This window comes from Macaca mulatta, chromosome 5, assembly GCF_049350105.2.
Source record: "Macaca mulatta isolate MMU2019108-1 chromosome 5, T2T-MMU8v2.0, whole genome shotgun sequence".
Classification (NCBI taxonomy): Eukaryota; Metazoa; Chordata; class Mammalia; order Primates; family Cercopithecidae; genus Macaca; species Macaca mulatta.
In genome coordinates this window covers 91,061,664-91,133,528 of record NC_133410.1, presented here as the reverse complement: position 1 = coordinate 91,133,528, position 71,865 = coordinate 91,061,664, and positions in this window count along the sequence as shown.

Here is a 71,865-nt window from a genome sequence, read left to right as displayed (position 1 = left end):
TTTGTGTTCTGTGAAATCATCTCACAGAGTTACAGCTTTCCCCTCAAGAAGCCTTTCGCTAAGACAGTTCTTGTGGAATTGGCAAAGTGATATTTGGAAGCCCATAGAGGGCTATGGTGAAAAAGGAAATATCCTCAGATGAAATCTGGAAAGAAACTTTCTGAGAAACGGCTTAGTGTTCTGTTAATTCATCTCACAGAGTTACATCTGTATTTTGTGGATCCCTTTGCTAGCTTTATTGCTGTGGAATCTGAGAACAGATATTTCGGATCCCTTTGAAGACTATAGGGCCAAAGCAAAAATCCTCCGATAACAAAGAGAAAGAAGCTTTCTGAGAAACTTCTTTGTGTTCTGTGAAATCATCTCACAGAGTTAGAGCTTTCCCCTCAAGAAGCCTTTCCCTAAGACAGTTCTTGTGGAATTGGCAAAGTGATATTTGGAAGCCCATAGAGGGCTATGGTGACAAAGGAAATATCCTCAGATGAAATCTTTAAAGAAGCTTTCTGAGAAACTGCTTAGTGTTCTGTTAATTCATCTCACAGAGTTACATCTGTATTTCGTGGATCTCTTTGCTAGCCTTATTTCTGTGGAATCTGAGAACAGATATTTCGGATCCCTTTGAAGACTATAGGGCCAAAGCAAACATCCTCCAATAAGAAAGAGAAAGAAGCTTTCTGAGAAACTTCTTTGTGTTCTGTGAAATCATCTCACAGAGTTACAGCTTTCCCCTCAAGAAGCCTTTCGCTAAGACAGTTCTTGTGGAATTGGCAAAGTGATATTTGGAAGCCCATAGAGGGCTGTGGTGAAAAAGGAAATATCCTCAGATGAAATCTTTAAAGAAGCTTTCTGAGAAACTGCTTAGTGTTCTGTTAATTCATCTCAGAGAGTTACATCTGTATTTCGTGGATCTCTCTGCTAGCCTTATTTCTGTGGAATCTGAGAACAGATATTTCGGATCCCTTTGAAGACTATAGGGCCAAAGGAAATATCCTCCGATAACAAAGAGAAAGAAGCTTTCTGAGAAACTTCTTTGTGTTCTGTGAAATCATCTCACAGAGTTACAGCTTTCCCCTCAAGAAGCCTTTCGCTAAGACAGTTCTTGTGGAATTGGCAAAGTGATATTTGGAAGCCCATAGAGGGCTATGGTGAAAAAGGAAATATCCTCAGATGAAATCTGGAAAGAAGCTTTCTGAGATACTGCTTAGTGTACTGTTAATTCATCTCACAGAGTTACATCTGTATTTCGTGGATCTCTTTGCTAGCCTTATTTCTGTGGAATCTGAGAACAGATATTTCGGATCCCTTGGAAGACTATATGGCCAAAGGAAATATCCTACGATAACAAAGAGAAAGAAGCTTTCTGGAAACTTCTTTGTGTTCTAGGAAATCATCTCACAGAGTTACAGCTTTCCCCTCAAGAAGCCTTTCGCTAAGATAGTTCTGGTGGAATTGGCAAAGTGATATTTGGAAGCCCATAGAGGGCTATGGTGAAAAAGGAAATATCCTCAGATGAAATCTTTAAAGAAGCTTTCTGAGAAACTGCTAAGTGTTCTGTTAATTCATCTCACCGAGTTACATCTGTATTTCGTGGATCTCTTTGCTAGCCTTATTTCTGTGGAATCTGAGAACAGATATTTCGGATCCCTTTGAAGACTATAGGGCCAAAGGAAATATCCTCCGATAACAAAGAGAAAGAAGCTTTCTGAGAAACTTCTTTGTGTTCTGTGAAATCATCTCACAGAGTTACAGCTTTCCCCTGAAGAAGCCTTTCGCTAAGACAGTTCTTGTGGAATTGGCAAAGTGATATTTGGAAGCCCATAGAGGGCTATGGTGAAAAAGGAAATATCCTCAGATGAAATCTGGAAAGAAGCTTTCTGAGAAACCGCTTAGTGTTCTGTGACTTCCACTCACAGAGTTACATCTGTATTTCCTGGATCTCTTTCCTAGCCTTATTTCTGTGGAATCTCAGAACAGATATTTCGGATCCCTTTGAAGACTATAGGGCCAAAGGAAATATTCTCCGACAACAAAGAGAAAGAAGGTTTCTGAGAAACTTCTTTGTGTTCTGTGAAATCATCTCACAGAGTTACAGCTTTCCCCTCAAGAACCCTTTCGCTAAGACAGTTCTTGTGGAATTGGCAAAGTGATATTTGGAAGCCCATAGAGGGCTATGGTGAAAAAGGAAATATCCTCAGAAGAAATCTGGAAAGAAGCTTTCTGAGAAACTGCTTAGTGTTCTGTTAATTCATCTCACAGAGTTACATCTGTATTTCGTGGATCTCTTTGCTAGCCTTATTTCTGTGGAATCTGAGAACAGATATGTCGGATCCCTTTGAAGACTATAGGGCCAAAGGAAATATCCTCCGATAACAAAGAGAAAGAAGCATTCTGAGAAACTTCTTTGTGTTCTGTGAAATCATCTCACAGAGTTACAGCTTTCCCCTCAAGAAGCCTTTCGCTAAGACAGTTCTTGTGGAATTGGAAAAGTGATATTTGGAAGCCCATAGAGGGCTATGGTGAAAAAGGAAATATCCTCAGATGAAATCTGGAAAGAAGCTTTCTGAGAAACCGCTTAGCGTTCTGTGACTTCCACTCACAAAGTTACATTTGTATTTCGTGGATCTCTTTGCTAGCCTTATTTCTGTGGAATCTGAGAACAGATATTTCGGATCCCTTTGAAGACTATAGGGCCAAAGGAAATATCCTCCAATAACAAAGAGAAAGAAGCTTTCTAAGAAACTTCTTTGTTTCCTGCGAAATCATCTCACAGAGTTACAGCTTTCCCCTCAAGAAGCCTTTCGCTAAGACAGTTCTTGTGGAATTGGCAAAGTGATATTTTGAAGCCCATAGAGGGCTATGGTGAAAAAGGAAATATCCTCAGATGAAATCTGGAAGAAGCTTTCTGAGAAACTGCTTAGTGTTCTGTTAATTCATCTCACAGAGTTACATCTGTATTTCGTGGATCTCTTTGCTAGCCTTATTTCTGTGGAATCTGAGAACAGATATTTCGGATCCCTTTGAAGACTATAGGGCCAAAGGAAATATCCTCCGATAACAAAGAGAAAGAAGCTTTCTGAGAAACTTCTTTGTGTTCTGTGAAATCATCTCACAGAGTTACAGCTTTCCCCTCAAGAAGCCTTTCGCTAAGACAGTTCTTGTGGAATTGGCAAAGTGATATTTGGAAGCCCTTAGAGGTCTATGGTAAAAAGGAAATATCCTCAGATGAAATCTGGAAAGAAGCTTTCTGAGAAACCACTTTGTGTTCTGTGACTTCCACTCACAGAGTTACATCTGTCTTTCGTGGATCTCTTTACTAGCCTTATTTCTGTGGAATCTGAGAACAGATATTTCGGATCCCTTTGACGAATATAGGGCCAAAGGAAATATCCTCCAATAACAAAGAGAAAGAAGCTCTCTGAGAAACTTCTTTGTGTTCTGTGAAATCATCTCACAGAGTTACAGCTTTCCCGTCAAGAAGCCTTTCGCTAAGACAATTCTTGTGGAATTGGCAAAGTGACATTTGGAAGCCCATAGAGGGCTATGGTGAAAAAGGAAATATCCTCGGATGAAATCTGGAAAGAAGCTTTCTGAGAAACTGCTTAGTGTTCTGTTAATTCATCTCACAGAGATACATCTGTATTTCGTGGATCTCTCTGGTAGCCATATTTCTGTGGAATCTGACAACAGATATTTCGGATCCCTTTGAAGACTATAGGGCCAAAGGAAATATCCTCCGATAACAAAGAGAAAGAAGCTTTCTGAGAAATTTCTTTGTGTTCTGTGAAATCATCTCACAGAGTTACAGCTTTCCCCTAAAGAAGTCTTTCGCTAAGACATTTCTTGTGGAATTGGAAAAGTGATATTTGGAAGCCCATAGAGGGCTATGGTGAAAAAGGAAATATCCTCAGATGAAATCTTTAAAGAAACTTTCTGAGAAACCGCTTAGTGTTCTGGGACTTCCACTCACAGAGTTACATCTGTATTTCGTGGATCTCTTTGCTAGCCTTATTTCTGTGGAATCTGAAACAGATATTTCGGATCCCTTTGAAGACTATAGGGCCAAAGGAAATATCCTCCCACAACAAAGAGAAAGAAGGTTTCTGAGAAACTTCTTTGTGTTCTGTGAAATCATCTCAAAGAGTTACAGCTTTCCCCTCAAGAAGCCTTTCGCTAAGACAGTTCTTGTGGAATTGGCAAAGTGATATTTGGAAGCCCTTAGACGGCTATGGTGAAAAAGGAAATATCCTCAGAAGAAATCTGGAAAGAAGCTTTCTGAGAAACTGCTTAGTGTTCTTATAATTCATCTCACAGAGTTACTTCTGTATTTCGTGGATCTCTTTGCTAGCCTTATTTCTGTGGAATCTGAGAACAGATATTTCGGATCCCTTTGAAAACTATAGGGCCAAAGGAAATATCCTCCGATAACAAAGAGAAAGAAGCATTCTGAGAAACTTGTTTGTGTTCTGTGAAATCATCTCACAGAGTTACAGCTTTCCCCTCAAGAAGCCTTTCGCTAAGACAGTTCTTGTGGAATTGGCAAAGTGATATTTGGAAGCCCTTAGAGGGCTATGGTGAAAAAGGAAATATCCTCAGATGAAATCTGGAAAGAAGCTTTCTGAGAAACTGCTTAGTGTTCTGTTAATTCATCTCACAGAGTTACATCTGTATTTCGTGGATCTCTTTGCTAGCTTTATTGCTGTGGAATCTGAGAACAGATATTTCGGATCCCTTTGAAGACTATAGGGCCAAAGCAAAAATCCTCCGATAACAAAGAGAAAGAAGCTTTCTGAGAAACTTCTTTGTGTTCTGTGAAATCATCTCACAGAGTTAGAGCTTTCCCCTCAGGAAGCCTTTCCCTAAGACAGTTCTTGTGGAATTGGCAAAGTGATATTTGGAAGCCCATAGAGGGCTATGGTGAAAAACGAATATCCTCAGATGAAATCTTTAAAGAAGGTTTCTGAGAAACTGCTTAGTGTTCTGTTAATTCATCTCACAGAGTTACATCTGTATTTCGTGGATCTCTTTGCTAGCCTTATTTCTGTGGAATCTGAGAACAGATATTTCGGATCCCTTTGAAGACTATAGGGCCAAAGCAAAAATCCTCCGATAAGAAAGAGAAAGAAGCTTTCTGAGAAACTTCTTTGTGTTCTGTGAAATCATCTCACAGAGTTACAGCTTTCCCCTCAAGAAGCCGTTCGCTAAGACAGTTCTTGTGGAATTGGCAAAGTGATATTTGGAAACCCATAGAGGGCTATGGTGAAAAAGGAAATATCCTCCGATGAAATCTGGAAAGAAGCTTTCTGAGAAACCGCTTAGTGTTCTGTGACTTCCACTCACAGAGTTACATCTGTATTTCCTGGATCTCTTTGCTAGCCTTATTTCTGTGGAATCTCAGAACAGATATTTCGGATCCCTTTGAAGACTATAGGGCCAAAGGAAATATTCTCCGACAACAAAGAGAAAGAAGGTTTCTGAGAAACTTCTTTGTGTTCTGTGAAATCATCTCACAGCGTTACAGCTTTCCCCTCAAGAACCCTTTCGCTAAGACAGTTCTCGTGGAATTGGCAAAGTGATATTTGGAAGCCCATAGAGGGCTATGGTGAAAAAGGAAATATCCTCAGAAGAAATCTGGAAAGAAGCTTTCTGAGAAACTGCTTAGTGTTCTGTTAATTCATCTCACAGAGTTACATCTGTATTTCTTGGATCTCTTTTATAGCCTTATTTCTGTGGAATCTGAGAACAGATATGTCGGATCCCTTTGAAGACTATAGGGCCAAAGGAAATATCCTCCGATAACAAAGAGAAAGAAGCATTCTGAGAAACTTCTTTGTGTTCTGTGAAACCATCTCACAGAGTTACAGCTTTCCCCTCAAGAAGCCTTTCGCTAAGACAGTTCTTGTGGAATTGGCAAAGTGATATTTGGAAGGCCATAGAGGGCTATGGTGAAAAAGGAAATATCCTCAGATGAAATCTGGAAAGAAGCTTTCTGAGAAACCGCTTAGTGTTCTGTGACTTCCACTCACAAAGTTACATTTGTATTTCGTGGATCTCTTTGCTAGCCTTATTTCTGTGGAATCTGAGAACAGATATTTCGGATCCCTTTGAAGACTATAGGGCCAAAGGAAATATCCTCCGACAACAAAGAAAAAGAAGCTTTCTGAGAAACTTCTTTGTGTCCTGTGAAATCATCTCACAGAGTTACAGCTTTCCCCTCAAGAAGCCTTTCGCTAAGACAGTTCTTGTGAAATTGGCAAAGTGATATTTGGAAGCCCATAGAGGGCTATGGTGAAAAAGGAAATATCCTCAGATGAAATCTGGAAAGAAGCTTTCTGAGAAACTGCTTAGTGTTCTGTTAATTCATCTCACAGAGTTACATCTGTATTTCGTGGATCTCTTTGCTAGCTTTATTGCTGTGGAATCTGAGAACAGATATTTCGGATCCCTTTGAAGACTATAGGGCCAAAGCAAAAATCCTCCGATAACAAAGAGAAAGAAGCTTTCTGAGAAACTTCTTTGTGTTCTGTGAAATCATCTCACAGAGTTAGAGCTTTCCCCTCAAGAAGCCTTTCCCTAAGACAGTTCTTGTGGAATTGGCAAAGTGATATTTGGAAGCCCATAGAGGGCTATGGTGAAAAAGGAATATCCTCAGATGAAATCTTTAAAGAAGCTTTCTGAGAAACTGCTTAGTGTTCTGTTAATTCATCTCACAGAGTTACATCTGTATTTCGTGGATCTCTTTGATAGCCTTATTTCTGTGGAATCTGAGAACAGATATGTCGGATCCCTTTGAAGACTATAGGGCCAAAGGAAATATCCTCCGATAACAAAGAGAAAGAAGCATTCTGAGAAACTTCTTTGTGTTCTGTGAAATCATCTCACAGAGTTACAGCTTTCCCCTCAAGAAGCCTTTCGCTAAGACAGTTCTTGTGGAATTGGCAAAGTGATATTTGGAAGCCCATAGAGGGCTATGGTGAAAAAGGAAATATCCTCAGATGAAATCTGGAAAGAAGCTTTCTGAGAAACCGCTTAGTGTTCTGTGACTTCCACTCACAAAGTTACATTTGTATTTCGTGGATCTCTTTGCTAGCCTTATTTCTGTGGAATCTGAGAACAGATATTTCGGATCCCTTTGAAGACTATAGGGCCAAAGGAAATATCCTCCGACAACAAAGAAAAAGAAGCTTTCTGAGAAACTTCTTTGTGTCCTGTGAAATCATCTCACAGAGTTACAGCTTTCCCCTCAAGAAGCCTTTCGCTAAGACAGTTCTTGTGGAATTGGCAAAGTGATATTTGGAAGCCCATAGAGGGCTATGGTGAAAAAGGAAATATCCTCAGATGAAATCTGGAAAGAAGCTTTCTGAGAAACTGCTTAGTGTTCTGTTAATTCATCACACAGAGTTACATCAGTGTTTCATGGATCTCTTTGCTAGCCTTATTTCTGTGGAATCTGAGAACAGATATTTCGGATCCCTTTGAAGACTATAGGGCCAAAGCAAAAATCCTCCGATAACAAAGAGAAAGAAGCTTTCTGAGAAACTTCTTTGTGTTCTGTGAAATCATCTCACAGAGTTACAGCTTTCCCCTCAAGAAGCCTTTCGCTAAGACAGTTCTTGTGGAATTGGCAAAGTGATATTTGGAAGCCCATAGAGGGCTATGGTGAAAAAGGAAATATCCTCAGATGAAATCTGGAAAGAAGCTTTCTGAGAAACTGCTTAGTGTACTGTTAATTCATCTCACAGAGTTACATCTGTATTTCGTGGATCTCTTTGCTAGTCTTATTTCTGTGGAATCTGAGAACAGATATTTCGGATCCCTTTGAAGACAATAGGGCCAAAGGAAATATCCTCCGATAACAAAGAGAAAGAGGCTTTCTGAGAAACTTCTTTGTGTTCTGTGAAATCATCTCACAGAGTTACAGCTTTCCCCTCAAGAAGCCTTTCGCTAAGACAGTTCTTGTGGAATTGGCAAAGTGATATTTGGAAGCCCATAGAGGGCTATGGTGAAAAAGGAAATATCCTCAGATGAAATCTGGAAAGAAAGTTTCTGAGAAACCGCTTAGTGTTCTGTGACTTCCACTCACAGAGTTACATCTGTCTTTCGTGGATCTCTTTGCTAGCCTTATATCTGTGGAATCTGAGAACAGAAATTTCGGAACCCTTTGAAGACTATAGGGCCAAAGGAAATATCCTCCGACAACAAAGAGAAAGAAGCTTTCTGAGAAACTTCTTTGTGTTCTGTGAAATCATCTCACAGAGTTACAGCTTTCCCCTCAAGAAGCCTTTCGCTAAGACAGTTCTTGTGGAATTGGCAAAGTGATATTTGGAAGCCCATAGAGGGCTATGGTGAAAAAGGAAATATCCTCAGAGGAAATCTGGAAAGAAGCTTTCTGAGAAACCACTTAGTGTTCTGTGACTTCCACTCACAACGTTACATCTGTATTTCGTGGATCTCTTTGCTAGCCTTATTTCTGTGAAATCTGAGAACAGATATTTCGGATCCCTTTGAAGACTATAGGGCCAAAGGAAATATCCTCCGATAACAAAGAGAAAGAAGCTTTCTGAGAAACTTCGTTGTGTTCTGTGAAATCATCTCACATAGTTACACCTTTCCCCTCAAGAAGCCTTTCGCTAAGACAGTTATTGTGGAATTGGCAAAGTGATATTTGGAAGCCCATAGAGGGCTATGGTGAAAAAGGAAATATCATCAGATGAAATCTGGAAAGAAGCTTTCTCAGAAACTGCTTAGTGTTCTGTTAATTCATCTCACAGAGTTACATCAGTATTTCGTGGATCTCTTTGCTAGCCTTGTTTCTGTGGAATCTGAGAACAGATATTTCGGATCCCTTTGAAGACTATAGGGCCAAAGGAAATATCCTCCGATAACAAAGAGAAAGAAGCTTTCTGAGAAACTTCTTTGTGTTCTGTGAAATCATCTCACAGAGTTACAGCTTTCCCCTCAAGAAGCCTTTCGCTAAGACAGTTCTTGTGGAATTGGCAAAGTGATATTTGGAAGCCCATAGAGGGCTATGGTAAAAAGGAAATATCCTCAGATGAAATCTGGAAAGAAGCTTTCTGAGAAACCACTTTGTGTTCTGTGACTTCCACTCACAGAGTTACATCTGTCTTTCGTGGATCTCTTTGCTAGCCTTATTTCTGTGGAATCTGAGAACAGATATTTCGTATATCTTTGAAGAATATAGGGCCAAAGGAAATATCCTCCAATAACAAAGAGAAAGAAGCTCTCTGAGAAACTTCTTTGTGTTCTGTGAAATCATCTCACAGAGTTACAGCTTTCCCCTCAAGAAGCCTTTCGCTAAGACAGTTCTTGTGGAATTGGCAAAGTGATATTTGGAAGCCCATAGAGGGCTATGGTGAAAAAGGAAATATCCTCAGATGAAATCTGGAAAGAAGCTTTCTGAGAAACTGCTTAGTGTACTGTTAATTCATCTCACAGAGTTACATCTGTATTTCGTGGATCTCTTTGCCAGCCTTATTTCTGTGGAATCTGAGAACAGATATTTCGGATCCCTTTGAAGACTATAGGCTAAAGGAAATATCCTCCGATAACAAAGAGAAAGAAACTTTCTGAGAAACTTCTTTGTGGTCCGTGATATCATCTCACAGAGTTACAGCTTTCCCCTCAAGAAGCCTTTCGCTAAGACAATTCTTGTGGAATTGGCAAAGTGATATTTGGAAGCCCATAGAGGGCTATGGTGAAAAAGGAAATATCCTCAGATGAAATCTGGAAAGAAGCTTTCTGAGAAACTGCTTAGTGTTCTGTTAATTCATCTCACAGAGATACATCTGTATTTCGTGGATCTCTCTGGTAGCCTTATTTCTGTGGAATCTGAGAACAGATATTTCGGATCCCTTTGAGGCTATAGGGCCAAAGGAAATATCCTCCGATAACAAAGAGAAAGAAGCTTTCTGAGAAACTTCTTTGTGTTCTGTGAAATCATCTCACAGAGTTACAGCTTTCCCCTAAAGAAGTCTTTCGCTAAGACAGTTCTTGTGGAATTGGAAAAGTGATATTTGGAAGCCCATAGAGGGCTATGGTGAAAAAGGAAATATCCTCAGATGAAATCTTTAAAGAAGCTTTCTCAGAAACCGCTTAGTGTTCTGTGACTTCCACTCACAGAGTTACATCTGTATTTCGTGGATCTCTTTGCTAGCCTTATTTCTGTGTAATCTGAGAACAGATATTTCGGATCCCTTTGAAGACTATAGGGCCAAAGGAAATATCCTCCCACAACAAAGAGAAAGAAGGTTTCTGAGAAACTTCTTTGTGTTCTGTGAAATCATCTCACAGAGTTACAGCTTTCCCCTCAAGAAGCCTTTCGCTAAGACAGTTCTTGTGGAATTGGCAAAGTGATATTTGGAAGCCCTTAGACAGCTATGGTGAAAAAGGAAATATCCTCAGAAGAAATCTGGAAAGAAGCTTTCTGAGAAACTGCTTAGTGTTCTGTTAATTCATCTCACAGAGTTACTTCTGTATTTCGTGGATCTCTTTGCTCGCCTTATTTCTGTGGAATCTGAGAACAGATATTTCGGATCCCTTTGAAGACTATAGGGCCAACGGAAATATCCTCCGATAACAAAGAGAAAGAAGCATTCTGAGAAACTTCTTTGTGTTCTGTGAAATCATCTCACAGAGTTACAGCTTTCCCCTCAAGAAGCCTTTCGCTAAGACAGTTCTTGTGGAATTGGCAAAGTGATATTTGGAAGCCCATAGAGGGCTATGGTGAAAAAGGAAATATCCTCAGATGAAATCTGGAAAGAAGCTTTCTGAGAAACTGCTTAGTGTTCTGTTAATTCATCTCACAGAGTTACATCTGTATTTCGTGGATCTCTTTGCTAGCTTTATTGCTGTGGAATCTGAGAACAGATATTTCGGATCCCTTTGAAGACTATAGGGCCAAAGCAAAAATCCTCCGATAACAAAGAGAAAGAAGCTTTCTGAGAAACTTCTTTGTGTTCTGTGAAATCATCTCACAGAGTTAGAGCTTTCCCCTCAAGAAGCCTTTCCCTAAGACAGTTCTTGTGGAATTGTCAAAGTGATATTTGGAAGCCCATAGAGGGCTATGGTGAAAAAGGAAATATCCTCAGATGAAATCTGGAAAGAAGCTTTCTGAGAAACTGCTTAGTGTTCTGTTAATTCATCTCACAGAGTTACATCTGTATTTCGTGGATCTCTTTGCTAGCCTTATTTCTGTGGAATCTGAGAACAGATATTTCGGATCCCTTTGAAGACTATAGGGCCAAAGCAAAAATCCTCCAATAAGAAAGAGAAAGAAGCTTTCTGAGAAACTTCTTTGTGTTCTGTGAAATCATCTCACAGAATTACAGCTTTCCCCTCAAGAAGCCTTTCGCTAAGACAGTTCTTGTGGAATTGGCAAAGTGATATTTGGAAGCCCATAGAGGGCTATGGTGAAAAAGGAAATATCCTCAGATGAAATCTGGAAAGAAGCTTTCTGAGAAACCGCTTAGTGTTCTGTGACTTCCACTCACAAAGTTACATTTGTATTTCGTGGGTCTCTTTGCTAGCCTTATTTCTGTGGAATCTGAGAACAGATATTTCGGATCCCTTTGAAGACTATAGGGCCAAAGGAAATATCCTCCGACAACAAAGAAAAAGAAGCTTTCTGAGAAACTTCTTTGTGTCCTGTGAAATCATCTCACAGAGTTACAGCTTTCCCCTCAAGAAGCCTTTCGCTAAGACAGTTCTTGTGGAATTGGGAAAGTGATATTTGGAAGCCCATAGAGGGCTATGGTGAAAAAGGAAATATCCTCAGATGAAATCTGGAAAGAAGCTTTCTGAGAAACTGCTTAGTGTTCTGTTAATTCATCACACAGAGTTACATCAGTGTTTCATGGATCTCTTTGCTAGCCTTATTTCTGTGGAATCTGAGAACAGATATTTCGGATCCCTTTGAAGACTATAGGGCCAAAGCAAAAATCCTCCGATAACAAAGAGAAAGAAGCTTTCTGAGAAACTTCTTTGTGTTCTGTGAAATCATCTCACAGAGTTACAGCTTTCCCCTCAAGAAGCCTTTCGCTAAGACAGTTCTTGTGGAATTGGCAAAGTGATATTTGGAAGCCCATAGAGGGCTATGGTGAAAAAGGAAATATCCTCAGATGAAATCTGGAAAGAAGCTTTCTGAGAAACTGCTTGGTGTACTGTTAATTCATCTCACAGAGTTACATCTGTATTTCGTGGATCTCTTTGCTAGTCTTATTTCTGTGGAATCTGAGAACAGATATTTCGGATCCCTTTGAAGACAATAGGGCCAAAGGAAATATCCTCCGATAACAAAGAGAAAGAGGCTTTCTGAGAAACTTCTTTGTGTTCTGTGAAATCATCTCACAGAGTTACAGCTTTCCCCTCAAGAAGCCTTTCGCTAAGACAGTTCTTGTGGAATTGGCAAAGTGATATTTGGAAGCCCATAGAGGGCTATGGTGAAAAAGGAAATATCCTCAGATGAAATCTGGAAAGAAAGTTTCTGAGAAACCGCTTAGTGTTCTGTGACTTCCACTCACAGAGTTACATCTGTCTTTCGTGGATCTCTTTGCTAGCCTTATATCTGTGGAATCTGAGAACAGAAATTTCGGAACCCTTTGAAGACTATAGGGCCAAAGGAAATATCCTCCGAAAACTAAGAGAAAGAAGCTTTCTGAGAAACTTCTTTGTGTTCTGTGAAATCATCTCACAGAGTTACAGCTTTCCCCTCAAGAAGCCTTTCGCTAAGACAGTTCTTGTGGAATTGGCAAAGTGATATTTGGAAGCCCATAGACGGCTGTGGTGAAAAAGGAAATATCCTCAGATGAAATCTGGAAAGAAGCTTTCTGAGAAACCACTTAGTGTTCTGTGACTTCCACTCACAACGTTACATCTGTATTTCGTGGATCTGTTTGCTAGCCTTATTTCTGTGAAATCTGAGAACAGATATTTCGGATCCCTTTGAAGACTATAGGGCCAAAGGAAATATCCTCCGATAACAAAGAGAAAGAAGCTTTCTGAGAAACTTCGTTGTGTTCTGTGAAATCATCTCACATAGTTACACCTTTCCCCTCAAGAAGCCTTTCGCTAAGACAGTTATTGTGGAATTGGCAAAGTGATATTTGGAAGCCCATAGAGGGCTATGGTGAAAAAGGAAATATCATCAGATGAAATCTGGAAAGAAGCTTTCTCAGAAACTGCTTAGTGTTCTGTTAATTCATCTCACAGAGTTACATCAGTATTTCGTGGATCTCTTTGCTAGCCTTGTTTCTGTGGAATCTGAGAACAGATATTTCGGATCCCTTTGAAGACTATAGGGCCAAAGGAAATATCCTCCGATAACAAAGAGAAAGAAGCTTTCTGAGAAACTTCTTTGTGTTCTGTGAAATCATCTCACAGAGTTACAGCTTTCCCCTCAAGAAGCCTTTCGCTCAGACAGTTCTTGTGGAATTGGCAAAGTGATATTTGGAAGCCCATATAGGGCTATGGTAAAAAGGAAATATCCTCAGATGAAATCTGGAAAGAAGCTTTCTGAGAAACCACTTTGTGTTCTGTGACTTCCACTCACAGAGTTACATCTGTCTTTCGTGGATCTCTTTGCTAGCCTTATTTCTGTGGAATCTGAGAACAGATATTTCGGATATCTTTGAAGAATATAGGGCCAAAGGAAATATCCTCCAATAACAAAGAGAAAGAAGCTCTCTGAGAAACTTCTTTGTGTTCTGTGAAATCATCTCACAGAGTTACAGCTTTCCCCTCAAGAAGCCTTTCGCTAAGACAGTTCTTGTGGAATTGGCAAAGTGATATTTGGAAGCCCATAGAGGGCTATGGTGAAAAAGGAAATATCCTCAGATGAAATCTGGAAAGAAGGTTTCTGAGAAACTGCTTAGTGTACTGTTAATTCATCTCACAGAGTTACATCTGTATTTCGTGGATCTCTTTGCCAGCCTTATTTCTGTGGAATCTGAGAACAGATATTTCGGATCCCTTTGAAGACTATAGGCTAAAGGAAATATCCTCCGATAACAAAGAGAAAGAAACTTTCTGAGAAACTTCTTTGTGGTCCGTGATATCATCTCACAGAGTTACAGCTTTCCCCTCAAGAAGCCTTTCGCTAAGACAATTCTTGTGGAATTGGCAAAGTGATATTTGGAAGCCCATAGAGGGCTATGGTGAAAAAGGAAATATCCTCAGATGAAATCTGGAAAGAAGCTTTCTGAGAAACTGCTTAGTGTTCTGTTAATTCATCTCACAGAGATACATCTGTATTTCGTGGATCTCTCTGGTAGCCTTATTTCTGTGGAATCTGAGAACAGATATTTCGGATCCCTTTGAGGCTATAGGGCCAAAGGAAATATCCTCCGATAACAAAGAGAAAGAAGCTTTCTGAGAAACTTCTTTGTGTTCTGTGAAATCATCTCACAGAGTTACAGCTTTTCCCTAAAGAAGTCTTTCGCTAAGACAGTTCTTGTGGAATTGGAAAAGTGATATTTGGAAGCCCATAGAGGGCTATGGTGAAAAAGGAAATATCCTCAGATGAAATCTTTAAAGAAGCTTTCTCAGAAACCGCTTAGTGTTCTGTGACTTCCACTCACAGAGTTACATCTGTATTTCGTGGATCTCTTTGCTAGCCTTATTTCTGTGTAATCTGAGAACAGATATTTCGGATCCCTTTGAAGACTATAGGGCCAAAGGAAATATCCTCCCACAACAAAGAGAAAGAAGGTTTCTGAGAAACTTCTTTGTGTTCTGTGAAATCATCTCACAGAGTTACAGCTTTCCCCTCAAGAAGCCTTTCGCTAAGACAGTTCTTGTGGAATTGGCAAAGTGATATTTGGAAGCCCTTAGACAGCTATGGTGAAAAAGGAAATATCCTCAGAAGAAATCTGGAAAGAAGCTTTCTGAGAAACTGCTTAGTGTTCTGTTAATTCATCTCACAGAGTTACTTCTGTATTTCGTGGATCTCTTTGCTAGCCTTATTTCTGTGGAATCTGAGAACAGATATTTCGGATCCCTTTGAAGACTATAGGGCCAACGGAAATATCCTCCGATAACAAAGAGAAAGAAGCATTCTGAGAAACTTCTTTGTGTTCTGTGAAATCATCTCACAGAGTTACAGCTTTCCCCTCAAGAAGCCTTTCGCTAAGACAGTTCTTGTGGAATTGGCAAAGTGATATTTGGAAGCCCATAGAGGGCTATGGTGAAAAAGGAAATATCCTCAGATGAAATCTGGAAAGAAGCTTTCTGAGAAACTGCTTAGTGTTCTGTTAATTCATCTCACAGAGTTACATCTGTATTTCGTGGATCTCTTTGCTAGCTTTATTGCTGTGGAATCTGAGAACAGATATTTCGGATCCCTTTGAAGACTATAGGGCCAAAGCAAAAATCCTCCAATAAGAAAGAGAAAGAAGCTTTCTGAGAAACTTCTTTGTGTTCTGTGAAATCATCTCACAGAATTACAGCTTTCCCCTCAAGAAGCCTTTCGCTAAGACAGTTCTTGTGGAATTGGCAAATTGATACTTGGAAGCCCATAGAGGGCTATGGTGAAAAAGGAAATATCCTCAGATGAAATCTTTAAAGAAGCTTTCTGAGAAACTGATTAGTGTTCTGTTAATTCATCTCACAGAGTTACATCTGTATTTCGTGGATCTCTCTGCTAGCCTTATTTCTGTGGAATCTGAGAACAGATATTTCGGATCCCTTTGAAGACTATAGGGCCAAAGGAAATATCCTCCGATAACTAAGAGAAAGAAGCTTTCTGAGAAACTTCTTGGTGTTCTGTGAAATCATCTCACAGAGTTACAGCTTTCCCCTCAAGAAGCCTTTCGCTAAGACAGTTCTTGTGGAATTGGCAAAGTGATATTTGGAAGCCCATAGAGGGCTATGGTGAAAAAGGAAATATCCTCAGAAGAAATCTGGAAAGAAGCTTCCTGAGAAACCGCTTAGTGTTCTGTGACTTCCACTCACAGAGTTACATCTGTATTTCGTGGATCTCTTTGCTAGCCTTATTTCTGTGGAATCTGAGAACAGATATTTCAGATCCCTTTGAAGACTATAGGGCCAAAGGAAATATCCTCCGATAACAAAGAGAAAGAGCTTTCTGAGAAACTTCTTTGTGTTCTGTGAAATCATCTCACAGAGTTACAACTTTTCCCTCAAGAAGCCTTTCGCTAAGACAGTTCTTGTGGAATTGGCAAAGTGATATTTGGAAGCCCTTAGTGGGCTATGGTGAAAAAGGAAATATCCTCAGATGAAATCTGGGAAGAAGCTTTCTGAGATACTGCTTAGTGTACTGTTAATTCATCTCACAGAGTTACATCTGTACTTCGTGGATCTCTTTGCTAGCCTTATTTCTGTGGAATCTGAGAACAGATATTTCGGATCCCTTGGAAGACTATATGGCCAAAGGAAATATCCTACGATAACAAAGAGAAAGAAGCTTTCTGAGAAACTTCTTTGTGTTCTAGGAAATCATCTCACAGAGTTACAGCTTTCCCCTCAAGAAGCCTTTCGCTAAGACAGTTCTGGTGGAATTGGCAAAGTGATATTTGGAAGCCCATAGAGGGCTATGGTGAAAAAGGAAGTATCCTCAGATGAAATCTTTAAAGAAGCTTTCTGAGAAACTGCTAAGTGTTCTGTTAATTCATCTCACCGAGTTACATCTGTATTTCGTGGATCTCTTTGCTAGCCTTATTTCTGTGGAATCTGAGAACAGATATTTCGGATCCCTTTGAAGACTATAGGGCCAAAGGAAATATCCTCCGATAACAAAGAGAAAGAAGCTTTCTGAGAAACTTCTTTGTGTTCTGTGAAATCATCTCACAGAGTTACAGCTTTCCCCTCAAGAAGCCTTTCGCTAAGACAGTTCTTGTGGAATTGGCAAAGTGATATTTGGAAGCCCATAGAGGGCTATGGTGAAAAAGGAAATATCCTCAGATGAAATCTGGAAAGAAGCTTTCTGAGAAACCGCTTAGTGTTCTGTGACTTCCACTCACAGAGTTACATCTGTATTTCCTGGATCTCTTTGCTAGCCTTATTTCTGTGGAATCTCAGAACAGATATTTCGGATCCCTTTGAAGACTATAGGGCCAAAGGAAATATTCTCCGACAACAAAGAGAAAGAAGGTTTCTGAGAAACTTCTTTGTGTTCTGTGAAATCATCTCACAGAGTTACAGCTTTCCCCTCAAGAACCCTTTCGCTAAGACAGTTCTTGTGGAATTGGCAAAGTGATATTTGGAAGCCCATAGAGGGCTATGGTGAAAAAGGAAATATCCTCAGAAGAAATCTGGAAAGAAGCTTTCTGAGAAACTGCTTAGTGTTCTGTTAATTCATCTCACAGAGTTACATCTGTATTTCGTGGATCTCTTTGCTAGCCTTATTTCTGTGGAATCTGAGAACAGATATTTCGGATCCCTTTGAAGACTATAGGGCCAAAGCAAAAATCCTCGAATAAGAAAGAGAAAGAAGCTTTCTGAGAAACTTCTTTGTGTTCTGTGAAATCATCTCACAGAGTTACAGCTTTCCCCTCAAGAAGCCTTTCGCTAAGACAGTTCTTGTGGAATTGGCAAAGTGATATTTGGAAGCCCATAGAGGGCTATGGTGAAAAAGGAAATATCCTCAGATGAAATCTTTAAAGAAGCTTTCTGAGAAACTGCTTAGTGTTCTGTTAATTCATCTCACAGAGTTACATCTGTATTTCGTGGATCTCTCTGCTAGCCTTATTTCTGTGGAATCTGAGAACAGATATTTCGGATCCCTTTGAAGACTATAGGGCCAAAGGAAATATCCTCCGATAACAAAGAGAAAGAAGCTTTCTGAGAAACTTCTTGGTGTTCTGTGAAATCATCTCACAGAGTTACAGCTTTCCCCTCAAGAAGCCTTTCGCTAAGACAGTTCTTGTGGAATTGGCAAAGTGATATTTGGAAGCCCATAGAGGGCTATGGTGAAAAAGGAAATATCCTCAGAAGAAATCTGGAAAGAAGCTTCCTGAGAAACCGCTTAGTGTTCTGTGACTTCCACTCACAGAGTTACATCTGTATTTCATGGATCTCTTTGCTAGCCTTATTTCTGTGGAATCTGAGAACAGATATTTCAGATCCCTTTGAAGACTATAGGGCCAAAGGAAATATCCTCTGATAACAAAGAGAAAGAGCTTTCTGAGAAACTTCTTTGTGTTCTGTGAAATCATCTCACAGAGTTACAACTTTTCCCTCAAGAAGCCTTTCGCTAAGACAGTTCTTGTGGAATTGGCAAAGTGATATTTGGAAGCCCTTAGTGGGCTAAGGTGAAAAAGGAAATATCCTCAGATGAAATCTGGAAAGAAGCTTTCTGAGATACTGCTTAGTGTACTGTTAATTCATCTCACAGAGTTACATCTGTATTTCGTGGATCTCTTTGCTAGCCTTATTTCTGTGGAATCTGAGAACAGATATTTCGGATCCCTTGGAAGACTATATGGCCAAAGGAAATATCCTACGATAACAAAGAGAAAGAAGCTTTCTGAGAAACTTCTTTGTGTTCTAGGAAATCATCTCACAGAGTTACAGCTTTCCCCTCAAGAAGCCTTTCGCTAAGATAGTTCTGGTGGAATTGGCAAAGTGATATTTGGAAGCCCATAGAGGGCTATGGTGAAAAAGGAAATATCCTCAGATGAAATCTTTAAAGAAGCTTTCTGAGAAACTGCTAAGTGTTCTGTTAATTCATCTCACCGAGTTACATCTGTATTTCGTGGATCTCTTTGCTAGCCTTATTTCTGTGGAATCTGAGAACAGATATTTCGGATCCCTTTGAAGACAATAGGGCCAAAGGAAATATCCTCCGATAACAAAGAGAAAGAAGCTTTCTGAGAAACTTCTTTGTGTTCTGTGAAATCATCTCACAGAGTTACAGCTTTCCCCTCAAGAAGCCTTTCGCTAAGACAGTTCTTGTGGAATTGGCAAAGTGATATTTGGAAGCCCATAGAGGGCTATGGTGAAAAAGGAAATATCCTCAGATGAAATCTGGAAAGAAGCTTTCTGAGAAACCGTTTAGTGTTCTCTGACTTCCACTCACAGAGTTACATCTGTATTTCCTGGATCTCTTTGCTAGCCTTATTTCTGTGGAATCTCAGAACAGATATTTCGGATCCCTTTGAAGACTATAGGGCCAAAGGAAATATTCTCCGACAACAAAGAGAAAGAAGGTTTCTGAGAAACTTCTTTGTGTTCTGTGAAATCATCTCACAGAGTTACAGCTTTCTCCTCAAGAACCCTTTCGCTAAGACAGTTCTTGTGGAATTGGCAAGGTGATATTTGGAAGCCCATAGAGGGCTACGGTGAAAAAGGAAATATCCTCAGAAGAAATCTGGAAAGAAGCTTTCTGAGAAACTGCTTAGTGTTCTGTTAATTCATCTCACAGAGTTACATCTGTATTTCGTGGATCTCTTTGCTAGCCTTATTTCTGTGGAATCTGAGAACAGATATTTCGGATCCCTTTGAAGACTATAGGGCCAAAGCAAAAATCCTCGAATAAGAAAGAGAAAGAAGCTTTCTGAGGAACTTCTTCGTGTTCTGTGAAATCATCTCACAGAGTTACAGCTTTCCCCTCAAGAAGCCTTTCGCTAAGACAGTTCTTGTGGAATTGGCAAAGTGATATTTGGAAGCCCATAGAGGGCTATGGTGAAAAAGGAAATATCCTCAGATGAAATCTTTAAAGAAGCTTTCTGAGAAACTGCTTAGTGTTCTGTTAATTCATCTCACAGAGTTACATCTGTATTTCGTGGATCTCTCTGCTAGCCTTATTTCTGTGGAATCTGAGAACAGATATTTCGGATCCCTTTGAAGACTATAGGGCCAAAGGAAATATCCTCCGATAACTAAGAGAAAGAAGCTTTCTGAGAAACTTCTTGGTGTTCTGTGAAATCATCTCACAGAGTTACATCTTTCCCCTCAAGAAGCCTTTCGCTAAGACAGTTCTTGTGGAATTGGCAAAGTGATATTTGGAAGCCCATAGAGGGCTATGGTGAAAAAGGAAATATCCTCAGAAGAAATCTGGAAAGAAGCTTCCTGAGACACCGCTTAGTGTTCTGTGACTTCCACTCACAGAGTTACATCTGTATTTCATGGATCTCTTTGCTAGCCTTATTTCTGTGGAATCTGAGAACAGATATTTCAGATCCCTTTGAAGACTATAGGGCCAAAGGAAATATCCTCCGATAACAAAGAGAAAGAGCTTTCTGAGAAACTTCTTTGTGTTCTGTGAAATCATCTCACAGAGTTACAACTTTTCCCTCAAGAAGCCTTTCGCTAAGACAGTTCTTGTGGAATTGGCAAAGTGATATTTGGAAGCCCTAGTGGGCTATGGTGAAAAAGGAAATATCCTCAGATGAAATCTGGAAAGAAGCTTTCTGAGATACTGCTTAGTGTACTGTTAATTCATCTCACAGAGTTACATCTGTATTTCGTGGATCTCTTTGCTAGCCTTATATCTGTGGAATCTGAGAACAGATATTTCGGAACCCTTTGAAGACTATAGGGCCAAAGTAAATATCCTCCGACAACAAAGAGAAAGAAGTTTTCTGAGAAACTTCTTTGTGTTCTGTGAAATCATCTCACAGAGTTACAGCTTTCGCCTCAAGAAGCCTTTCGCTAAGACAGTTCTTGTGGAATTGACAAAGTGATATTTGGAAGCCCATAGAGGGCTATGGTGAAAAAGGAAATATCCTCAGATGAAATCTGGAAAGAAGCTTTCTGAGAAACTGCTTAGTGTTCTGTTAATTCATCTCACAGAGTTACATCTGTATTTCGTGGATCTTTTTGCTAGCCTTATTTCTGTGGAATCTGAGAACAGATATTTCGGATCCCTTGGAAGACTATATGGCCAAAGGAAATATCCAACGATAACAAAGAGAAAGAAGCTTTCTGAGAAACTTCTTTGTGTTCTAGGAAATCATCTCACAGAGTTACAGCTTTCCCCTCAAGAAGCCTTTCGCTAAGATAGTTCTGGTGGAATTGGCAAAGTGATATTTGGAAGCCCATAGAGGGCTATGGTGAAAAAGGAAATATCCTCAGATGAAATCTTTAAAGAAGCTTTCTGAGAAACTGCTAAGTGTTCTGTTAATTCATCTCACCGAGTTACATCTGTATTTCGTGGATCTCTTTGCTAGCCTTATTTCTGTGGAATCTGAGAACAGATATTTCGGATCCCTTTGAAGACTATAGGGCCAAAGGAAATATCCTCCGATAACAAAGAGAAAGAAGCTTTCTGAGAAACTTCTTTGTGTTCTGTGAAATCATCTCACAGAGTTACAGCTTTCCCCTCAAGAAGCCTTTCGCTAAGACAGTTCTTGTGGAATTGGCAAAGTGATATTTGGAAGCCCATAGAGGGCTATGGTGAAAAAGGAAATATCCTCAGATGAAATCTGGAAAGAAGCTTTCTGAGAAACCGCTTAGTGTTCTCTGACTTCCACTCACAGTGTTACATCTGTATTTCCTGGATCTCTTTGCTAGCCTTATTTCTGTGGAATCTCAGAACAGATATTTCGGATCCCTTTGAAGACTATAGGGCCAAAGGAAATATTCTCCGACAACAAAGAGAAAGAAGGTTTCTGAGAAACTTCTTTGTGTTCTGTGAAATCATCTCACAGAGTTACAGCTTTCCCCTCAAGAACCCTTTCGCTAAGACAGTTCTTGTGGAATTGGCAAAGTGATATTTGGAAGCCCATAGAGGGCTATGGTGAAAAAGGAAATATCCTCAGAAGAAATCTGGAAAGAAGCTTTCTGAGAAACTGCTTAGTGTTCTGTTAATTCATCTCACAGAGTTACATCTGTATTTCGTGGATCTCTTTGCTAGCCTTATTTCTGTGGAATCAGAGAACAGATATTTCGGATCCCTTTGAAGACTATAGGGCCAAAGCAAAAATCCTCCAATAAGAAAGAGAAAGAAGCTTTCTGAGAAACTTCTTTGTGTTCTGTGAAATCATCTCACAGAGTTACAGCTTTCCCCTCAAGAAGCCTTTCGCTAAGACAGTTCTTGTGGAATTGGCAAAGTGATATTTGGAAGCCCATAGAGGGCTATGGTGAAAAAGGAAATATCCTCAGATGAAATCTTTAAAGCAGCTTTCTGAGAAACTGCTTAGTGTTCTGTTAATTCATCTCACAGAGTTACATCTGTATTTCGTGGATCTCTCTGCTAGCCTTATTTCTGTGGAATCTGAGAACAGATATTTCGGATCCCTTGGAAGACTATATGGCCAAAGGAAATATCCTACGATAACAAAGAGAAATAAGCTTTCTGAGAAACTTCTTTGTGTTCTAGGAAATCATCTCACAGAGTTAAGGCTTTCCCCTCAAGAAGCCTTTCGCTAAGATAGTTCTGGTGGAATTGGCAAAGTGATATTTGGAAGCCCATAGAGGGCTATGGTGAAAAAGGAAATATCCTCAGATGAAATCTTTAAAGAAGCTTTCTGAGAAACTGCTAAGTGTTCTGTTAATTCATCTCACCGAGTTACATCTGTATTTCGTGGATCTCTTTGCTAGCCTTATTTCTGTGGAATCTGAGAACAGATATTTCGGATCCCTTTGAAGACTATAGGGCCAAAGGAAATATCCTCCGATAACAAAGAGAAAGAAGCTTTCTGAGAAACTTCTTTGTGTTCTGTGAAATCATCTCACAGAGTTACAGCTTTCCCCTCAAGAAGCCTTTCGCTAAGACAGTTCTTGTGGAATTGGCAAAGTGATATTTGGAAGCCCATAGAGGGCTATGGTGAAAAAGGAAATATCCTCAGATGAAATCTGGAAAGAAGCTTTCTGAGAAACCGCTTAGTGTTCTCTGACTTCCACTCACAGAGTTACATCTGTATTTCCTGGATCTCTTTGCTAGCCTTATTTCTGTGGAATCTCAGAACAGATATTTCGGATCCCTTTGAAGACTATAGGGCCAAAGGAAATATTCTCCGACAACAAAGAGAAAGAAGGTTTCTGAGAAACTTCTTTGTGTTCTGTGAAATCATCTCACAGAGTTACAGCTTTCTCCTCAAGAACCCTTTCGCTAAGACAGTTCTTGTGGAATTGGCAAGGTGATATTTGGAAGCCCATAGAGGGCTATGGTGAAAAAGGAAATATCCTCAGAAGAAATCTGGAAAGAAGCTTTCTGAGAAACTGCTTAGTGTTCTGTTAATTCATCTCACAGAGTTACATCTGTATTTCGTGGATCTCTTTGCTAGCCTTATTTCTGTGGAATCTGAGAACAGATATTTCGGATCCCTTTGAAGACTATAGGGCCAAAGCAAAAATCCTCGAATAAGAAAGAGAAAGAAGCTTTCTGAGAAACTTCTTTGTGTTCTGTGAAATCATCTCACAGAGTTACAGCTTTCCCCTCAAGAAGCCTTTCGCTAAGACAGTTCTTGTGGAATTGGCAAAGTGATATTTGGAAGCCCATAGAGGGCTATGGTGAAAAAGGAAATATCCTCAGATGAAATCTTTAAAGAAGCTTTCTGAGAAACTGCTTAGTGTTCTGTTAATTCATCTCACAGAGTTACATCTGTATTTCGTGGATCTCTCTGCTAGCCTTATTTCTGTGGAATCTGAGAACAGATATTTCGGATCCCTTTGAAGACTATAGGGCCAAAGGAAATATCCTCCGATAACAAAGAGAAAGAAGCTTTCTGAGAAACTTCTTGGTGTTCTGTGAAATCATCTCACAGAGTTACAGCTTTCCCCTCAAGAAGCCTTTCGCTAAGACAGTTCTTGTGGAATTGGCAAAGTGATATTTGGAAGCCCATAGAGGGCTATGGTGAAAAAGGAAATATCCTCAGAAGAAATCTGGAAAGAAGCTTCCTGAGAAACCGCTTAGTGTTCTGTGACTTCCACTCACAGAGTTACATCTGTATTTCGTGGATCTCTTTGCTAGCCTTATTTCTGTGGAATCTGAGAACAGATATTTCAGATCCCTTTGAAGACTATAGGGCCAAAGGAAATATCCTCCGATAACAAAGAGAAAGAGCTTTCTGAGAAACTTCTTTGTGTTCTGTGAAATCATCTCACAGAGTTACAACTTTTCCCTCAAGAAGCCTTTCGCTAAGACAGTTCTTGTGGAATTGGCAAAGTGATATTTGGAAGCCCTTAGTGGGCTATGGTGAAAAAGGAAATATCCTCAGATGAAATCTGGAAAGAAGCTTTCTGAGATACTGCTTAGTGTGCTGTTAATTCATCTCACAGAGTTACATCTGTATTTCGTGGATCTCTTTGCTAGCCTTATTTCTGTGGAATCTGAGAACAGATATTTCGGATCCCTTGGAAGACTATATGGCCAAAGGAAATATCCTACGATAACAAAGAGAAAGAAGCTTACTGAGAAACTTCTTTGTGTTCTAGGAAATCATCTCACAGAGTTACAGCTTTCCCCTCAAGAAGCCTTTCGCTAAGATAGTTCTGGTGGAATTGGCAAAGTGATATTTGGAAGCCCATAGAGGGCTATGGTGAAAAAGGAAATATCCTCAGATGAAATCTTTAAAGAAGCTTTCTGAGAAACTGCTAAGTGTTCTGTTAATTCATCTCACCGAGTTACATCTGTATTTCGTGGATCTCTTTGCTAGCCTTATTTCTGTGGAATCTGAGAACAGATATTTCGGATCCCTTTGAAGACTATAGGGCCAAAGGAAATATCCTCCGATAACAAAGAGAAAGAAGCTTTCTGAGAAACTTCTTTGTGTTCTGTGAAATCATCTCACAGAGTTACAGCTTTCCCCTCAAGAAGCCTTTCGCTAAGACAGTTCTTGTGGAATTGGCAAAGTGATATTTGGAAGCCCATAGAGGGCTATGGTGAAAAAGGAAATATCCTCAGATGAAATCTGGAAAGAAGCTTTCTGAGAAACCGCTTAGTGTTCTGTGACTTCCACTCACAGAGTTTCATCTGTATTTCCTGGATCTCTTTGCTAGCCTTATTTCTGTGGAATCTCAGAACAGATATTTCGGATCCCTTTGAAGACTATAGGGCCAAAGGAAATATTCTTCGACAACAAAGAGAAAGAAGGTTTCTGAGAAACTTCTTTGTGTTCTGTGAAATCATCTCACAGAGTTACAGCTTTCCCCTCAAGAACCCTTTCTCTAAGACAGTTCTTGTGGAATTGGCAAAGTGATATTTGGAAGCCCATAGAGGGCTATGGTGAAAAAGGAAATATCCTCAGAAGAAATCTGGAAAGAAGCTTTCTGAGAAACTGCTTAGTGTTCTGTTAATTCATCTCACAGAGTTACATCTGTATTTCGTGGATCTCTTTGCTAGCCTTATTTCTGTGGAATCTGAGAACAGATATTTCGGATCCCTTTGAAGACTATAGGGCCAAAGCAAAAATCCTCCAATAAGAAAGAGAAAGAAGCTTTCTCAGAAACTTCTTTCTCTTCTGTGAAATCATCTCACAGAGTTACAGCTTTCCCCTCAAGAAGCCTTTCGCTAAGACAGTTCTTGTGGAATTGGCAAAGTGATATTTGGAAGCCCATAGAGGGCTATGGTGAAAAAGGAAATATCCTCAGATGAAATCTTTAAAGAAGCTTTCTGAGAAACTGCTTAGTGTTCTGTTAATTCATCTCACAGAGTTACATCTGTATTTCGTGGATCTCTCTGCTAGCCTTATTTCTGTGGAATCTGAGAACAGATATTTCGGATCCCTTTGAAGACTATAGGGCCAAAGGAAATATCCTCCGATAACAAAGAGAAAGAAGCTTTCTGAGAAACTTCTTTGTGTTCTGTGAAATCGTCTCACAGAGTTACAGCTTTCCCCTGAAGAAGCCTTTCGCTAAGACAGTTCTTGTGGAATTGGCAAAGTGATATTTGGAAGCCCATAGAGGGCTACCGTGAAAAAGGAAATATCCTCAGAAGAAATCTGGAAAGAAGCTTCCTGAGAAGCCGCTTAGTGTTCTGTGACTTCCACTCACATAGTTACATCTGTATTTCGTGGATCTCTTTGCTAGCCTTATTTCTGTGGAATCTGAGAACAGATATTTCAGATCCCTTTGAAGACTATAGGGCCAAAGGAAATATCCTCCGATAACAAAGAGAAAGAGCTTTCTGAGAAACTTCTTTGTGTTCTGTGAAATCATCTCACAGAGTTACAACTTTTCCCTCAAGAAGCCTTTCGCTAAGACAGTTCTTGTGGAATTGGCAAAGTGATATTTGGAAGCCCTTAGTGGGCTATGGTGAAAAAGGAAATATCCTCAGATGAAATCTGGAAAGAAGCTTTCTGAGATACTGCTTAGTGTGCTGTTAATTCATCTCACAGAGTTACATCTGTATTTCGTGGATCTCTTTGCTAGCCTTATTTCTGTGGAATCTGAGAACAGATATTTCGGATCCCTTGGAAGACTATATGGCCAAAGGAAATATCCTACGATAACAAAGAGAAAGAAGCTTACTGAGAAACTTCTTTGTGTTCTAGGAAATCATCTCACAGAGTTACAGCTTTCCCCTCAAGAAGCCTTTCGCTAAGATAGTTCTGGTGGAATTGGCAAAGTGATATTTGGAAGCCCATAGAGGGCTATGGTGAAAAAGGAAATATCCTCAGATGAAATCTTTAAAGAAGCTTTCTGAGAAACTGCTAAGTGTTCTGTTAATTCATCTCACCGAGTTACATCTGTATTTCGTGGATCTCTTTGCTAGCCTTATTTCTGTGGAATCTGAGAACAGATATTTCGGATCCCTTTGAAGACTATAGGGCCAAAGGAAATATCCTCCGATAACAAAGAGAAAGAAGCTTTCTGAGAAACTTCTTTGTGTTCTGTGAAATCATCTCACAGAGTTACAGCTTTCCCCTCAAGAAGCCTTTCGCTAAGACAGTTCTTGTGGAATTGGCAAAGTGATATTTGGAAGCCCATAGAGGGCTATGGTGAAAAAGGAAATATCCTCAGATGAAATCTGGAAAGAAGCTTTCTGAGAAACCGCTTAGTGTTCTGTGACTTCCACTCACAGAGTTACATCTGTATTTCCTGGATCTCTTTGCTAGCCTTATTTCTGTGGAATCTCAGAACAGATATTTCGGATCCCTTTGAAGACTATAGGGCCAAAGGAAATATTCTTCGACAACAAAGAGAAAGAAGGTTTCTGAGAAACTTCTTTGTGTTCTGTGAAATCATCTCACAGAGTTACAGCTTTCCCCTCAAGAACCCTTTCTCTAAGACAGTTCTTGTGGAATTGGCAAAGTGATATTTGGAAGCCCATAGAGGGCTATGGTGAAAAAGGAAATATCCTCAGAAGAAATCTGGAAAGAAGCTTTCTGAGAAACTGCTTAGTGTTCTGTTAATTCATCTCACAGAGTTACATCTGTATTTCGTGGATCTCTTTGCTAGCCTTATTTCTGTGGAATCTGAGAACAGATATTTCGGATCCCTTTGAAGACTATAGGGCCAAAGCAAAAATCCTCCAATAAGAAAGAGAAAGAAGCTTTCTGAGAAACTTCTTTCTCTTCTGTGAAATCATCTCACAGAGTTACAGCTTTCCCCTCAAGAAGCCTTTCGCTAAGACAGTTCTTGTGGAATTGGCAAAGTGATATTTGGAAGCCCATAGAGGGCTATGGTGAAAAAGGAAATATCCTCAGATGAAATCTTTAAAGAAGCTTTCTGAGAAACTGCTTAGTGTTCTGTTAATTCATCTCACAGAGTTACATCTGTATTTCGTGGATCTCTCTGCTAGCCTTATTTCTGTGGAATCTGAGAACAGATATTTCGGATCCCTTTGAAGACTATAGGGCCAAAGGAAATATCCTCCGATAACAAAGAGAAAGAAGCTTTCTGAGAAACTTCTTTGTGTTCTGTGAAATCGTCTCACAGAGTTACAGCTTTCCCCTGAAGAAGCCTTTCGCTAAGACAGTTCTTGTGGAATTGGCAAAGTGATATTTGGAAGCCCATAGAGGGCTACCGTGAAAAAGGAAATATCCTCAGAAGAAATCTGGAAAGAAGCTTCCTGAGAAACCGCTTAGTGTTCTGTGACTTCCACTCACAGAGTTACATCTGTATTTCGTGGATCTCTTTGCTAGCCTTATTTCTGTGGAATCTGAGAACAGATATTTCAGATCCCTTTGAAGACTATAGGGCCAAAGGAAATATCCTCCGATAACAAAGAGAAAGAGCTTTCTGAGAAACTTCTTTGTGTTCTGTGAAATCATCTCACAGAGTTACAACTTTTCCCTCAAGAAGCCTTTCGCTAAGACAGTTCTTGTGGAATTGGCAAAGTGATATTTGGAAGCCCTTAGTGGGCTATGGTGAAAAAGGAAATATCCTCAGATGAAATCTGGAAAGAAGCTTTCTGAGATACTGCTTAGTGTACTGTTAATTCATCTCACAGAGTTACATCTGTATTTCGTGGATCTCTTTGCTAGCCTTATTTCTGTGGAATCTGAGAACAGATATTTCGGATCCCTTGGAAGACTATATGGCCAAAGGAAATATCCTACGATAACAAAGAGAAAGAAGCTTTCTGAGAAACTTCTTTGTGTTCTAGGAAATCATCTCACAGAGTTACAGCTTTCCCCTCAAGAAGCCTTTCGCTAAGATAGTTCTGGTGGAATTGGCAAAGTGATATTTGGAAGCCCATAGAGGGCTATGGTGAAAAAGGAAATATCCTCAGATGAAATCTTTAAAGAAGCTTTCTGAGAAACTGCTAAGTGTTCTGTTAATTCATCTCACCGAGTTATATCTGTATTTCGTGGATCTCTTTGCTAGCCTTATTTCTGTGGAATCTGAGAACAGATATTTCGGATCCCTTTGAAGACTATAGGGCCAAAGGAAATATCCTCCGATAACAAAGAGAAAGAAGCTTTCTGAGAAACTTCTTTGTGTTCTGTGAAATCATCTCACAGAGTTACAGCTTTCCCCTCAAGAAGCCTTTCGCTAAGACAGTTCTTGTGGAATTGGCAAAGTGATATTTGGAAGCCCATAGAGGGCTATGGTGAAAAAGGAAATATCCTCAGATGAAATCTGGAAAGAAGCTTTCTGAGAAACCGCTTAGTGTTCTGTGACTTCCACTAACAGAGTTACATCTGTATTTCCTGGATCTCTTTGCTAGCCTTATTTCTGTGGAATCTCAGAACAGATATTTCGGATCCCTTTGAAGACTATAGGGCCAAAGGAAATATTCTCCGACAACAAAGAGAAAGAAGTTTTCTGAGAAACTTCTTTGTGTTCTGTGAAATCATCTCACAGAGTTACAGCTTTCCCCTCAAGAAGCCTTTCGCTAAGACAGTTCTTGTGGAATTGGCCAAGTGATATTTGGAAGCCCATATAGGGCTATGGTGAAAAAGGAAATATCCTCAGATGAAATCTGGAAAGAAGCTTTCTGAGAAACTGCTTAGTGTTCTGTTAATTCATCTCACGGAGTTACATCTGTATTTCGTGGATCTCTTTGCTAGCCTTATTTCTGTGGAATCTGAGAACAGATATTTCGGATCCCTTTGAAGACTATAGGGCCAAAGGAAATATCCTCCGATATCTAAGAGAAAGAAGCTTTCTGAGAAACTTCTTTGTTTTCTGTGAAATCATCTCACAGAGTTACAGCTTTCCCTTCAAGAAGCCTTTCGCTAAGACATTTCTTGTGGAATTGGCAAAGTGATATTTGGAAGCCCATAGAGGGCTATGGCGAAAAAGGAAATATCCTCCGATGAAATCTGGAAAGAAGCTTTCTGAGAAACTGCTTAGTGTTCTGTTAATTCATCTCACAGAGTTACTTCTATATTTCCTGGATCTCTTTGCTAGCCTTATTTCTGTGGAATCTGAGAACAGATATTTCGGATCCCTTTGAAGACTATAGGGCCAAAGGAAATATCCTCCGATAACAAAGAGAAAGAAGCTTTCTGAGAAACTTCTTTGTGTTCTGTGAAATCATCTCACAGAGTTACAGCTTTCCCCTCAAGAAGCCTTTCGCTAAGACAGTTCTTGTGGAGTTGGCAAAGTGATATTTGGAAGCCCATAGAAGGCTACGGTGAAGAAGGAAATATCCTCAGATGAAATCTGGAAAGAAGCTTTCTGAGAAACTGCTTAGTGTTCTGTTAATTCATCTCACAGAGTTACATCTGTATTTCGTGGATCTCTTTGCTAGCCTTATTTCTGTGGAATCTGAAAACAGATATTTCGGATCCCTTTGAAGACTATAGGGCCAAAGGAAATATCCTCCGATAACTAAGAGAAAGAAGCTTTCTGAGAAACTTCTTTGTGTTCTGTGAAATCATCTAACAGAGTTACAGCTTTCCCCTCAAGAAGCCTTTCGCTCAGACAGTTCTTGTGGAATTGGCAAAGTGATATTTGGAAGCCCATAGAGGGCTATGGTGAAAAAGGAAATATCCTCCGATGAAATCTGGATAGAAGCTTTCTGAGAAACTGCTTAGTGTCCTGTTAATTCATCTCACAGAGTTACATCTATATTTCGTGGATCTCTTTGCTAGCCTTATTTCTGTGGAATCTGAGAACAGATATTTCGGATCCCTTTGAAGACTATAGGGCCAAAGGAAATATCCTCCGATAACTAAGAGAAAGAAGCTTTCTGAGAAAATTCTTTGTGTTCTGTGAAATCATCTCACAGAGTTACAGCTTTCCCCTCGAGAATCCTTTCGCTAAGACGGTTCTTGTGGAATTGGCAAAGTGATATTTGGAAGCCCATAGAGGGCTATGGTGAAAAAGGAAATATCCTCCGATGAAATCTGGAAAGAAGATTTCTGAGAAACTGCTTAGTGTTCTGTTAATTCATCTCACAGAGTTACATCTGTATTTCCTGGATCTCTTTGCTTGCCTTATTTCTGTGGAATCTGAGAACAGATATTTCGGATCCCTTTGAAGACTATAGGGCCAAAGGAAATATCCTCCGATAACAAAGAGAAAGAAGCTTTCTGAGAAACTTCTTTGTGTTCTGTGAAATCATCTCACAGAGTTACAGCTTTCCCCTCAAGAAGCCTTTCGCTAAGACAGTTCTTGTGGAATTGGCAAAGTGATATTTGGAAGCCCATAGAGGGCTATGGTGAAAAAGGAAATATCCTCCGATGAAATCTGGAAAGAAGCTTTCTGAAAAACTGCTTAGTGTTCTGTTAATTCATCTCACAGAGTTATATCTGTATTTCGTGAATCTCTTTGCTAGCCTTATTTCTGTGGAATCTGAGAACAGATATTTCGGATCCCTTTGAAGACTATAGGGCCAAAGGAAATATCCTCCGAAAACTAAGAGAAAGAAGCTTTCTGAGAAACTTCTTTTTGTTCTGTGAAATCATCTCACAGAGTTACAGCTTTCCCCTCAAGAAGCCTTTCGCTAAGACAGTTCTTGTGGAATTGGCAAAGTGATATTTGGAAGCCCATAGAGGGCTATGGTGAAAAAGGAAATATCCTCCGATGAAATCTGGAAAGAAGCTTTCTGAGAAACTGCTTAGTGTTCTGTTAATTCATCTCACAGAGTTACATCTATATTTCGTGGATCTCTTTGCTAGCCTTATTTCTGTGGAATCTGAGAACAGATATTTCGGATCCCTTTGAAGACTACAGGGCCAAAGGAAATATCCTCCGATAACAAAGAAAAAGAAGCTTTCTGAGAAACTTCTTTGTGTTCTGTGAAATCATCTCACAGAGTTACAGCTTTCCCCTCAAGAAGCCTTTCGCTAAGACAGTTCTTGTGGAATTGGCAAAGTGATATTTGGAAGCCCTTAGAGGGCTATGGTGAAAAAGGAAATACCCTCAGATGAAATCTAGAAAGAAGCTTTCTGAGAAACTGCTTAGTGTTCTGTTAATTCATCTCACAGAGTTACATCTGTATTTCGTGGATCTCTTTGCTAGCCTTATTTCTGTGGAATCTGAGAACAGATATTTCGGATCCCTTTGAAGACTATAGGACCAAAGGAAATATCCTCCGATAACTAAGAGAAAGAAGCTTTCTGAGAAACTTCTTTGTGTTCTGTGAAATCATCTCACAGAGTTACAGCTTTCCCCTCAAGAAGCCTTTCGCTAAGACATTTCTTGTGGAATTGGCAAAGTGATATTTGGAACCCCTAGAGGGCTATGGTGAAAAAGGAAATATCCTCCGATGAAATCTGGAAAGAAGCTTTCTGAGAAACTGCTTAGTGTTCTGTTAATTCATCTCACAGAGTTACTTCTATATTTCGTGGATCTCTTTGCTAGCCTTATTTCTGTGGAATCTCAGAACAGATATTTCGGATCCCTTTGAAGACTATAGGGCCAAAGGAAATATCCTCCGATAACAAAGAGAAAGAAGCTTTCTGAGAAACTTCTTTGTGTTCTGTGAAATCATCTCACAGAGTTACAGCTTTCCCCTCAAGAAGCCTTTCACTAACACAGTTCTTGTGGAATTGGGAAAGTGATATTTTGAAGCCTATAGAGGGCTACGGTGAAGAAGGAAATATCCTCAGATGAAATCTGGAAAGAAGCTTTCTGAGAAACTGCTTAGTGTTCTGTTAATTCATCTCACAGAGTTACATCTGTATTTCGTGGATCTCTTTGCTAGCCTTATTTCTGTGGAATCTGAAAACAGATATTTCGGATCCCTTTGAAGACTATAGGGCCAAAGTAAATATCCTCCGATAACTAAGAGAAAGAAGCTTTCTGAGAAACTTCTTTGTGTTCTGTGAAATCATCTCACAGATTTACAGCTTTCCCCTCAAGAAGCCTTTCGCTCAGACAGTTCTTGTGGAATTGGCAAAGTGATATTTGGAAGCCCATAGAGGGCTATGGTGAAAAAGGAAATATCCTCCGATGAAATCTGGAAAGAAGCTTTCTGAGAAACTGCTTAGTGTCCTGTTAATTCATCTCACAGAGTTACATCTGTATTTCGTGGATCTCTTTGCTAGCCTTATTTCTGTGGAATCTGAGACCAGATATTTCGGATCCCTTTGAAGACTATAGGGCCAAAGGAAATATCCTCCGATAACAAAGAGAAAGAAGCTTTGTGAGAAATTTTTTGTGTTCTATGTAATCATCTCACAGAGTTACAGCTTTCCCCTCAAGAAGCCTTTCGCTAAGACAGTTCTTGTGGAATTGGCAAAGTGATATTTGGAAGCCCATAGAGGGCTATGGTGAAAAAGGAAATATCCTCAGATGAAATCTGGAAAGAAGCTTTCTGAGAAACTGCTTAGTGTTCTGTTAATTCATCTCACAGAGTTACATCTGTATTTCGTGGATATCTTTGCTAGCCTTATTTCTGTGGAATCTGAGAACAGATATTTCGGATCCCTTTGTAGACTATAGGGCCAAAGGAAATATCCTCCGATAACAAAGAAAAAGAAGCATTGTGAGAAATTTCTTTGTGTTCTATGTAATCATGTCACAGAGTTACAGCTTTCCCCTAAAGAAGCCTTTCGCTAAGACAGTTCTTGTGGAATTGGCCAAGTGATATTAGGAAGCCCATAGAGGGCTATGGTGAAAAAGGAAATATCCTCCGATGAAATCTGGAAAGAAGCTTTCTGAGAAACTGCTCAGTGTTCTGTTAATTCATCTCATGGAGTTAAATCTGTGTTTCGTGGATCTCTTTGCTAGGCTTATTTCTGTGGAATCTGAGAACAGATATTTCGGATCCCTTTGAAGACTATAGGGCCAAAGGAAATATCCTCCGATAACAAAGAAAAAGAAGCTTTCTGAGAAACTTCTTTGTGTTCTGTGAAATCATCTCACAGAGTTACAGCTTTCCCCTCAAGAAGCCTTTCGCTAAGACAGTTCTTGTGGAATTGGCAAAGTGATATTTGGAAGCCCATAGAGGGCTATGGTGAAAAAGGAAATATCCTCAGATGAAATCTGGAAAGAAGCTTTCTGAGAAACTGCTTAGTGTTCTGTTAATTCATCTCACAGAGTTACATCTGTATTTCTTGGATCTCTTTGCTAGCCTTATTTCTGTGGAATCTGAGAACAGATATTTCGGATCCCTTTGAAGACTATAGGGCCAAAGGAAATATCCTCCGATAACTAAGAGAAAGAAGCTTTCTGAGAAACTTCTTTGTGTTCTGTGAAATCATCTCACAGAGTTACAGCTTTCCCCTCAAGAAGCCTTTCGCTAAGACAGTTCTTGTGGAATTGGCAAAGTGATATTTGGAAGCCCATAGAGGGCTATGGTGAAAAAGGAAATATCCTCCGATGAAATCTGGAAAGAAGCTTTCTGAGAAACTGCTTAGTGTTCTGTTAATTCATCTCACAGAGTTACATCTGTATTTCGTGGATCTCTTTGCTAGCCTTATTTCTGTGGAATCTGAGAACAGATATTTCGGATCCCTTTGAAGACTATAGGGCCAAAGGAAATATCCTCCGATAACAAAGAGAAAGAAGCTTTGTGAGAAATTTCTTTGTGTTCTATGTAATCATCTCACAGAGTTACAGCTTTCCCCTAAAGAAGCCTTTCGCTAAGACAGTTATTGTGGAATTGGAAAAGTGATATTTGGAAGCCCTTAGAGGGCAATGGTGGAAAAAGAAATATCCTCAGATGAAATCTGGAAAGAAGCTTTCTGAGAAACTGCTTAGTGTTCTGTTAATTCATCTCACAGAGTTACATCTGTATTTCGTGGATCCCTTCGCTAGCCTTATTTCTGTGGAATCTGAGAACAGATATTTCGGATCCCTTTGAAGACTATAGGGCCAAAGGAAATATCCTCCGATAACTAAGAGAAAGAAGCTTTCTGAGAAACTTCTTTGTGTTCTGTGAAATCATCTCACAGAGTTACAGCTTTCCCCTCAAGAAGCCTTTCGCTAAGACAGTTCTTGTGGAATTGGCCAAGTGATATTTGGAAGCCCATAGAGGGCTATGGTGAAAAAGGAAATATCCTCAGATGAAATCTGGAAAGAAGCTTTCTGAGAAACTGCTTAGTGTTCTGTTAATTCATCTCACAGAGGTACATCTGTATTTCGTGGATCTCTTTGCTAGCCTTATTTCTGTGGAATCTGAGAACAGATATTTCGGATCCCTTTGAAGACTACAGGGCCAAAGGAAATATCCTCCGATAACAAAGAGAAAGAAGCTTTGTGAGAAATTTCTTTGTGTTCTATGTAATCATCTCACAGAGTTACAGCTTTCCCCTCAAGAAGCCTTTCGCTAAGACAGTTCTTGTGGATTTGGCAAAGTGATATTTGGAAGCCCATAGAGGGCTATGGTGAAAAAGGAAATATCCTCAGATGAAATCTGGAAAGAAGCTTTCTGAGAAACTGCTTAGTGTTCTGTTAATTCATCTCACCGAGTTACATCTGTATTTCGTGTATCTCTTTGCTAGCCTTATTTCTGTGGAATCTGAGAACAGATATTTCGGATCCCTTTGAAGACTATAGGGCCAAAGGAAATATCCTCCGATAACTAAGAGAAAGAAGCTTTCTGAGAAACTTCTTTGTGTTCTGTGAAATGAGCTCACAGAGTTACAGCTTTCCCCTCAAGAAGACTTTCGCTAAGACAGTTCTTGTGGAATTGGCAAAGTGATATTTGGAAGCCCATAGAGGGCTATGGTGAAAAAGGAAATATCCTCAGATGAAATCTGGAAAGAAGCTTTCTGAGAAACTGCTTAGTGTTCTGTTAATTCATCTCACAGAGTTACATCTATATTTCGTGGATCTCTTTGCTAGCCTTATTTCTGTGGAATCTGAGAACAGATATTTCGGATCCCTTTGAAGACTATAGGGCCAAAGGAAATATCCTCCGATAACTAAGAGAAAGAAGCTTTCTGAGAAACTTCTTTGTGTTCTGTGAAATCAGCTCACAGAGTTACAGCTTTCCCCTCAAGAAGCCTTTCGCTAAGACAGTTCTTGTGTAATTGGCAAAGTGATATTTGGAAGCCGATAGAGGGCTATGGTGAAAAAGGAAATATCCTCAGATGAAATCTGGAAAGAAGCTTTCTGAGAAACTGCTTAGTGTTCTGTTAATTCATCTCACAGAGTTACATCTGTATTTCGTGGATCACTTGGCTAGCCTTATTTCTGTGGAATCTGAGAACAGATATTTCGGATCCCTTTGAAGACTATAGGGCCAAAGGAAATATCCTCCGATAACTAAGAGAAAGAAGCTTTCTGAGAAACTTCTTTGTGTTCTGTGAAATCATCTCACAGAGTTACAGCTTTCCCCTCAAGAAGCCTTTCGCTAAGACAGTTCTTGTGGAATTGGCCAAGTGATATTTGGAAGCCCATAGAGGGCTATGGTGAAAAAGGAAATATCCTCAGATGAAATCTGGAAAGAAGCTTTCTGAGAAACTGCTTAGTGTTCTGTTAATTCATCTCACAGAGGTACATCTGTATTTCGTGGATCTCTTTGCTAGCCTTATTTCTGTGGAATCTGAGAACAGATATTTCGGATCCCTTTGAAGACTACAGGGCCAAAGGAAATATCCTCCGATAACAAAGAGAAAGAAGCTTTGTGAGAAATTTCTTTGTGTTCTATGTAATCATCTCACAGAGTTACAGCTTTCCCCTCAAGAAGCCTTTCGCTAAGACAGTTCTTGTGGATTTGGCAAAGTGATATTTGGAAGCCCATAGAGGGCTATGGTGAAAAAGGAAATATCCTCAGATGAAATCTGGAAAGAAGCTTTCTGAGAAACTGCTTAGTGTTCTGTTAATTCATCTCACAGAGTTACATCTGTATTTCGTGTATCTCTTTGCTAGCCTTATTTCTGTGGAATCTGAGAACAGATATTTCGGATCCCTTTGAAGACTATAGGGCCAAAGGAAATATCCTCCGATAACTAAGAGAAAGAAGCTTTCTGAGAAACTTCTTTGTGTTCTGTGAAATGAGCTCACAGAGTTACAGCTTTCCCCTCAAGAAGACTTTCGCTAAGACAGTTCTTGTGGAATTGGCAAAGTGATATTTGGAAGCCCATAGAGGGCTATGGTGAAAAAGGAAATATCCTCCGATGAAATCTGGAAAGAAGCTTTCTGAGAAACTGCTTAGTGTTCTGTTAATTCATCTCACAGAGTTACATCTATATTTCGTGGATCTCTTTGCTAGCCTTATTTCTGTGGAATCTGAGAACAGATATTTCGGATCCCTTTGAAGACTATAGGGCCAAAGGAAATATCCTCCGATAACAAAGAGAAAGAAGCTTTCTGAGAAACTTCTTTGTGTTCTGTGAAATCATCTCACAGAGTTACAGCTTTCCCCTCAAGAAGCCTTTCGCTAAGACAGTTCTTGTGTAATTGGCAAAGTGATATTTGGAAGCCGATAGAGGGCTATGGTGAAAAAGGAAATATCCTCAGATGAAATCTGGAAAGAAGCTTTCTGAGAAACTGCTTCGTGTTCTGTTAATTCATCTCACAGAGTTACATCTATATTTCGTGGATGTCTTTGCTAGCCTTATTTCTGTGGAATCTGAGAACAGATATTTCGGATCCCTTTGAAGACTATAGGGCCAAAGGAAATATCCTCCGATAACTAAGAGAAAGAAGCTTTCTGAGAAACTTCTTTGTGTTCTGTGAAATGAGCTCACAGAGTTACAGCTTTCCCCTCAAGAAGCCTTTCGCTAAGACAGTTCTTGTGGAATTGGCAAAGTGATATTTGGAAGCCCATAGAGGGCTATGGTGAAAAAGGAAATATCCTCCGATGAAATCTGGAAAGAAGCTTTCTGAGAAACTGCTTAGTGTTCTGTTAATTCATCTCACAGAGTTACATCTGTATTTCGTGGATCTCTTTGCTAGCCTTATTTCTGTGGAATCTGAGAACAGATATTTCGGATCCCTTTGAAGACTACAGGGCCAAAGGAAATATCCTCCGATAACAAAGAGAAAGAAGCTTTGTGAGAAATTTCTTTGTGTTCTATGTAATCATCTCACAGAGTTACAGCTTTCCCCTCAAGAAGCCTTTCGCTAAGACAGTTCTTGTGGATTTGGCAAAGTGATATTTGGAAGCCGATAGAGGGCTATGGTGAAAAAGGAAATATCCTCAGATGAAATCTGGAAAGAAGCTTTCTGAGAAACTGCTTAGTGTTCTGTTAATTCATCTCACAGAGTTACATCTATATTTCGTGTATCTCTTTGCTAGCCTTATTTCTGTGGAATCTGAGAACAGATATTTCGGATCCCTTTGAAGACTATAGGGCCAAAGGAAATATCCTCCGATAACTAAGAGAAAGAAGCTTTCTGAGAAACTTCTTTGTGTTCTGTGAAATGAGCTCACAGAGTTACAGCTTTCCCCTCAAGAAGCCTTTCGCTCAGACAGTTCTTGTGGAATTGGCAAAGTGATATTTGGAAGCCCATAGAGGGCTATGGTGAAAAAGGAAATATCCTCCGATGAAATCTGGAAAGAAGCTTTCTGAGAAACTGCTTAGTGTTCTGTTAATTCATCTCACAGAGTTACATCTATATTTCGTGGATCTCTTTGCTAGCCTTATTTCTGTGGAATCTGAGAACAGATATTTCGGATCCCTTTGAAGACTATAGGGCCAAAGGAAATATCCTCCGATAACAAAGAGAAAGAAGCTTTCTGAGAAACTTCTTTGTGTTCTGTGAAATCAGCTCACAGAGTTACAGCTTTCCCCTCAAGAAGCCTTTCGCTAAGACAGTTCTTGTGTAATTGGCAAAGTGATATTTGGAAGCCGATAGAGGGCTATGGTGAAAAAGGAAATATCCTCAGATGAAATCTGGAAAGAAGCTTTCTGAGAAACTGCTTCGTGTTCTGTTAATTCATCTCACAGAGTTACATCTATATTTCGTGGATGTCTTTGCTAGCCTTATTTCTGTGGAATCTGAGAACAGATATTTCGGATCCCTTTGAAGACTATAGGGCCAAAGGAAATATCCTCCGATAACTAAGAGAAAGAAGCTTTCTGAGAAACTTCTTTGTGTTCTGTGAAATGAGCTCACAGAGTTACTGCTTTCCCCTCAAGAAGCCTTTCGCTAAGACAGTTCTTGTGGAATTGGCAAAGTGATATTTGGAAGCCCATAGAGGGCTATGGTGAAAAAGGAAATATAATTATATGAAATCTGGAAAGAAGCTTTCTGAGAAACTGCTTAGTGTTCTGTTAATTCATCTCACAGAGTTACATCTGTATTTCGTGGATCTCTTTGCTAGCCTTATTTCTGTGGAATCTGAGAACAGATATTTCGGATCCCTTTGAAGACTATAGGGCCAAAGGAAATATCCTCCGATAACAAAGAGAAAGAAGCTTTCTGAGAAACCTCTTTGTGTTCTGTGAAATGAGCTCACAGAGTTACAGCTTTCCCCTCAAGAAGCCTTTCGCTAAGACAGTTCTTGTGGAATTGGCAAAGTGATATTTGGAAGCCCATAGAGGGCTATGGTGAAAAAGGAAATATCCTCAGATGAAATCTGGAAAGAAGCTTTCTGAGAAACTGCTTAGTGTTCTGTTAATTCATCTCACAGAGTTACATCTGTATTTCGTGGATCTCTTTGCTAGCCTTATTTCTGTGGAATCTGAAAACAGATATTTCGGATCCCTTTGAAGACAATAGGGCCAAAGGTAATATCCTCCGAAAACTAAGAGAAAGAAGCTTTCTGAGAAACTTCTTTGTGTTCTGTGAAATGAGCTCACAGAGTTACAGCTTTCCCCTCAAGAAGCCTTTCGCTAAGACAGTTCTTGGGGAATTGGCAAAGTGATATTTGGAAGCCCATAGAGGGCTATGGTGAAAAAGGAAATATCCTCCGATGAAATCTGGAAAGAAGCTTTCTGAGAAACTGCTTAGTGTTCTGTTAATTCATCTCACAGAGTTACATCTGTATTTCGTGGATCTCTTTGCTAGGCTTATTTCTGTGGAATCTGAGAACAGATATTTCGGATCCCTTTGAAGACTATAGGGCCAAAGGAAATATCCTCCGATAACAAAGAGAAAGAAGCTTTGTGAGAAATTTTTTGTGTTCTATGTAATCATCTCACAGAGTTGCAGCTTTCCCCTCAAGAAGCCTTTCGCTAAGACAGTTCTTGTGGAATTGGCAAAGTGATATTTGGAAGCCCATAGAGGGCTATGGTGAAAACGGAAATATAATTATATGAAATCTGGAAAGAAGCTTTCTGAGAAACTGCTTAGTGTTTTGTTAATTCATCTCACAGAGTTACATCTGTATTTCGTGGATCACTTGGCTAGCCTTATTTCTGTGGAATCTGAGAACAGATATTTCGGATCCCTTTGTAGACTATAGGGCCAAAGGAAATATCCTCCGATAACTAAGAGAAAGAAGCTTTCTGAGAAACTTCTTTGTGTTCTGTGAAATCATCTCACAGAGTTGCAGCTTTCCCCTCAAGAAGCCTTTCGCTCAGACAGTTCTTGTGGAATTGGCAAAGAAATATTTGGAAGCCCATAGAGGGCTATGGTGAAAAAGGAAATATCCTCCGATGAAATCTGGAAAGAAGCTTTCTGAGAAACTGCTTAGTGTTCTGTTAATTCATCTCACAGAGTTACATCTGTATTTCTTGGATCTCTTTGCTAGCCTTATTTCTGTGGAATCAGAGAACAGATATTTCGGATCCCTTTGAAGACTATAGGGCCAAAGGAAATATCCTCCGAAAACTAAGAGAAAGAAGGTTTCTGAGAAACTTCTTTGTGTTCTGTGAAATGAGCTCACAGAGTTACAGCTTTCCCCTCAAAAGCCTTTCGCTAAGACAGTTCTTGTGGAATTGGCAAAGTGATATTTGGAAGCCCATAGAGGGCTATGGTGAAAAAGGAAATATCCTCAGATGAAATCTGGAAAGAAGCTTTCTGAGAAACTGCTTAGTGTTCTGTTAATTCATCTCACAGAGTTACATCTGTATTTCGTGGATCTCTTTGCTAGCCTTATTTCTGTGGAATCTGAAAACAGATATTTCGGATCCCTTTGAAGACTATAGGGCAAAAGGAAATATCCTCCGATAACTAAGAGAAAGAAGCTTTCTGAGAAACTTCTTTGTGTTCTGTGAAATCATCTCAAAGAGTTACAGCTTTCCCCTCAAGAAGCCTTTCGCTAAGATAGTTCTTGTGGAATTGGCAAAGTGATATTTGGAAGCCCATAGAGCGCTATGGTGAAAAGGAAATATCCTCAGATGAAACCTGGAAAGAAGCTTTCTGAGAAACTGCTTAGTGTTCTGTTAATTCATCTCACAGAGTTACATCTATATTTCGTGGATCTCTTTGATAGCCTTATTTCTGTGGAATCTGAGAACAGATATTTCGGATCCCTTTGAAGACTATAGGGCCAAAGGAAATATCCTCCGATAACTAAGAGAAAGAAGCTTTCTGAGAAACTTCTTTGTGTTCTGTGAAATGAGCTCACAGAGTTACAGCTTTCCCCTCAAGAAGCCTTTCGCTAAGACAGTTCTTGTGGAATTGGCAAAGTGATATTTGGAAGCCCATAGAGGGCTATGGTGAAAAAGGAAATATAATTATATGAAATCTGGAAAGAAGCTTTCTGAGAAACTGCTTAGTGTTTTGTTAATTCATCTCACAGAGTTACATCTGTATTTCGTGGATCACTTGGCTAGCCTTATTTCTGTGGAATCTGAGAACAGATATTTCGGATCCCTTTGTAGACTATAGGGCCAAAGGAAATATCCTCCGATAACTAAGAGAAAGAAGCTTTCTGAGAAACTTCTTTGTGTTCTGTGAAATCATCTCACAGAGTTACAGCTTTCCCCTCAAGAAGCCTTTCGCTAAGACAGTTCTTGTGGAATTGGCCAAGTGATATTTGGAAGCCCATAGAGGGCTATGGTGAAAAAGGAAATATCCTCAGATGAAATCTGGAAAGAAGCTTTCTGAAAAACTGCTTAGTGTTCTGTTAATTCATCTCACAGAGTTACATCTGTATTTCGTGGATCTCTTTGCTAGCCTTATTTCTGTGGAATCTGACAACAGATATTTCGGATCCCTTTGAAGACTATAGGGCCAAAGGAAATATCCTCCGATAACTAAGAGAAAGAAGCTTTCTGAGAAACTTCTTTGTGTTCTGTGAAATCATCTCACAGAGTTACAGCTTTCCCCTCAAGAATCCTTACGCTAAGACAGTTCTTGTGGAATTGGCAAAGTGATATTTGGAAGCCCATAGAGGGCTATGGTGAAAAAGGAAATATCCTCAGATGAAATCTGGAAAGAAGCTTTCTGAGAAACTGCTCAGTGTTCTGTTAATTCATCTCACTGAGTTACATCTGTATTTCGTGGATCTCTTTGCTAGGCTTATTTCTGTGGAATCTGAGAACAGATATTTCGGATCCCTTTGAAGACTATAGGGCCAAAGGAAATATCCTCCGATAACAAAGAAAAAGAAGCTTTCTGAGAAACTTCTTTGTGTTCTGTGAAATCATCTCACAGAGTTACAGCTTTCCCCTCAAGAAGCCTTTCGCTAAGACAGTTCTTGTGGAATTGGCAAAGTGATATTTGGAAGCCCATAGAGGGCTATGGTGAAAAAGGAAATATCCTCAGATGAAATCTGGAAAGAAGCTTTCTGAGAAACTGCTTAGTGTTCTGTTAATTCATCTCACAGAGTTACATCTGTATTTCGTGGATCTCTTTGCTAGCCTTATTTCTGTGGAATCTGACAACAGATATTTCGGATCCCTTTGAAGACTACAGGGACAAAGGAAATATCCTTCGATAAATAAGAGAAAGAAGCTTTCTGAGAAACTTCTTTGTGTTCTGTGAAATCATCTCACAGAGTTACAGCTTTCCCCTCAAGAAGCCTTTCGCTAAGACAGTTCTTGTGGAATTGGCAAAGTGATATTTGGAAGCCCTTAGAGGGCTATGGTGAAAAAGGAAATATCCTCAGATGAAATCTGGAAAGAAGCTTTCTGAGAAACTGCTTAGTGTTCTGTTAATTCATCTCACAGAGTTATATCTATATTTCGTGGATCTCTTTGCTAGCCTTATTTCTGAGGAATCTGAGAACAGATATTTCGGATCCCTTTGAAGAGTATAGGGACAAAGGAAATATCCTCCGATAACAAAGAGAAAGAAGCTTTCTGAGAAACTTCTTTGTGTTCTGTGAAATCATCTCACAGAGTTACAGCTTTCCCCTCAAGAAGCCTTTCGCTCAGACAGTTCTTGTGGAATTGGCAAAGTGATATTTGGAAGCCCATAGAGGGCTATGGTAAAAAAGGAAATATCCTCAGATGAAATCTGGAAAGAAGCTTTCTGAGAAACTGCTTAGTGTTCTGTTAATTCATCTCACAGAGTTACATCTGTATTTCGTGGATCTCCTTGCTAGCCTTATTTCTGTGGAATCTGAAAACAGATATTTCTGATCCCTTTGAAGACTATAGGGCCAAAGGAAATATCCTCCGATAACTAAGAGAAAGAAGCTTTCTGAGAAACTTCTTTGTGTTCTGTGAAATCATCTCACAGAGTTACAGCGTTTCCCTCAAGAAGCCTTTCGCTCAGACAGTTCTTGTGGAATTGGCAAAGTGATATTTGGAAGCCCATAGAGGGCTATGGTGAAAAAGGAAATATCCTCCGATGAAATCTGGAAAGAAGCTTTCTGAGAAACTGCTTAGTGTTCTGTTAATTCATCTCACAGAGTTACATCTATATTTCGTGGATCTCTTTGCTAGCCTTATTTCTGTGGAATCTGAGAACAGATATTTCGGATCCCTTTGAAGAGTATAGGGCCAAAGGAAATATCCTCCGAAAACTAAGAGAAAGAAGCTTTCTGAGAAACTTCTTTGTGTTCTGTGAAATGAGCTCACAGAGTTACAGCTTTCCCCTCAAGAAGCCTTTCGCTCAGACAGTTCTTGTGGAATTGGCAAAGTGATATTTGGAAGCCCATAGAGGGCTATGGTGAAAAAGGAAATATCCTCAGATGAAATCTGGAAAGAAGCTTTCTGAGAAACTGCTTAGTGTTCTGTTAATTCATCTCACAGAGTTACATCTGTATTTCGTGGATCTCTTTGCTAGCCTTATTTCTGTGGAATCTGACAACAGATATTTCGGATCCCTTTGAAGACTATAGGGCCAAAGGAAATATCCTCCGATAACTAAGAGAAAGAAGCTTTCTGAGAAACTTCTTTGTGTTCTGTGAAATCATCTCACAGAGTTACAGCTTTCCCCTCAAGAATCCTTTCGCTCAGACAGTTCTTGTGGAATTGGCAAAGTGATATTTGGAAGCCCATAGAGGGCTATGGTGAAAAAGGAAATATCCTCCGATGAAATCTGGAAAGAAGCTTTCTGAGAAACTGCTTAGTGTTCTGTTAATTCATCTCACAGAGTTACATCTATATTTCGTGGATCTCTTTCCTAGCCTTATTTCTGTGGAATCTGAGAACAGATATTTCGGATCCCTTGGAAGACTATAGGGCCAAAGGAAATATCCTACGATAACTAAGAGAAAGAAGCTTTCTGAGAAATTTCTTTGTGTTCTGTGAAATGAGCTCACAGAGTTACAGCTTTCCCCTCAAGAAGCCTTTCGCTAAGACAGTTCTTGTGGAATTGGCAAAGTGATATTTGGAAGCCCATAGAGGGCTATGGTGAAAAAGGAAATATCCTCCGATGAAATCTGGAAAGAAGCTTTCTGAGAAACTGCTTAGTGTTCTGTTAATTCATCTCACAGAGTTACATCTATATTTCGTGGATCTCTTTGCTAGCCTTATTTCTGTGGAATCTGACAACAGATATTTCGGATCCCTTTGAAGACTATAGGGCCAAAGGAAATATCCTCCAAAACTAAGAGAAAGAAGCTTTCTGAGAAACTTCTTTGTGTTCTGTGAAATGAGCTCACAGAGTTACCGCTTTCCCCTCAAGAAGCCTTTCGCTAAGACAGTTCTTGTGTAATTGGCAAAGTGATATTTGGAAGCCGATAGAGGGCTATGGTGAAAAAGGAAATATCCTCAGATGAAATCTGGAAAGAAGCTTTCTGAGAAACTGCTTAGTGTTCTGTTAATTCATCCCACAGAGTTACATCTATATTTCGTGGATCTCTTTGCTAGCCTTATTTCTGTGGATTCTGAGAACAGATATTTCGGATCCCTTTGAAGACTATAGGGCCAAAGGAAATATCCTCCGATAACAAAGAGAAAGAAGCTTTCTGAGAAACTTCTTTGTGTTCTGTGAAATGAGCTCACAGAGTTACAGCTTTCCCCTCAAGAAGCCTTTCGCTAAGACAGTTCTTGTGGAATTGGCCAAGTGATATTTGGAAGCCCATAGAGGGCTATGGTGAAAAAGGAAATATCCTCAGATGAAATATGGAAAGAAGCTTTCTGAGAAACTGCTTAGTGTTCTGTTAATTCATCTCACAGAGTTACATCTGTATTTCGTGGATCTCTTTGCTAGCCTTATTTCTGTGGAATCTGACAACAGATATTTCGGATCCCTTTGAAGACTATAGGGCCAAAGGAAATATCCTCCGATAACTAAGAGAAAGAAGCTTTCTGAGAAACTTCTTTGTGTTCTGTGAAATCATCTCACAGAGTTACAGCTTTCCCCTCAAGAATCCTTTCGCTAAGACAGTTCTTGTGGAATTGGCAAAGTGATATTTGGAAGCCCATAGAGGGCTATGGTGAAAAAGGAAATATCCTCCGATGAAATCTGGAAAGAAGCTTTCTGAGAAACTGCTCAGTGTTCTGTTAATTCATCTCACTGAGTTACATCTGTATTTCGTGGATCTCTTTGCTAGGCTTATTTCTGTGGAATCTGAGAACAGATATTTCGGATCCCTTTGAAGACTATAGGGCCAAAGGAAATATCCTCCGATAACAAAGAAAAAGAAGCTTTCTGAGAAACTACTTTGTGTTCTGTGAAATCATCTCACAGAGTTACAGCTTTCCCCTCAAGAAGCCTTTCGCTAAGACAGTTCTTGTGGAATTGGCAAAGTGATATTTGGAAGCCCATAGAGGGCTATGGTGAAAAAGGAAATATCCACAGATGAAATCTGGAAAGAAGCTTTCTGAGAAACTGCTTAGTGTTCTGTTAATTCATCTCACAGAGTTACATCTGTATTTCGTGGATCTCTTTGCTAGCCTTATTTCTGTGGAATCTGACAACAGATATTTCGGATCCCTTTGAAGACTACAGGGACAAAGGAAATATCCTTCGATAAAAAGAGAAAGAAGCTTTCTGAGAAACTTCTTTGTGTTCTGTGAAATCATCTCACAGAGTTACAGCTTCCCCCTCAAGAAGCCTTTCGCTAAGACAGTTCTTGTGGAATTGGCAAAGTGATATTTGGAAGCCCATAGAGGGCTATGGTGAAAAAGGAAATATCCTCAGATGAAATCTGGAAAGAAGCTTTCTGAGAAACTGCTTAGTGTTCTGTAAATTCATCTCACAGAGTTACATCTGTATTTCGTGGATCTCCTTGCTAGCCTTATTTCTGTGGAATCTGAAAACAGATATTTCTGATCCCTTTGAAGACTATAGGGCCAAAGGAAATATCCTCCGATAACTAAGAGAAAGAAGCTTTCTGAGAAACTTCTTTGTGTTCTGTGAAATCATCTCACAGAGTTACAGCGTTTCCCTCAAGAAGCCTTTCGCTCAGACAGTTCTTTTGGAATTGGCAAAGTGATATTTGGAAGCCCATAGAGGGCTATGGTGAAAAAGGAAATATCCTCCGATGAAATCTGGAAAGAAGCTTTCTGAGAAACTGCTTAGTGTTCTGTTAATTCATCTCACAGAGTTACATCTATATTTCGTGGATCTCTTTGCTAGCCTTATTTCTGTGGAATCTGAGAACAGATATTTCGGATCCCTTTGAAGAGTATAGGGCGAAAGGAAATATCCTCCGAAAACTAAGAGAAAGAAGCTTTCTGAGAAACTTCTTTGTGTTCTGTGAAATGAGCTCACAGAGTTACAGCTTTCCCCTCAAGAAGCCTTTCGCTCAGACAGTTCTTGTGGAATTGGCAAAGTGATATTTGGAAGCCCATAGAGGGCTATGGTGAAAAAGGAAATATCCTCAGATGAAATCTGGAAAGAAGCTTTCTGAGAAACTGCTTAGTGTTCTGTTAATTCATCTCACAGAGTTACATCTGTATTTCGTGGATCTCTTTGCTAGCCTTATTTCTGTGGAATCTGACAACAGATATTTCGGATCCCTTTGAAGACTATAGGGCCAAAGGAAATATCCTCCGATAACTAAGAGAAAGTAGCTTTCTGAGAAACTTCTTTGTGTTCTGTGAAATCATCTCACAGAGTTACAGCTTTCCCCTCAAGAATCCTTTCGCTCAGACAGTTCTTGTGGAATTGGCAAAGTGATATTTGGAAGCCCATAGAGGGCTATGGTGAAAAAGGAAATATCCTCCGATGAAATCTGGAAAGAAGCTTTCTGAGAAACTGCTTAGTGTTCTGTTAATTCATCTCACAGAGTTACATCTATATTTCGTGGATCTCTTTCCTAGCCTTATTTCTGTGGAATCTGAGAACAGATATTTCGGATCCCTTGGAAGACTATAGGGCCAAAGGAAATATCCTCCGATAACTAAGAGAAAGAAGCTTTCTGAGAAATTTCTTTGTGTTCTGTGAAATGAGCTCACAGAGTTACAGCTTCCCCCTCAAGAAGCCTTTCGCTAAGACAGTTCTTGTGGAATTGGCAAAGTGATATTTGGAAGCCCATAGAGGGCTATGGTGAAAAAGGAAATATCCTCCGATGAAATCTGGAAAGAAGCTTTCTGAGAAACTGCTTAGTGTTCTGTTAATTCATCTCACAGAGTTACATCTATATTTCGTGGATCTCTTTGCTAGCCTTATTTCTGTGGAATCTGACAACAGATATTTCGGATCCCTTTGAAGACTATAGGGCCAAAGGAAATATCCTCCAAAACTAAGAGAAAGAAGCTTTCTGAGAAACTTCTTTGTGTTCTGTGAAATCAGCTCACAGAGTTACCGCTTTCCCCTCAAGAAGCCTTTCGCTAAGACAGTTCTTGTGTAATTGGCAAAGTGATATTTGGAAGCCGATAGAGGGCTATGGTGAAAAAGGAAATATCCTCAGATGAAATCTGGAAAGAAGCTTTCTGAGAAACTGCTTAGTGTTCTGTTAATTCATCCCACAGAGTTACATCTATATTTCGTGGATCTCTTTGCTAGCCTTATTTCTGTGGATTCTGAGAACAGATATTTCGGATCCCTTTGAAGACTATAGGGCCAAAGGAAATATCCTCCGATAACAAAGAGAAAGAAGCTTTCTGAGAAACTTCTTTGTGTTCTGTGAAATGAGCTCACAGAGTTACAGCTTTCCCCTCAAGAAGCCTTTCGCTAAGACAGTTCTTGTGGAATTGGCAAAGTGATATTTGGAAGCCCATAGAGGGCAACGGTGAAAAAGGAAATATCCTCAGATGAAATCTGGAAAGAAGCTTTCTGAGAAACTGCTTAGTGTTCTGTTAATTCATCTCACAGAGTTACATCTGTATTTCGTGGATCTCTTTGCTAGCCTTATTTCTGTGGAATCTGAGAACAGATATTTCGGATCCCTTTGAAGACTATAGGGCCAAAGGAAATATCCTCCGATAACAAAGAGAAAGAATCTTTGTGAGAAATTTCTTTGTGTTCTATGTAATCATCTCACAGAGTTACAGCTTTCCCCTCAAGAAGCCTTTCGCTAAGACAGTTCTTATGGAATTGGCAAAGTGATAATTTGAAGCCCATAGAGGGCTATGGTGAAAAAGGAAATATCCTCAGATGAAATCTGGAAAGAAGCTTTCTGAGAAACTGCTTAGTGTTCTGTTAATTCATCTCACAGAGTTACATCTGTATTTCGTGGATCTCTTTGCTAGCCTTATTTCTGTGGAATCTGAGAACAGATATTTCGGATCCCTTTGTAGACTATAGGGCCAAAGGAAATATCCTCCGATAACAAAGAAAAAGAAGCTGTGTGAGAAATTTCTTTGTGTTCTATGTAATCATCTCACAGAGTTACAGCTTTCCCCTAAAGAAGCCTTTCGCTAAGACAGTTCTTGTGGAATTGGCCAAGTGATATTAGGAAGCCCATAGAGGGCTATGGTGAAAAAGGAAATATCCTCAGATGAAATCTGGAAAGAAGCTTTCTGAGAAACTGCTCAGTGTTCTGTTAATTCATCTCACAGAGTTACATCTGTGTTTCGTGGATCTCTTTGCTAGGCTTATTTCTGTGGAATCTGAGAACAGATATTTCAGATCCCTTTGAAGACTATAGGGCCAAAGGAAATATCCTCCGATAACTAAGAGAAAGAAGCTTTCTGAGAAACTTCTTTGTGTTCTGTGAAATCATCTCACAGAGTTACAGCTTTCCCCTCAAGAAGCCTTTCGCTCAGACAGTTATTGTGGAATTGGCCAAGTGATATTTGGAAGCCCATAGAGGGCTATGGTGAAAAAGGAAATATCCTCCGATGAAATCTGGAAAGAAGCTTTCTGAGAAACTGCTTAGTGTTCTGTTAATTCATCGCACAGAGTTACATCTGTATTTCGTGGATCTCTTTGCTAGCCTTATTTCTGTGGAATCTGAGAAAGATATTTCGGATCCCTTTGAAGACTATAGGGCCAAAGGAAATATCCTCCGATAACAAAGAGAAAGAAGCTTTGTGAGAAATTTCTTTGTGTTCTATGTAATCATCTCACAGAGTTACAGCTTTCCCCTAAAGAAGCCTTTCGCTAAGACAGTTCTTGTGGAATTGGCAAAGTGATATTTGGAAGCCCTTAGAGGGCAATGGTGGAAAAAGAAATATCCTCAGATGAAATCTGGAAAGAAGCTTTCTGAGAAACTGCTTAGTGTTCTGTTAATTCATCTCACAGAGTTACATCTGTATTTCGTGGATCACTTGGCTAGCCTTATTTCTGTGGAATCTGAGAACAGATATTTCGGATCCCTTTGAAGACTATAGGGCCAAAGGAAATATCCTCCGATAACTAAGAGAAAGAAGCTTTCTGAGAAACTTCTTTGTGTTCTGTGAAATCATCTCACAGAGTTACAGCTTTCCCCTCAAGAAGCCTTTCGCTAAGACAGTTCTTGTGGAATTGGCAAAGTGATATTTGGAAGCCCATAGAGGGCTATGGTGAAAAAGGAAATATCCTCAGATGAAATCTGGAAAGAAGCTTTCTGAGAAACTGCTTAGTGTTCTGTTACTTCATCTCACAGAGTTACTTCTATATTTCGTGGATGTCTTTGCTAGCCTTACTTCTGTGGAATCTGAGAACAGATATTTCGGATCCCTTTGAAGACTATAGGGCCAAAGGAAATATCCTCCGATAACTAAGAGAAAGAAGCTTTCTGAGAAACTTGTTTGTGTTCTGTGAAATCATCTCACAGAGTTACAGCTTTCCCCTCAAGAAGCCTTTCGCTAAGACAGTTCTTGTGGAATTGGCAAAGTGATATTTGGAAGCCCATAGAGGGCTATGGTGAAAAAGGAAATATCCTCAGATGAAATCTGGAAAGAAGGTTTCTGAGAAACTGCTTAGTGTTCTGTTAATTCATCTCACAGAGATACATCTATATTTCGTGGATCTCTTTGCTAGCCTTATTTCTGTGGAAGCTGAAAACAGATATTTCGGATCCCTTTGAAGACTATAGGGCCAAAGGAAATATCCTCCGATAACTAAGAGAAAGAAGCTTTCTGAGAAACTTCTTTGTGTTCTGTGAAATGAGCTCACAGAGTTACAGCTTTCCAATCAAGAAGCCTTTCGCTAAGACAGTTCTTGTGGAATTGGCAAAGTGATATTTGGAAGCCCATAGAGGGCTATGGTGAAAAAGGAAATATCCTCAGATGAAATCTGGAAAGAAGCTTTCTGAGAAACTGCTTAGTGTTCTGTTAATTCATCTCACAGAGTTACATCTGTATTTCGTGGATCTCTTTGCTAGGCTTATTTCTGTGGAATCTGAGAACAGATATTTCGGATCCCTTTGAAGACTATAGGGCCAAAGGAAATATCCTCCGATAACAAAGAGAAAGAAGCTTTGTGAGAAATTTTTTGTGTTCTATGTAATCATCTCACAGAGTTACAGCTTTCCCCTCAAGAAGCCTTTCGCTAAGACAGTTCTTGTGGAATTGGCAAAGTGATATTTAGAAGCCCGTAGAGGGCTATGGTGAAAACGGAAATATAATTATATGAAATCTGGAAAGAAGCTTTCTGAGAAACTGCTTAGTGTTTTGTTAATTCATCTCACAGAGTTACATCTGTATTTCGTGGATCACTTGGCTAGCCTTATTTCTGTGGAATCTGAGAACAGATATTTCGGATCCCTTTGTAGACTATAGGGCCAAAGGAAATATCCTCCGATAACTAAGAGAAAGAAGCTTTCTGAGAAACTTCTTTGTGTTCTGTGAAATCATCTCACAGAGTTACAGCTTTCCCCTCAAGAAGCCTTTCGCTCATACAGTTCTTGTGGAATTGGCAAAGTGATATTTGGAAGCCCATAGAGGGCTATGGTGAAAAAGGAAATATCCTCCGAAGAAATCTGGAAAGAAGCTTTCTGAGAAACTGCTTAGTGTTCTGTTAATTCATCTCACAGAGTTACATCTGTATTTCGTGGATCTCTTTGCTAGCCTTATTTCTGTGGAATCAGAGAACAGATATTTCGGATCCCTTTGAAGACTATAGGGCCAAAGGAAATATCCTCCGAAAACTAAGAGAAAGAAGGTTTCTGAGAAACTTCTTTGTGTTCTGTGAAATGAGCTCACAGAGTTACAGCTTTCCCCTCAAGAAGCCTTTCGCTAAGACAGTTCTTGTGGAATTGGCAAAGTGATATTTGGAAGCCCATAGAGGGCTATGGTGAAAAAGGAAATATCCTCAGATGAAATCTGGAAAGAAGCTTTCTGAGAACTGCTTAGTGTTCTGTTAATTCATCTCACAGAGTTACATCTGTATTTCGTGGATCTCTTTGCTAGCCTTATTTCTGTGGAATCTGAGAACAGATATTTCGGATCCCTTTGAAGACTATAGGGCAAAAGGAAATATCCTCCGATAACTAAGAGAAAGAAGCTTTCTGAGAAACTTCTTTGTGTTCTGTGAAATCATCTCACAGAGTTACAGCTTTCCCCTCAAGAAGCCTTTCGCTAAGACAGTTCTTGTGGAATTGGCAAAGTGATATTTGGAAGCCCAAAGAGCGCTATGGTGAAAAAGGAAATATCCTCAGATGAAACCTGGAAAGAAGCTTTCTGAGAAACTGCTTAGTGTTCTGTTCATTCATCTCACAGAGTTACATCTGTATTTCGTGGATCTCTTTGCTAGCCTTATTTCTGTGGAATCTGAGAACAGATATTTCGGATCCCTTTGAAGACTATAGGGCCAAAGGAAATATCCTCCGAAAACTAAGAGAAAGAAGCTTTCTGAGAAACTTCTTTGTGTTCTGTGAAATCATCTCACAGAGTTACAGCTTTCCCCTCAAGAAGCCTTTCGCTCAGACAGTTCTTGTGGAATTGGCAAAGTGATATTTGGAAGCCCATAGAGGGCCATGGTGAAAAAGGAAATATCCTCCGATGAAATCTGGAAAGAAGCTTTCTGAGAAACTGCTTAGTGTTCTGTTAATTCATCTCACAGAGTTACATCTGTATTTCGTGGATCTCTTTGCTAGCATTATTTCTGTGGAATCAGAGAACAGATATTTCGGATCCCTTTGAAGACTATAGGGCCAAAGCAAAAATCCTCCGATAAGAAAGAGAAAGAAGCTTTCTGAGAAACTTCTTTGTGTTCTGTGAAATCATATCACAGAGTTACAGCTTTCCCCTCAAGAAGCCTTTTGCTAAGACAGTTCTTGTGGAATTGGCAAAGTGATATTTGGAAGCCCATAGAGGGCTATGGTGAAAAAGGAAGTATCCTCAGATGAAATCTTTAAAGAAGCTTTCTGAGAAACTGCTTAGTGTTCTGTTAATTCATCTCACAGAGTTACATCTGTATTTCGTGGATCTCTCTGCTAGCCTTATTTCTGTGGAATCTGAGAACAGATATTTCGGATCCCTTTGAAGACTATAGGGCCAAAGGAAATATCCTCCGATAACAAAGAGAAAGAAGCTTTCTGAGAAACTTCTTAGTGTTCTGTGAAATCATCTCACAGAGTTACAGCTTTCCCCTCCAGAAGCCTTTCGCTAAGACAGTTCTTGTGGAATTGGCAAAGTGATATTTGGAAGCCCATAGAGGGCTATGGTGAAAAAGGAAATATCCTCAGAAGAAATCTGGAAAGAAGCTTCCTGAGAAACCGCTTAGTGTTCTGTGACTTCCACTCACAGAGTTACATCTGTATTTCGTGGATCCCTTGCTAGCCTTATTTCTGTGGAATCTGAGAACAGATATTTCAGATCCCTTTGAAGACTATAGGGCCAAAGGAAATATCCTCCGATAACAAAGAGAAAGAGCTTTCTGAGAAACTTCTTTGTGTTCTGTGAAATCATCTCACAGAGTTACAACTTTTCCCTCAAGAAGCCTTTCGCTAAGACAGTTCTTGTGGAATTGGCAAAGTGATATTTGGAAGCCCTTAGTGGGCTATGGTGAAAAAGGAAATATCCTCAGATGAAATCTGGAAAGAAGCTTTCTGAGATACTGGTTAGTGTACTGTTAATTCAACTCACAGAGTTACATCTGTATTTCGTGGATCTCTTTGCTAGCCTTATTTCTGTGGAATCTGAGAACAGATATTTCGGATCCCTTGGAAGACTATATGGCCAAAGGAAATATCCTACGATAACAAAGAGAAAGAAGCTTTCTGAGAAACTTCTTTGTGTTCTAGGAAATCATCTCACAGAGTTACAGCTTTCCCCTCAAGAAGCCTTTCGCTAAGATAGTTCTGGTGGAATTGGCAAAGTGATATTTGGAAGCCCATAGAGGGCTATGGTGAAAAAGGAAATATCCTCAGATGAAATCTGGAAAGAAGCTTTCTGAGAAACTGCTTAGTGTTCTGTTAATTCATCACACAGAGTTACATCAGTGTTTCGTGGATCTCTTTGCTAGCCTTATTTCTGTGGAATCTGAGAACAGATATTTCGGATCCCTTTGAAGACTATAGGGCCAAAGGAAATATCCTCCGATAACAAAGAGAAAGAAGCTTTCTGAGAAACTTCTTTGTGTTCTGTGAAATCATCTCACAGAGTTACAGCTTTCCCCTCAAGAAGCCTTTCGCTAAGACAGTTCTTGTGGAATTGGCAAAGTGATATTTGGAAGCCCATAGAGGGCTATGGTGAAAAAGGAAATATCCTCAGATGAAATCTGGAAAGAAGCTTTCTGAGAAACCGCTTAGTGTTCTGTGACTTCCACTCACAGAGTTACATCTGTATTTCCTGGATCTCTTTGCTAGCCTTATTTCTGTGGAATCTCAGAACAGATATTTCGGATCCCTTTGAAGACTATAGGGCCAAAGGAAATATTCTCCGATAACTAAGAGAAAGAAGGTTTCTGAGAAACTTCTTTGTGTTCTGTGAAATCATCTCACAGAGTTACAGCTTTCCCCTCAAGAACCCTTTCGCTAAGACAGTTCTTGTGGAATTGGCAAAGTGATATTTGGAAGCCCATAGAGGGCTATGGTGAAAAAGGAAATATCCTCAGAAGAAATCTGGAAAGAAGCTTTCTGAGAAACTGCTTAGTGTTCTGTTAATTCATCTCACAGAGTTACATCTGTATTTCGTGGATCTCTTTGCTAGCCTTATTTCTGTGGAATCTGAGAACAGATATGTCGGATCCCTTTGAAGACTATAGGGCCAAAGGAAATATCCTCCGATAACAAAGAGAAAGAAGCATTCTGAGAAACTTCTTTGTGTTCAGTGAAATCATCTCACAGAGTTACAGCTTTCCCCTCAAGAAGCCTTTCGCTAAGACAGTTCTTGTGGAATTGGCAAAGTGATATTTGGAAGCCCATAGAGGGCTATGGTGAAAAAGGAAATATCCTCCGATGAAATCTGGAAAGAAGCTTTCTGAGAAACTGCTTAGTGTTCTGTTAATTCATCTCACAGAGTTACATCTATATTTCGTGGATCTCTTTGCTAGCCTTATTTCTGTGGAATCTGAGAACAGATATTTCGGATCCCTTTGAAGAGTATAGGGCCAAAGGAAATATCCTCCGAAAACTAAGAGAAAGAAGCTTTCTGAGAAACTTCTTTGTGTTCTGTGAAATGAGCTCACAGAGTTACAGCTTTCCCCTCAAGAAGCCTTTCGCTCAGACAGTTCTTGTGGAATTGGCAAAGTGATATTTGGAAGCCCATAGAGGGCTATGGTGAAAAAGGAAATATCCTCAGATGAAATCTGGAAAGAAGCTTTCTGAGAAACTGCTTAGTGTTCTGTTAATTCATCTCACAGAGTTACATCTGTATTTCGTGGATCTCTTTGCTAGCCTTATTTCTGTGGAATCTGACAACAGATATTTCGGATCCCTTTGAAGACTATAGGGCCAAAGGAAATATCCTCCGATAACTAAGAGAAAGAAGCTTTCTGAGAAACTTCTTTGTGTTCTGTGAAATCATCTCACAGAGTTACAGCTTTCCCCTCAAGAATCCTTTCGCTCAGACAGTTCTTGTGGAATTGGCAAAGTGATATTTGGAAGCCCATAGAGGGCTATGGTGAAAAAGGAAATATCCTCCGATGAAATCTGGAAAGAAGCTTTCTGAGAAACTGCTTAGTGTTCTGTTAATTCATCTCACAGAGTTACATCTATATTTCGTGGATCTCTTTCCTAGCCTTATTTCTGTGGAATCTGAGAACAGATATTTCGGATCCCTTGGAAGACTATAGGGCCAAAGGAAATATCCTACGATAACTAAGAGAAAGAAGCTTTCTGAGAAATTTCTTTGTGTTCTGTGAAATGAGCTCACAGAGTTACAGCTTTCCCCTCAAGAAGCCTTTCGCTAAGACAGTTCTTGTGGAATTGGCAAAGTGATATTTGGAAGCCCATAGAGGGCTATGGTGAAAAAGGAAATATCCTCCGATGAAATCTGGAAAGAAGCTTTCTGAGAAACTGCTTAGTGTTCTGTTAATTCATCTCACAGAGTTACATCTATATTTCGTGGATCTCTTTGCTAGCCTTATTTCTGTGGAATCTGACAACAGATATTTCGGATCCCTTTGAAGACTATAGGGCCAAAGGAAATATCCTCCAAAACTAAGAGAAAGAAGCTTTCTGAGAAACTTCTTTGTGTTCTGTGAAATGAGCTCACAGAGTTACCGCTTTCCCCTCAAGAAGCCTTTCGCTAAGACAGTTCTTGTGTAATTGGCAAAGTGATATTTGGAAGCCGATAGAGGGCTATGGTGAAAAAGGAAATATCCTCAGATGAAATCTGGAAAGAAGCTTTCTGAGAAACTGCTTAGTGTTCTGTTAATTCATCCCACAGAGTTACATCTATATTTCGTGGATCTCTTTGCTAGCCTTATTTCTGTGGATTCTGAGAACAGATATTTCGGATCCCTTTGAAGACTATAGGGCCAAAGGAAATATCCTCCGATAACAAAGAAAAAGAAGCTTTCTGAGAAACTTCTTTGTGTTCTGTGAAATGAGCTCACAGAGTTACAGCTTTCCCCTCAAGAAGCCTTTCGCTAAGACAGTTCTTGTGGAATTGGCCAAGTGATATTTGGAAGCCCATAGAGGGCTATGGTGAAAAAGGAAATATCCTCAGATGAAATCTGGAAAGAAGCTTTCTGAGAAACTGCTTAGTGTTCTGTTAATTCATCTCACAGTGTTACATCTGTATTTCGTGGATCTCTTTGCTAGCCTTATTTCTGTGGAATCTGACAACAGATATTTCGGATCCCTTTGAAGACTATAGGGCCAAAGGAAATATCCTCCGATAACTAAGAGAAAGAAGCTTTCTGAGAAACTTCTTTGTGTTCTGTGAAATCATCTCACAGAGTTACAGCTTTCCCCTCAAGAATCCTTTCGCTAAGACAGTTCTTGTGGAATTGGCAAAGTGATATTTGGAAGCCCATAGAGGGCTATGGTGAAAAAGGAAATATCCTCCGATGAAATCTGGAAAGAAGCTTTCTGAGAAACTGCTCAGTGTTCTGTTAATTCATCTCACTGAGTTACATCTGTATTTCGTGGATCTCTTTGCTAGGCTTATTTCTGTGGAATCTGAGAACAGATATTTCGGATCCCTTTGAAGACTATAGGGCCAAAGGAAATATCCTCCGATAACAAAGAAAAAGAAGCTTTCTGAGAAACTACTTTGTGTTCTGTGAAATCATCTCACAGAGTTACAGCTTTCCCCTCAAGAAGCCTTTCGCTAAGACAGTTCTTGTGGAATTGGCAAAGTGATATTTGGAAGCCCATAGAGGGCTATGGTGAAAAAGGAAATATCCACAGATGAAATCTGGAAAGAAGCTTTCTGAGAAACTGCTTAGTGTTCTGTTAATTCATCTCACAGAGTTACATCTGTATTTCGTGGATCTCTTTGCTAGCCTTATTTCTGTGGAATCTGACAACAGATATTTCGGATCCCTTTGAAGACTACAGGGACAAAGGAAATATCCTTCGATAAAAAGAGAAAGAAGCTTTCTGAGAAACTTCTTTGTGTTCTGTGAAATCATCTCACAGAGTTACAGCTTTCCCCTCAAGAAGCCTTTCGCTAAGACAGTTCTTGTGGAATTGGCAAAGTGATATTTGGAAGCCCATAGAGGGCTATGGTGAAAAAGGAAATATCCTCAGATGAAATCTGGAAAGAAGCTTTCTGAGAAACTGCTTAGTGTTCTGTAAATTCATCTCACAGAGTTACATCTGTATTTCGTGGATCTCCTTGCTAGCCTTATTTCTGTGGAATCTGAAAACAGATATTTCTGATCCCTTTGAAGACTATAGGGCCAAAGGAAATATCCTCCGATAACTAAGAGAAAGAAGCTTTCTGAGAAACTTCTTTGTGTTCTGTGAAATCTTCTCACAGAGTTACAGCGTTTCCCTCAAGAAGCCTTTCGCTCAGACAGTTCTTGTGGAATTGGCAAAGTGATATTTGGAAGCCCATAGAGGGCTATGGTGAAAAAGGAAATATCCTCCGATGAAATCTGGAAAGAAGCTTTCTGAGAAACTGCTTAGTGTTCTGTTAATTCATCTCACAGAGTTACATCTATATTTCGTGGATCTCTTTGCTAGCCTTATTTCTGTGGAATCTGAGAACAGATATTTCGGATCCCTTTGAAGAGTATAGGGCGAAAGGAAATATCCTCCGAAAACTAAGAGAAAGAAGCTTTCTGAGAAACTTCTTTGTGTTCTGTGAAATGAGCTCACAGAGTTACAGCTTTCCCCTCAAGAAGCCTTTCGCTCAGACAGTTCTTGTGGAATTGGCAAAGTGATATTTGGAAGCCCATAGAGGGCTATGGTGAAAAAGGAAATATCCTCAGATGAAATCTGGAAAGAAGCTTTCTGAGAAACTGCTTAGTGTTCTGTTAATTCATCTCACAGAGTTACATCTGTATTTCGTGGATCTCTTTGCTAGCCTTATTTCTGTGGAATCTGACAACAGATATTTCGGATCCCTTTGAAGACTATAGGGCCAAAGGAAATATCCTCCGATAACTAAGAGAAAGAAGCTTTCTGAGAAACTTCTTTGTGTTCTGTGAAATCATCTCACAGAGTTACAGCTTTCCCCTCAAGAATCCTTTCGCTCAGACAGTTCTTGTGGAATTGGCAAAGTGATATTTGGAAGCCCATAGAGGGCTATGGTGAAAAAGGAAATATCCTCCGATGAAATCTGGAAAGAAGCTTTCTGAGAAACTGCTTAGTGTTCTGTTAATTCATCTCACAGAGTTACATCTATATTTCGTGGATCTCTTTCCTAGCCTTATTTCTGTGGAATCTGAGAACAGATATTTCGGATCCCTTGGAAGACTATAGGGCCAAAGGAAATATCCTCCGATAACTAAGAGAAAGAAGCTTTCTGAGAAATTTCTTTGTGTTCTGTGAAATGAGCTCACAGAGTTACAGCTTCCCCCTCAAGAAGCCTTTCGCTAAGACAGTTCTTGTGGAATTGGCAAAGTGATATTTGGAAGCCCATAGAGGGCTATGGTGAAAAAGGAAATATCCTCCGATGAAATCTGGAAAGAAGCTTTCTGAGAAACTGCTTAGTGTTCTGTTAATTCATCTCACAGAGTTACATCTATATTTCGTGGATCTCTTTGCTAGCCTTATTTCTGTGGAATCTGACAACAGATATTTCGGATCCCTTTGAAGACTATAGGGCCAAAGGAAATATCCTCCAAAACTAAGAGAAAGAAGCTTTCTGAGAAACTTCTTTGTGTTCTGTGAAATGAGCTCACAGAGTTACCGCTTTCCCCTCAAGAAGCCTTTCGCTAAGACAGTTCTTGTGTAATTGGCAAAGTGATATTTGGAAGCCGATAGAGGGCTATGGTGAAAAAGGAAATATCCTCAGATGAAATCTGGAAAGAAGCTTTCTGAGAAACTGCTTAGTGTTCTGTTAATTCATCCCACAGAGTTACATCTATATTTCGTGGATCTCTTTGCTAGCCTTATTTCTGTGGATTCTGAGAACAGATATTTCGGATCCCTTTGAAGACTATAGGGCCAAAGGAAATATCCTCCGATAACAAAGAGAAAGAAGCTTTCTGAGAAACTTCTTTGTGTTCTGTGAAATGAGCTCACAGAGTTACAGCTTTCCCCTCAAGAAGCCTTTCGCTAAGACAGTTCTTGTGGAATTGGCAAAGTGATATTTGGAAGCCCATAGAGGGCTACGGTGAAAAAGGAAATATCCTCAGATGAAATCTGGAAAGAAGCTTTCTGAGAAACTGCTTAGTGTTCTGTTAATTCATCTCACAGAGTTACATCTGTATTTCGTGGATCTCTTTGCTAGCCTTATTTCTGTGGAATCTGAGAACAGATATTTCGGATCCCTTTGAAGACTATAGGGCCAAAGGAAATATCCTCCGATAACTAAGAGAAAGAAGCTTTCTGAGAAACTTCTTTGTGTTCTGTGAAATCATCTCACAGAGTTACAGCTTTCCCCTCAAGAATCCTTTCGCTAAGACAGTTCTTGTGGAATTGGCAAAGTGATATTTGGAAGCCCATAGAGGGCTATGGTGAAAAAGGAAATATCCTCCGATGAAATCTGGAAAGAAGCTTTCTGAGAAACTGCTCAGTGTTCTGTTAATTCATCTCACTGAGTTACATCTGTATTTCGTGGATCTCTTTGCTAGGCTTATTTCTGTGGAATCTGAGAACAGATATTTCGGATCCCTTTGAAGACTATAGGGCCAAAGGAAATATCCTCCGATAACAAAGAAAAAGAAGCTTTCTGAGAAACTACTTTGTGTTCTGTGAAATCATCTCACAGAGTTACAGCTTTCCCCTCAAGAAGCCTTTCGCTAAGACAGTTCTTGTGGAATTGGCAAAGTGATATTTGGAAGCCCATAGAGGGCTATGGTGAAAAAGGAAATATCCACAGATGAAATCTGGAAAGAAGCTTTCTGAGAAACTGCTTAGTGTTCTGTTAATTCATCTCACAGAGTTACATCTGTATTTCGTGGATCTCTTTGCTAGCCTTATTTCTGTGGAATCTGACAACAGATATTTCGGATCCCTTTGAAGACTACAGGGACAAAGGAAATATCCTTCGATAAAAAGAGAAAGAAGCTTTCTGAGAAACTTCTTTGTGTTCTGTGAAATCATCTCACAGAGTTACAGCTTTCCCCTCAAGAAGCCTTTCGCTAAGACAGTTCTTGTGGAATTGGCAAAGTGATATTTGGAAGCCCATAGAGGGCTATGGTGAAAAAGGAAATATCCTCAGATGAAATCTGGAAAGAAGCTTTCTGAGAAACTGCTTAGTGTTCTGTAAATTCATCTCACAGAGTTACATCTGTATTTCGTGGATCTCCTTGCTAGCCTTATTTCTGTGGAATCTGAAAACAGATATTTCTGATCCCTTTGAAGACTATAGGGCCAAAGGAAATATCCTCCGATAACTAAGAGAAAGAAGCTTTCTGAGAAACTTCTTTGTGTTCTGTGAAATCTTCTCACAGAGTTACAGCGTTTCCCTCAAGAAGCCTTTCGCTCAGACAGTTCTTGTGGAATTGGCAAAGTGATATTTGGAAGCCCATAGAGGGCTATGGTGAAAAAGGAAATATCCTCCGATGAAATCTGGAAAGAAGCTTTCTGAGAAACTGCTTAGTGTTCTGTTAATTCATCTCACAGAGTTACATCTATATTTCGTGGATCTCTTTGCTAGCCTTATTTCTGTGGAATCTGAGAACAGATATTTCGGATCCCTTTGAAGAGTATAGGGCGAAAGGAAATATCCTCCGAAAACTAAGAGAAAGAAGCTTTCTGAGAAACTTCTTTGTGTTCTGTGAAATGAGCTCACAGAGTTACAGCTTTCCCCTCAAGAAGCCTTTCGCTCAGACAGTTCTTGTGGAATTGGCAAAGTGATATTTGGAAGCCCATAGAGGGCTATGGTGAAAAAGGAAATATCCTCAGATGAAATCTGGAAAGAAGCTTTCTGAGAAACTGCTTAGTGTTCTGTTAATTCATCTCACAGAGTTACATCTGTATTTCGTGGATCTCTTTGCTAGCCTTATTTCTGTGGAATCTGACAACAGATATTTCGGATCCCTTTGAAGACTATAGGGCCAAAGGAAATATCCTCCGATAACTAAGAGAAAGAAGCTTTCTGAGAAACTTCTTTGTGTTCTGTGAAATCATCTCACAGAGTTACAGCTTTCCCCTCAAGAATCCTTTCGCTCAGACAGTTCTTGTGGAATTGGCAAAGTGATATTTGGAAGCCCATAGAGGGCTATGGTGAAAAAGGAAATATCCTCCGATGAAATCTGGAAAGAAGCTTTCTGAGAAACTGCTTAGTGTTCTGTTAATTCATCTCACAGAGTTACATCTATATTTCGTGGATCTCTTTCCTAGCCTTATTTCTGTGGAATCTGAGAACAGATATTTCGGATCCCTTGGAAGACTATAGGGCCAAAGGAAATATCCTCCGATAACTAAGAGAAAGAAGCTTTCTGAGAAATTTCTTTGTGTTCTGTGAAATGAGCTCACAGAGTTACAGCTTCCCCCTCAAGAAGCCTTTCGCTAAGACAGTTCTTGTGGAATTGGCAAAGTGATATTTGGAAGCCCATAGAGGGCTATGGTGAAAAAGGAAATATCCTCCGATGAAATCTGGAAAGAAGCTTTCTGAGAAACTGCTTAGTGTTCTGTTAATTCATCTCACAGAGTTACATCTATATTTCGTGGATCTCTTTGCTAGCCTTATTTCTGTGGAATCTGACAACAGATATTTCGGATCCCTTTGAAGACTATAGGGCCAAAGGAAATATCCTCCAAAACTAAGAGAAAGAAGCTTTCTGAGAAACTTCTTTGTGTTCTGTGAAATGAGCTCACAGAGTTACCGCTTTCCCCTCAAGAAGCCTTTCGCTAAGACAGTTCTTGTGTAATTGGCAAAGTGATATTTGGAAGCCGATAGAGGGCTATGGTGAAAAAGGAAATATCCTCAGATGAAATCTGGAAAGAAGCTTTCTGAGAAACTGCTTAGTGTTCTGTTAATTCATCCCACAGAGTTACATCTATATTTCGTGGATCTCTTTGCTAGCCTTATTTCTGTGGATTCTGAGAACAGATATTTCGGATCCCTTTGAAGACTATAGGGCCAAAGGAAATATCCTCCGATAACAAAGAGAAAGAAGCTTTCTGAGAAACTTCTTTGTGTTCTGTGAAATGAGCTCACAGAGTTACAGCTTTCCCCTCAAGAAGCCTTTCGCTAAGACAGTTCTTGTGGAATTGGCAAAGTGATATTTGGAAGCCCATAGAGGGCTACGGTGAAAAAGGAAATATCCTCAGATGAAATCTGGAAAGAAGCTTTCTGAGAAACTGCTTAGTGTTCTGTTAATTCATCTCACAGAGTTACATCTGTATTTCGTGGATCTCTTTGCTAGCCTTATTTCTGTGGAATCTGAGAACAGATATTTCGGATCCCTTTGAAGACTATAGGGCCAAAGGAAATATCCTCCGATAACAAAGAGAAAGAATCTTTGTGAGAAATTTCTTTGTGTTCTATGTAATCATCTCACAGAGTTACAGCTTTCCCCTCAAGAAGCCTTTCGCTAAGACAGTTCTTATGGAATTGGCAAAGTGATAATTTGAAGCCCATAGAGGGCTATGGTGAAAAAGGAAATATCCTCAGATGAAATCTGGAAAGAAGCTTTCTGAGAAACTGCTTAGTGTTCTGTTAATTCATCTCACAGAGTTACATCTGTATTTCGTGGATCTCTTTGCTAGCCTTATTTCTGTGGAATCTGAGAACAGATATTTCGGATCCCTTTGTAGACTATAGGGCCAAAGGAAATATCCTCCGATAACAAAGAAAAAGAAGCTGTGTGAGAAATTTCTTTGTGTTCTATGTAATCATCTCACAGAGTTACAGCTTTCCCCTAAAGAAGCCTTTCGCTAAGACAGTTCTTGTGGAATTGGCCAAGTGATATTAGGAAGCCCATAGAGGGCTATGGTGAAAAAGGAAATATCCTCAGATGAAATCTGGAAAGAAGCTTTCTGAGAAACTGCTCAGTGTTCTGTTAATTCATCTCACAGAGTTACATCTGTGTTTCGTGGATCTCTTTGCTAGGCTTATTTCTGTGGAATCTGAGAACAGATATTTCAGATCCCTTTGAAGACTATAGGGCCAAAGGAAATATCCTCCGATAACTAAGAGAAAGAAGCTTTCTGAGAAACTTCTTTGTGTTCTGTGAAATCATCTCACAGAGTTACAGCTTTCCCCTCAAGAAGCCTTTCGCTCAGACAGTTCTTGTGGAATTGGCCAAGTGATATTTGGAAGCCCATAGAGGGCTATGGTGAAAAAGGAAATATCCTCCGATGAAATCTGGAAAGAAGCTTTCTGAGAAACTGCTTAGTGTTCTGTTAATTCATCGCACAGAGTTACATCTGTATTTCGTGGATCTCTTTGCTAGCCTTATTTCTGTGGAATCTGAGAAAGATATTTCGGATCCCTTTGAAGACTATAGGGCCAAAGGAAATATCCTCCGATAACAAAGAGAAAGAAGCTTTGTGAGAAATTTCTTTGTGTTCTATGTAATCATCTCACAGAGTTACAGCTTTCCCCTAAAGAAGCCTTTCGCTAAGACAGTTCTTGTGGAATTGGCAAAGTGATATTTGGAAGCCCTTAGAGGGCAATGGTGGAAAAAGAAATATCCTCAGATGAAATCTGGAAAGAAGCTTTCTGAGAAACTGCTTAGTGTTCTGTTAATTCATCTCACAGAGTTACATCTGTATTTCGTGGATCACTTGGCTAGCCTTATTTCTGTGGAATCTGAGAACAGATATTTCGGATCCCTTTGAAGACTATAGGGCCAAAGGAAATATCCTCCGATAACTAAGAGAAAGAAGCTTTCTGAGAAACTTCTTTGTGTTCTGTGAAATCATCTCACAGAGTTACAGCTTTCCACTCAAGAAGCCTTTCGCTAAGACAGTTCTTGTGGAATTGGCAAAGTGATATTTGGAAGCCCATAGAGGGCTATGGTGAAAAAGGAAATATCCTCAGATGAAATCTGGAAAGAAGCTTTCTGAGAAACTGCTTAGTGTTCTGTTAATTCATCTCACAGAGTTACATCTGTATTTAGTGGATCTCTTTGCTAGCCTTATTTCTGTGGAATCTGAGAACAGATATTTCGGATCCCTTTGAAGACTACAGGGCCAAAGGAAATATCCTCCGATAACAAAGAGAAAGAAGCTTTGTGAGAAATTTCTTTGTGTTCTATGTAATCATCTCACAGAGCTACGGCTTTCCCCTCAAGAAGCCTTTCGCTAAGACAGTTCTTGTGGATTTGGCAAAGTGATATTTGGAAGCCCATAGAGGGCTATGGTGAAAAAGGAAATATCCTCAGATGAAATCTGGAAAGAAGCTTTCTGAGAAACTGCTTAGTGTTCTGTTAATTCATCTCACAGAGTTACATCTGTATTTCGTGGATCTCTTTGCTAGCCTTATTTCTGTGGAATCTGAGAACAGATATTTCGGATCCCTTTGAAGACTATAGGGCCAAAGGAAATATCCTCCGAAAACTAAGAGAAAGAAGCTTTCTGAGAAACTTCTTTGTGTTCTGTGAAATGAGCTCATAGAGTTACAGCTTTCCCCTCAAGAAGCCTTTCGCTAAGACAGTTCTTGTGGAATTGGCAAAGTGATATTTGGAAGCCCATAGAGGGCTATGGTGAAAAAGGAAATATCCTCCGATGAAATCTGGAAAGAAGCTTTCTGAGAAACTGCTTAGTGTTCTGTTAATTCATCTCACAGAGTTACATCTATATTTCGTGGATCACTTTGCTAGCCTTATTTCTGTGGAATCTGAGAACAGATATTTCGGATCCCTTTGAAGACTATAGGGCCAAAGGAAATATCCTCCGATAACAAAGAGAAAGAAGCTTTCTGAGAAACTTCTTTGTGTTCTGTGAAATGAGCTCACAGAGTTACAGCTTTCCCCTCAAGAAGCCTTTCGCTAAGACAGTTCTTGTGGAATTGGCAAAGTGATATTTGGAAGCCGATAGAGGGCTATGGTGAAAAAGGAAATATCCTCAGATGAAATCTGGAAAGAAGCTTTCTGAGAAACTGCTTAGTGTTCTGTTAATTCATCTCACATGGTTACATCAATATTTCGTGGATGTCTTTGTTGGCTTATTTCTGTGGAATCTGAGAACAGATATTTCGGATCCCTTTGAAGACTATAGGGCCAAAGGAAATATCCTCCGATAACAAAGAGAAAGAAGATTTCTGAGAAACTTCTTTGTGTTCTGTGAAATGAGCTCACAGAGTTACAGCTTTCCCCTCAAGAAGCCTTTCGCTAAGACAGTTCTTGTGGAATTGGCAAAGTGATATTTGGAAGCCCATAGAGGGCTATGGTGAAAAAGGAAATATCCTCCGATGAAATCTGGAAAGAAGCTTTCTGAGAAACTGCTTAGTGTTCTGATAATTCATCTCACAGAGTTACATCTGTATTTCGTGGATCTCTTTGCTAGCCTTATTTCTGTGGAATCTGAGAACAGATATTTCGGATCCCTTTGAAGACTATAGGGCCAAAGGAAATATCCTCCGATAACTAAGAGAAAGAAGCTTTCTGAGAAACTTCTTTGTGTTCTGTGAAATGAGCTCACAGAGTTACAGCTTTCCCCTCAAGAAGCCTTTCGCTAAGACAGTTCTTGTGGAATTGGCAAAGTGATATTTGGAAGCCCATAGAGGGCTATGGTGAAAAAGGAAATATCCTCAGATGAAATCTGGAAAGAAGCTTTCTGAGAAACTGCTTAGTGTTCTGTTAATTCACCTCACAGAGTTACATCTATATTTCGTGGATCTCTTTGCTAGCCTTATTTCTGTGGAATCTGAGAACAGATATTTCGGATCCCTTTGAAGACTATAGGGCCAAAGGAAATATCCTCCGATAACAAAGAGAAAGAAGCTTTCTGAGAAACTTCTTTGTGTTCTGTGAAATCAGCTCACAGAGTTACAGCTTTCCCCTCAAGAAGCCTTTCGCTAAGACAGTTCTTGTGTAATTGGCAAAGTGATATTTGGAAGCCGATAGAGGGCTATGGTGAAAAAGGAAATATCCTCAGATGAAATCTGGAAAGAAGCTTTCTGAGAAACTGCTTAGTGTTCTGTTAATTCATCTCACAGAGTTACATCTATATTTCGTGGATGTCTTTGCTAGCCTTATTTCTGTGGAATCTGAGAACAGATATTTCGGATCCCTTGGAAGACTATAGGGCCAAAGGAAATATCCTCCGATAACTAAGAGAAAGAAGCTTTCTGAGAAACTTCTTTGTGTTCTGTGAAATGAGCTCACAGAGTTACAGCTTTCCCCTCAAGAAGCCTTTCGCTAAGACAGTTCTTGTGGGATTGGCAAAGTGATATTTGGAAGCCCATAGAGGGCTATGGTGAAAAAGGAAATATCCTCCGATGAAATCTGAAAAGAAGCTTTCTGAGAAACTGCTTAGTGTTCTGTTCATTCATCTCACAGAGTTACATCTGTATTTCGTGGATCTCTTTGCTAGCCTTATTTCTGTGGAATCTGAGAACAGATATTTCGGATCCCTTTGAAGACTATAGGGCCAAAGGAAATATCCTCCGAAAACTAAGAGAAAGAAGCTTTCTGAGAAACTTCTTTGTGTTCTGTGAAATCATCTCACAGAGTTACAGCTTTCCCCTCAAGAAGCCTTTCGCTCAGACAGTTCTTGTGGAATTGGCAAAGTGATATTTGGAAGCCCATAGAGGGCCATGGTGAAAAAGGAAATATCCTCCGAAGAAATCTGGAAAGAAGCTTTCTGAGAAACTGCTTAGTGTTCTGTTAATTCATCTCACAGAGTTACATCTGTATTTCGTGGATCTCTTTGCTAGCATTATTTCTGTGGAATCAGAGAACAGATATTTCGGATCCCTTTGAAGACTATAGGGCCAAAGGAAATATCCTCCGAAAACTAAGAGAAAGAAGCTTTCTGAGAAACTTCTTTGTGTTCTGTGAAATGAGCTCACAGAGTTACAGCTTTCCCCTCAAGAAGCCTTTCGCTAAGACAGTTCTTGTGGAATTGGCAAAGTGATATTTGGAAGCCCATAGAGGGCTATGGTGAAAAAGTAAATATCCTCCGATGAAATCTGGAAAGAAGCTTTCTGAGAAACTGCTTAGTGTTCTGTTAATTCATCTCACAGAGTTACATCTATATTTCGTGGATCTCTTTGCTAGCCTTATTTCTGTGGAATCTGAGAACAGATATTTCGGATCCCTTTGAAGACTATAGGGCCAAAGGAAATATCCTCCGATAACAAAGAGAAAGAAGCTTTCTGAGAAACTTCTTTGTGTTCTGTGAAATCAGCTCACAGAGTTACAGCTTTCCCCTCAAGAAGCCTTTCGCTAAGACAGTTCTTGTGTAATTGGCAAAGTGATATTTGGAAGCCGATAGAGGGCTATGGTGAAAAAGGAAATATCCTCAGATGAAATCTGGAAAGAAGCTTTCTGAGAAACTGCTTAGTGTTCTGTTACTTCATCTCACAGAGTTACTTCTATATTTCGTGGATGTCTTTGCTAGCCTTACTTCTGTGGAATCTGAGAACAGATATTTCGGATCCCTTTGAAGACTATAGGGCCAAAGGAAATATCCTCCGATAACTAAGAGAAAGAAGCTTTCTGAGAAACTTGTTTGTGTTCTGTGAAATCATCTCACAGAGTTACAGCTTTCCCCTCAAGAAGCCTTTCGCTAAGACAGTTCTTGTGGAATTGGCAAAGTGATATTTGGAAGCCCATAGAGGGCTATGGTGAAAAAGGAAATATCCTCAGATGAAATCTGGAAAGAAGGTTTCTGAGAAACTGCTTAGTGTTCTGTTAATTCATCTCACAGAGATACATCTATATTTCGTGGATCTCTTTGCTAGCCTTATTTCTGTGGAAGCTGAAAACAGATATTTCGGATCCCTTTGAAGACTATAGGGCCAAAGGAAATATCCTCCGATAACTAAGAGAAAGAAGCTTTCTGAGAAACTTCTTTGTGTTCTGTGAAATGAGCTCACAGAGTTACAGCTTTCCAATCAAGAAGCCTTTCGCTAAGACAGTTCTTGTGGAATTGGCAAAGTGATATTTGGAAGCCCATAGAGGGCTATGGTGAAAAAGGAAATATCCTCAGATGAAATCTGGAAAGAAGCTTTCTGAGAAACTGCTTAGTGTTCTGTTAATTCATCTCACAGAGTTACATCTGTATTTCGTGGATCTCTTTGCTAGGCTTATTTCTGTGGAATCTGAGAACAGATATTTCGGATCCCTTTGAAGACTATAGGGCCAAAGGAAATATCCTCCGATAACAAAGAGAAAGAAGCTTTGTGAGAAATTTTTTGTGTTCTATGTAATCATCTCACAGAGTTACAGCTTTCCCCTCAAGAAGCCTTTCGCTAAGACAGTTCTTGTGGAATTGGCAAAGTGATATTTAGAAGCCCGTAGAGGGCTATGGTGAAAACGGAAATATAATTATATGAAATCTGGAAAGAAGCTTTCTGAGAAACTGCTTAGTGTTTTGTTAATTCATCTCACAGAGTTACATCTGTATTTCGTGGATCACTTGGCTAGCCTTATTTCTGTGGAATCTGAGAACAGATATTTCGGATCCCTTTGTAGACTATAGGGCCAAAGGAAATATCCTCCGATAACTAAGAGAAAGAAGCTTTCTGAGAAACTTCTTTGTGTTCTGTGAAATCATCTCACAGAGTTACAGCTTTCCCCTCAAGAAGCCTTTCGCTCATACAGTTCTTGTGGAATTGGCAAAGTGATATTTGGAAGCCCATAGAGGGCTATGGTGAAAAAGGAAATATCCTCCGAAGAAATCTGGAAAGAAGCTTTCTGAGAAACTGCTTAGTGTTCTGTTAATTCATCTCACAGAGTTACATCTGTATTTCGTGGATCTCTTTGCTAGCCTTATTTCTGTGGAATCAGAGAACAGATATTTCGGATCCCTTTGAAGACTATAGGGCCAAAGGAAATATCCTCCGAAAACTAAGAGAAAGAAGGTTTCTGAGAAACTTCTTTGTGTTCTGTGAAATGAGCTCACAGAGTTACAGCTTTCCCCTCAAGAAGCCTTTCGCTAAGACAGTTCTTGTGGAATTGGCAAAGTGATATTTGGAAGCCCATAGAGGGCTATGGTGAAAAAGGAAATATCCTCAGATGAAATCTGGAAAGAAGCTTTCTGAGAACTGCTTAGTGTTCTGTTAATTCATCTCACAGAGTTACATCTGTATTTCGTGCATCTCTTTGCTAGCCTTATTTCTGTGGAATCTGAGAACAGATATTTCGGATCCCTTTGAAGACTATAGGGCAAAAGGAAATATCCTCCGATAACTAAGAGAAAGAAGCTTTCTGAGAAACTTCTTTGTGTTCTGTGAAATCATCTCACAGAGTTACAGCTTACCCCTCAAGAAGCCTTTCGCTAAGACAGTTCTTGTGGAATTGGCAAAGTGATATTTGGAAGCCCAAAGAGCGCTATGGTGAAAAAGGAAATATCCTCAGATGAAACCTGGAAAGAAGCTTTCTGAGAAACTGCTTAGTGTTCTGTTCATTCATCTCACAGAGTTACATCTGTATTTCGTGGATCTCTTTGCTAGCCTTATTTCTGTGGAATCTGAGAACAGATATTTCGGATCCCTTTGAAGACTATAGGGCCAAAGGAAATATCCTCCGAAAACTAAGAGAAAGAAGCTTTCTGAGAAACTTCTTTGTGTTCTGTGAAATCATCTCACAGAGTTACAGCTTTCCCCTCAAGAAGCCTTTCGCTCAGACAGTTCTTGTGGAATTGGCAAAGTGATATTTGGAAGCCCATAGAGGGCCATGGTGAAAAAGGAAATATCCTCCGATGAAATCTGGAAAGAAGCTTTCTGAGAAACTGCTTAGTGTTCTGTTAATTCATCTCACAGAGTTACATCTGTATTTCGTGGATCTCTTTGCTAGCATTATTTCTGTGGAATCAGAGAACAGATATTTCGGATCCCTTTGAAGACTATAGGGCCAAAGCAAAAATCCTCCGATAAGAAAGAGAAAGAAGCTTTCTGAGAAACTTCTTTGTGTTCTGTGAAATCATATCACAGAGTTACAGCTTTCCCCTCAAGAAGCCTTTTGCTAAGACAGTTCTTGTGGAATTGGCAAAGTGATATTTGGAAGCCCATAGAGGGCTATGGTGAAAAAGGAAGTATCCTCAGATGAAATCTTTAAAGAAGCTTTCTGAGAAACTGCTTAGTGTTCTGTTAATTCATCTCACAGAGTTACATCTGTATTTCGTGGATCTCTCTGCTAGCCTTATTTCTGTGGAATCTGAGAACAGATATTTCGGATCCCTTTGAAGACTATAGGGCCAAAGGAAATATCCTCCGATAACAAAGAGAAAGAAGCTTTCTGAGAAACTTCTTAGTGTTCTGTGAAATCATCTCACAGAGTTACAGCTTTCCCCTCCAGAAGCCTTTCGCTAAGACAGTTCTTGTGGAATTGGCAAAGTGATATTTGGAAGCCCATAGAGGGCTATGGTGAAAAAGGAAATATCCTCAGAAGAAATCTGGAAAGAAGCTTCCTGAGAAACCGCTTAGTGTTCTGTGACTTCCACTCACAGAGTTACATCTGTATTTCGTGGATCCCTTGCTAGCCTTATTTCTGTGGAATCTGAGAACAGATATTTCAGATCCCTTTGAAGACTATAGGGCCAAAGGAAATATCCTCCGATAACAAAGAGAAAGAGCTTTCTGAGAAACTTCTTTGTGTTCTGTGAAATCATCTCACAGAGTTACAACTTTTCCCTCAAGAAGCCTTTCGCTAAGACAGTTCTTGTGGAATTGGCAAAGTGATATTTGGAGGCCCTTAGTGGGCTATGGTGAAAAAGGAAATATCCTCAGATGAAATCTGGAAAGAAGCTTTCTGAGATACTGGTTAGTGTACTGTTAATTCAACTCACAGAGTTACATCTGTATTTCGTGGATCTCTTTGCTAGCCTTATTTCTGTGAAATCTGAGAACAGATATTTCGGATCCCTTGGAAGACTATATGGCCAAAGGAAATATCCTACGATAACAAAGAGAAAGAAGCTTTCTGAGAAACTTCTTTGTGTTCTAGGAAATCATCTCACAGAGTTACAGCTTTCCCCTCAAGAAGCCTTTCGCTAAGATAGTTCTGGTGGAATTGGCAAAGTGATATTTGGAAGCCCATAGAGGGCTATGGTGAAAAAGGAAATATCCTCAGATGAAATCTGGAAAGAAGCTTTCTGAGAAACTGCTTAGTGTTCTGTTAATTCATCACACAGAGTTACATCAGTGTTTCGTGGATCTCTTTGCTAGCCTTATTTCTGTGGAATCTGAGAACAGATATTTCGGATCCCTTTGAAGACTATAGGGCCAAAGGAAATATCCTCCGATAACAAAGAGAAAGAAGCTTTCTGAGAAACTTCTTTGTGTTCTGTGAAATCATCTCACAGAGTTACAGCTTTCCCCTCAAGAAGCCTTTCGCTAAGACAGTTCTTGTGGAATTGGCAAAGTGATATTTGGAAGCTCATAGAGGGCTATGGTGAAAAAGGAAATATCCTCAGATGAAATCTGGAAAGAAGCTTTCTGAGAAACCGCTTAGTGTTCTGTGACTTCCACTCACAGAGTTACATCTGTATTTCCTGGA